Source organism: Mercenaria mercenaria, chromosome 13 (genome assembly GCF_021730395.1).
Source record: "Mercenaria mercenaria strain notata chromosome 13, MADL_Memer_1, whole genome shotgun sequence".
NCBI classification, from domain to species: Eukaryota; Metazoa; Mollusca; class Bivalvia; order Venerida; family Veneridae; genus Mercenaria; species Mercenaria mercenaria.
Genome location: NC_069373.1, coordinates 36,014,414 through 36,077,183, shown reverse-complemented (window position 1 = coordinate 36,077,183; position 62,770 = coordinate 36,014,414). Strand labels below are relative to the sequence as shown.

Here is a 62,770-nt window from a genome sequence, read left to right as displayed (position 1 = left end):
CCCTTTCATACCTGTGATTCAAAATTTTCCAGGGGGACAGCCCCATGACCCCCCCCCCCCCCCCCCCCCCCCTAAAATGACTGAGATACCTCTTCCCATACCTAAAAGAAAGACCAAAAACTGCACTCAGAGCCCACCATTTCATACCTGTGTTTCAAAAATTTTCCAGGGGGACAGCCCTGACCCAACTAAAATGACTGGGAAAACCTCTTCCCATACCTAAAAATTAAGACCAAAAAGTGCACACAGAGCCCACCATTTCATACCTGTGTTTCAAAATTTTCCAGGGGGACAGCCCCCTGACCCAACTAAATGACTGATACCTCTTCCCATCCCTAAAAATTAAGACCAAAAAATGCACCCAGACCCCACCACTTCATACCTGTTTTGCAAATTTGAAGGGGGAGAGCCCTCTGACTCTCCCCCACCCCTTAAAATGACTTTGAAAAACCTCTGCCCATACCTCAAAATTTAGACAAAAAAATGCCCCAAAAGGGCCCCATCATTTCATACCTGTTTCCAATATTTTCCAGCCCCTAAACCCCACTCTCACCCTAAAAGGAGGGGTGAAACCCCTCTAGTAATTCAGAAGTTAGACATTATTTTAAATATCAAAAACATTCGGGGAGAGACCCCACCATCCCTCCCCCAACTTGGACAGAGGCCCCCCTCCCAAACCTACCCCCTACGGCGCTATGCACTTCGCCAGTGAGGCCGCCAGTGATGCTTTTGTTCTAAAACTGGCGAGTTTGTTTCTCATAAGTTCCTACTATTTATCATCAGAGCCCCTACTTTTTCCTATTTTTTCTCCTCCCTTTTTTTATATAAAGAGGCTCCTATTTTTTCTCCTACATTTTCATCAAAGATCACTTGAAAGCCTGCCTATTGATTTTGAGATCTGTATGTCAAAGGTCAGGTCACAGTGACCATGAACCGTTAAACATTTCCGGATGATAACCAAGAATGCTTGGGCCCTAGGATCATGAAAGTTGATAGGGAGGTTGATCATGCCCAGCAATGACCCCTATTGATTTTGAGGTCATTATGTCAAAGATCAAGGTCACAGTGACCCGGAACAGTTAAAAGGGTTTTCCGATGATAACTAAAGATTGCTTGGGCCTAGGATCGTGAAAAGTTGATAGGATGGTTGGTCATCACCAGCAATGACCCCTATTGATTTTGAGATCAGTAGGTCAAAGGTCAAGGTCACAGTGACCGGGAACAGTAAAACATTTTCTGGGCGATAACCAAGAACGTTTTGGGCCTGGGATCAGGAAAAATTAATAAGGAGATTGTCATGACCACCAGATGACCCCTATTGATTTTGAGTTCTTAGGTCAAAGTTCAAGGTCACATTGGCCAGGAACAGTTGAACGGTTTCTGGACGATAACTTGAGAACGCTTGGGCCAAGGTCATGAAAGATGATAGAGGGGTTTCATCATGACCAGCAGATGCCCCCTATTGATTTTGAGGTCAGTGGGGTCAAAGGTCAAGGTTACAGTGACCCGAACTTTTAAAGGGCCGTTTCCAGACAATTACTTGAGAACTCTTGGGCCTAGGATCATGAAATTTGATAGGGAGGTTGGTCATGACCAAAAGATGACCTCTGTAGATTTTGAGGTCGTAGGCCAAATTTCAAGGTCACATTGACCCGGAACGTTATAAACCCTTTCCGGACAATATTTTGAGAATGCTTGGGCCTAGGACACGAAACTTAATAGGGAGGTTGATCATGACCAGCAGATGACCACTGTGATTTTGAGGTCAAAAGTCAAAGGTCAAGGTCACTTTTGCACTAGAACAGTAGAACTTTTGTTTACAGTGAGCAAATAATTTCTGTTCCTTGTGCAATTACTGAATGCATCAAGGGGGCATTTCGTTTTTGACGAGCTCTTGTTTAGTATCAGTTTGACATTTGAAACATGTAGCTCATATTACTCAGGTGAGCGATCCACGGTCATCATGACCCTTTGTATATACTTTAATATTAAAGGGGTAATTGCAAATTCTTATAAAAAATAAAATTATACATTCTAAGCCCAAAACTGCATGTAATGGTCTTTTGTTCCTTAAATAAATCTTAAATGGATTGACCACCTTTAACCCACCCATAAAGACAGACTTAGGACAGCTTCACTGTTTCTTAGCACAAATTTTGAAATAGACCTGTTTTAAGGTTGTATTCTGAGACAGGTCTCAATACTTCGTCTTTAAACTTTGGAGCCAAAAAAAAAAAAAAAGAAGCATGGTAAGACTTGATTCTACCTTGCTATCATGTCTTATATTTTTTGTCAGAGTCCATTAGTGGTCTTTGTTTTATACTTTTAAAACATACTCTGTTAAATTCTATAATGTACTTGTCCATCTTTCAATTTTGACAGAACCATTAAATGTTAAAAGGGCGGCTTACCAAAAAGACACTGACAGAATGGCGAACAATGCAGATCATGATCAGACTGCATGGATGTGCAGGCTGATCATGATCTACACTGGTCGCAAAAGCAGACTCAGTCGTGTCCAGCATGATAAGGGTTAAAATCTACTCTGTTATGAATTCTGTTTAACATGGTTGCTCCTGTATAATTTTTTTTCTGTTTTCTATGCAGTAAGTGTAATACTAGCCACAATTACAGTTTCTGTAACATTGACATATCTGATATCATGGACTACTTATCCTACCTAATAATTTTGGAGACAATAGTATTTTTGTAATCATAATATTTATTACTCAGCAAAAAGATTTCCCCATAAGGAATTCATGTTTGATAATTATAAAGATATTGAAATCATTTGATGTATGTGTTGTTGAAGGGAGAGTACATAAATCTGGTTGCTCAAGAGTCTGATGTCAATATAACCATTGGGCTGGAAAAATGTTCAGTATTTGAGCTGAAGGAAAACTTAATCACATGTCTAGCCCCAAAAGAACAACCAGCTTCACGTGGCTCAACGTTACCGGAAGTAAATGTAAGTGAATAATTTCTTTACATTTTATTTATACCACTAATGCTTTACTGTTAAAAGTTTTTGTGTACTAAAGTAAACATTATGCAAACTTCTGTTACAGTTAGCTCAGCTTGGTTCGGAGGACCAGATTTTGGGGTTTTGGAATTATGTGATTACAAGGTGTTTGTATATCAACATTTCCGTCAAGTGACCTCTCCAGAACTGCTTGATAGGATTCAGTCATAATTTGGCTTGATGCAACCTCTGGTAGAGATTCAACAATTTACGAATGATAGTCAAGGTCCTCTGGAAAGAGGCCTTGGCTGTTTGATATAAAAAAAAGATTTTCCTTCAGACAACTTCAAACTTCTCTTGAACTACCTGATGGAATTCATTCAAATATGGCTTTAAAATTCCTTTAGTATTGTAACTTGAAAATACGTGGCCTTGTAAGCCTTGTTACGGAAATAATTGTAGATAAATGTTCTATCCAAGTTACTTCTGAGTTCACCTAAATTTGATAAAAAGCACTTTTTACTAGAAGGGAGTCAAAGTTATACAATGGCTTTGACTCAACATTTTTTTCCAGAAATACTTAAAACTTCAGACACATTGTCTCATAATCCTGTCTTACTGGACTAATTATGTCTCCCACCACACAGTGGTGTGGGAGACATATTGATTTACTCCTGTGTGTGTGTCTGTCTCTCACAAAGCTTGTTCGCACCCTAAGTCGAACATTTCTCCTCCGATCTTCACCAAACTTGAACAAAATGTGTTTGCTAATAAGTCCTTGGCCAAGTCCGGTAACTAGCCAAATCGGCCCAGGCACTTCAGAAATGTGGCCCTTGAACATAATTACTGACACTACCGATACAGCGTTGTAGACTGGTTATTCAAACATGTGAATACAAATAGGCCGCAAACAGTATACAAAGACAGACTAACTTACTATTTAGGTGATTAGGCACTTGTGGGAGATGTGCGCTTTTCTCAAAAGCACCTCTAGTATTATAAGGTTGATAAATGTCAAACAAAGATAAAACAAGGAAATTCATTGATGCAAGCATCAAAGATGCCTCCAAGTGTTGTGTCTGAAGTACATTTATTGCAATATGAGAAATCACCTAATCATTACTTTATTAGTCTGACTGGCTACAAGTTATCAACATTAGCACATAAAACAATATATGTTATAAACTGTTCAAAACATGAAGAATAAACATGATTGAAAAGTTTTACCATGCAATACAAATCCTCTACCTGCAATGACATTAACATTGCGAGTAGGTGGTCCCTTTACATACAAAATTAAAGTAATTAATCACCAACTAAGGTCACCTCCTGTGAAAAGTTCTTATATGCAGGAGCGTGTGTATGAAGTTTCACAGAAATGCAGTTTGTTGGGAAATGAGGAAATGTTTGAAATATTTCAAATTGTGGTTCACAGAAACCATTATTTTTATTATCATGTAATGTAATGAGTGTTTTCTATTTACGATGAATTTTATGGACCTTAGTCACCTACTTTAAGTTTTCAGAATGCAGATTATACACAGCAATTTACTGTTTCCGTTGCCAAAAACAACCAAACATTTTGTCTAAGAAAAGAATAATATAACCATAAATAAATCTCTATATTGCCCCTATTTCACAAAGCATGAATCTTTCTTATAACTTTTGAATATAAATAGAATTCATTTTTTTTTTCGGAGAACGATAAACTGAAGTCCTCGTTGAACTGTTAGGTTACTAGGAGTGTGTCAGTGTCTAGATTCAAATCTAATATTACAAGAAATTTAGCAAGCATAATAACCCACTGCCAAAGTGTAGAATTTTTTTTTTTTTTTTTTTTTTTTTTTTTTTTTGTCAGGAATGGACAAATACAAAAACTATCTATTAAATTAAAAACAAAAAATGAAAAAAAGATGTAAGTAACAAGATGTAATAAAACCAGAGCATCTGATTAGTCATATAAGATCAATGAACATATAAATTCAACAAGGAATTCTATTTTAAAGTCACTGATGCTTTGATAAGTTATGGTCCCATGGCTTTTGATATTTCGATCTAACCACATTTAAAGAAGTATTAACTTGTTACTGACAAATTCAGCCAAATGCTCTTTAGCCTATTGCACACCTATATTGTATATCTGCGGTGTGTTCTATTTATAGAAAATGAGATAGGTAAGTAGGTCATGCTAAGAATAGAAATAGAGAATTTTACTTACAGAGTAACCTCCCTTATCAATAAATCAGATCAACATTTGGTGGCAGGGGAGCGGTTTCGTAGTTTGGCCCCGGTCGATTTTCTGTTTTAAACGGACAGGGTAGATATAAAGGCATATCTATCTTCATGGAATTTAACATATATTAATTCTTTTAAAATAAACTGGGGAATGAGGAACGGTTAATGATTCTACCATGGCGGGTGTTTTAAAATTCCTAGCTCCGTACTTCCGGTTGAGGCTAAAAACATAAACATCAAACAAAACGTCGGCCAGACGCTCGGCTGTCATCCATCCACTTTTTTTCAAGTGAAAATTAGGGAAATAAAGTGGTGGTTGGGGGACACAATTTCCCCACCACCTGGGTATGCATCTATGTTCGCACTATACATGTATGCTACGAAATTGGATTTAAAATACAAAATGGATGAATGGCAGAGTTCAACGGAGGCCCGGTTAGGCTAATTTTGGTCTATAAAATTTGGGTGATTTGGCCATTTTTCACTAAAATCTTTGGGATGGAAAGCGACAGGTGCATAGGACCGGGGAGTCGTCTTTTTGTAGTTATAGTATCTGCAATGGTCCATAGTAGTTTCAAAGAAAAATAAGCAAAAACGAGATTTCTATGGATATTTAAACACTGTACCCACACGCAATGTGGAATTCCCCAATCGCACTCCCCTGCCACCCTTAAGAAAATAGACAAATTTCAAAACCACGAAAATTGACTTTTTGCATTTTATTTAAACCCATTACGGAATGAACTGTAACCAATATGGTTTTTTAATTCAATTTGGGGTACTAAATTCGGCCTAGCGAGTCCCAAACGGCAGTAGGTGGCCATATAAATAAAAGAAGTCTAAGGACTCCAGCCGTAGATTCGTATCATAAACCGGCAAAAAGAAGAAAATAGTGCCTAATAACGACTATTCCATGCCATTTTGTTTAAAAGCAGCACATGTGTCTATATTTTAGCAATGCCATTAAGCTATATAGTGGCTGGGGGTGGCCCCAAAAGGGTGGATGGGTGGCCTTTAAGGGGTGTCCCCCATAGGATAAGTAGGTAATTTGCATTTGTATACCAAAATTATGTTAAAAGTGCATGGTTTAACATTTGAAAGGCTTTAAAATGAAATATCATGTTAAATTAACTTTAAAGGCAGTAAATAGTTTTTCGGGTTACTTTGAGTCAGAAGCAAATTTCGGCTGATTCTTGCGTAGAGGGGGGGCCGTTTTGTTGGCTCATTCACCGGCTATGTTGTAAGGTTACGGCAACACTTTTTGTTCAGTTGATATCACTATAAGTTCTTAGGATTCAAGACAGGTTAAATTTATTTTATTTAAACATTAAAAATTTAAGGTGGCAGGGGAGCGGTTTCGTAGTTTGGCCCCGGTCGATTTTCTGTATAAACAGGACAGGGTAGATATAAAAGCATATCTATCTTCTGGTTATTTATCATTATTAATTTTAATATATCTGGGGAATGAGGAACGGTTAATGATTCTACATGGCGGGTGGTTTTTTAAAATCCTAGCTCCGTACTTCCGTTGAGGCTAAAACATAAACAAACAGAACAAAACGTCGCCAGACGCTCGGCTGTCATCCATCCACTTTTTTTCAAGTGAAAATTAGGGAAATTAAGTGGGGGTTGGGAGCAAAATTCCACACCACCTGGGTATGCCCTCATGTTCGCACTATACATATATGCTACGAAAAAGCATTTAAAAAAACAAAATGGATGAATGGCAGAGTTCAACGTGAGGCCCGGTTAGGCTAAATTTGGTCTATAAAATTTGGGTGATTTGGCCATTTTTCACTACATCGGCATGGAAAGCGACAGGGGCATAGGACCGGAGAGTTCGTCTTTATGTAGTCTATAGTATCTGCAATGGTCCATAGTAGTTTCAAAGAAAAATAAACAAAAACGAGATTTCTATGGATATTTAAACACTGGTACCCACACGTCAATGTGGAATTCGCAAATCTGCACTCCCCTGCCACCTTTTTGACGAAATTGTAAATGAAAAAATATGTTCTGCTCAACAAATAAGGAGAGGAAAGACAGATAGCATTGTTGCATAATAAGTTGCATTACATACATTTTTTATTGTTTTCTTTTTGCCATTTTTTTGTTTATTCACTAAAATGTATTGTGCAATATCGTTTATCCTTTACAAACATTCCTGTTCAGTTTATCACTCCGAAACTATTCATTACCATCTTTACAGGGTCCGAAATAAAAGTGTATCTCATATACTCGACACCACCTTCAGGGCGGCGTCGAATGATACGAATTCCTGCTCAAAGATCTTTATTGAATATCCAGCATCAAGTGGCTAACGATTTGATCCCACACCTTTAACCACTTGGCCACCAACTCCTTTCCAGTATTATTAAAATGCATTTTGTGCCTCCCAAAATTTGGGCTGCCCTTGTGTGTCCCTGTCTATCCATCCTTCTGTCTGTCCAAATTTGTGTTGCACATATTGCAAAAAATGTTAAACCTAGACTCATCAGACCTTAACAGGATTGTCATTCAACAGATGGAGTTGTGCACCTTGTTGTTTAAATTGAAATTTCAAACAGTCATACCAGAGATTTGGCCTTTGACTAGTCAAAAATATGCATAAGAAGGGCCTGAAAGTTTGTGTCACTTGAACCTCAAAAAGTATTTGACCTAGCATTATGAAATATTTCAGAAATATTATTCAGCATGTGAAGTTGAATATTATTCAGCATGTGAAATTGTGCACCTAGGTTTTTTTTTAGATTTCACTCTGTCAGACAAGAGTTATGGCCCTTGACTTAGTTAAAAGTATGCATAAAAGTTTTTCTGATCGCTCGATGTCCGGCGTCCGGCGTCCGTCGTCTGTCGTCTGTCGTCTGTCAACATTTAGCTTGTGTATGCGATAGAGGCTGTATTTTTCAACTAATCTTCATGAATATTGGTCAAATGATAACCTTGATGAAATCTAGGCCGAGTTCGAAATGGGGCATCTCGGGTCAAAAAATAGGTCACTAGGTCAAATCAAAGAAAAACCTTTTGTATGCGATAGAGGGTGTTTTTTTCAATTAATCTTCATGAATATGGTCAGAATGATAACCTTTATTTAATCTAGGGCCCAGTTCGAAAAAGGGTCCATCTCGGGTCAAAAACTAGGTCACTAGGTCAAATCAAAAAAAAAACCTTGTGTATGCGATAGAGGCTGTATTTTTCAATTATCTTCTGAATAAATTTGGGCAGAATGATTGCCTTGATGAAATCTAGGCCGAGTCCAAAATGGGTCATTCGGGTCAAAAAAAGGTCACTAGGTCAAATCAAAGAAAAACCTTGTGTATCGATAGAGGCTGTATTTTTCAACTAATCTTCATGAATATTGGTCAGAATGATAACCTTGATGAATCTAGGCCGATTTTGAAAATGGGTCATCTCGGTTTAAAAAATAGGTCACTAGGTCAAATCAAAGAAAAACCTGTGTATGCGATAGAGGCTGTATTTTTCAATTGATCTCATGAATATTTGGGGAGAATGATTGCCTTGATGAAATCTAGGCAGAGTTCGAAAATGGGTCAACTCGGGTCAAAAACTAGGTCACTAGGTCAAATCAAAGAAAAACCTTGTGTATGCGATAGAGGCTGTATTTTTCAGTTATTCTTCATGAATATTGGTCGAATGGGTAACCTTGAGAAATCTAGGCCGAGTTCGAAAAAGGGTCATCTTGGGTCAAAAACTAGGTCACTAGGTCAATCAAAGAAAACCTTGTGTATGCAATAGAGGCTGTATTTTCAATTTATCTTCAGAATATTGGTGAGAATGATTGCCTTGATGAAATCTAAGCCGAGTTCGAAAATGGGTCATCTCGGGTCAAAAACTAGGTCACTAGTCAAATCAAAGAAAAACCTTGTGTGTTTGCAATATAGGCGGTATTTTTCAATTGATCTTCATGAATTTTGGTCAGAATGATTACCTTGATGAAATCTAGGCTGATTCAAAAATGGATCATCTCGGGTCAAAAACTAGGTCCTAGGTCAAATTAAGGAAAAACCTTGTGTATGCGATAGAGGCTGTATTTTTCAACTGATCTTTATGAAAATTGGTCCGAATGATAACCTTGATGAAATCTAGGGTGAGTTCGAAAATGGGTCCCTCTTGGGTCAAAAACTAGGGCACTAGTCAAATCGAAGAAAAACATTGTGTATGCAATAGAGGATGTAGTTTTCAGTTGATCTTCATGAAATTTGGTCAGAGTGATTGCCCTTTATGAAATCTAGGTCCAGTTTGAATATGGGTTATCTGAGGTCAAAAACTAGGTCACTAGGGCAAATTAAAAGAAAAATCTTGTGTATGCGATAGAGACTTTTTTTTCAGTTGATTTTTATGAAATTTGGTCAGGATGATTGCCTTAATGAATCTAGGTCGAATTTGAATATGGGTTATCTGAGGTCAAAAACTAGGTCACTTGGTCAAATCAAAGATAAAACTTGTGTGTGTGATAGAGGCTGTATTTTTCAATTGATCTTCATGAATTTTGGTCAGAATGATTGCCTTGATAAAATCTAGGTCGAGTTTGAACATGGGTCATCTAGGGTCAGAAACTAGGTCATATCTAAGAAAATGCTTGTTTTAAACGCAAGAGACCAATTTTTTGGTCCAATCTTAATGAAAATTGGTCAGAATATTTGTTTCCATGAAATCACTAGGTCAAACATGTTTTACACTGTTATGGTGTGTTTCTTAGGTGAGCGACCTAGGGCCATCTTGGCCCTCTTGTTATATAGCATGTGAAGTTGTGCACCTTGTGTTCTGTTTGGGATTTCACTAGGTCAGATCAGAGTTATGGTCATTGACACATTGAAAAATTCTGTCTCATTAAACGCTGTTGAACATTATGTTGAAAAATATTTGACATAGAGGCCTGTAACCATGTAGGAGTTTTATCCAGCATGTGAATTGGTGCACCTGAGCTTTGTTTTGGATTTCACACTGCAACTTCATTTAGTCACACATGCATTTAAAGCATAAAAGTTTGTGCCACATGTATCTTGGAAAGTATTTGACATGTTCTTCACCTGGTGTTTTGTTTGGGATTTCACTCAGTCAGACCAGAGTTTTAGTTTTTGATTTATTAAAAAAAAAACCTCACACGAAGTGCTTAAAAGTTTTATGTTGCAACTATCTAAAAAACATTAAAATTTTCACCTGTTATGATATCATGTACAGTAGCAGGAAAGGGTGGATGGGGGTGGGGGCAGCAGTGTCCTATGGACACACATCTAGTTCTTCATTGTGAATATTTAACTTTACTGAACTACTATACATGTTTGGTCCTCTTTTTTACCCTCATTTTCTTCTTTGATCTATTTAGTTTCCAGTTTGAAAAATATCCCATTTTTTCCAGGTGACAATAGGAAATTACAACAAAAGAGTTGGATTTTTGAAATATGAGAAAACTGTTGAAATGATTCTGATTATAGCTGGTGCCGTTGGTGGAGGACTTCTGGCCATCATTATTATAGGTAAGTTTTTAAAATAAAATTTATTAGTAGTAAATAGTTTTTTGGTTTTTATTGGGATATGAACAAAATTTGGTGTATGCAAAATGTTTGTTGGCGCCAGAGGATCTGTGTCATGTTTGGTCTAGAACTCTGTCATCCATTAAGTGATTACAGTTTTGCTTAGCTCCCCATAATTAGATGAAATGTCATGCCCAACACCCAGAACCCTAGTTCAAAGGTCAAGGTCACACTTGGAGATTAAAGGTCAATGATGTTTTCCCTCCTTAGTCCATAACTTTGTCATGCAAAACAGGATTAAAATATTAATTGGTACAAATATTCTCCTAGATGAGATGCCCTGTCATGCACAGATGCCAGACTCTTAGCTCAAAGGTCAAAGTCACAAATGGAGGTCAAAGGCCAACAGAACTTTTTCTGCCCAGTCTGTAACTCAACAATCCTTGCAGGGTATTTAATATTACTGGGGACAAATGTATCCCATAATAATACGATATGTCATGCGCAATGCCCAGACCCATAGCTCAAAGGTCAAGGTCAATAGGGTTTTTTCCCTGTATGGTCAATAACTCTGTCATGCACTTAAGTATTTTGATATTACTTGGCAAAAATGTTTCCCATCATGAGACAACGTGTCTTACACAAAACCTTTAACCCTAACTCAAAGGTCACAGCGGTCAAAGGTCAGTGTGTCTTTTCCCCTTTCTAGTCCATAACTTTGTCATCCATTTAAAGATTGTACCCAATGATGAGAAAATGTGTCATGTGCAGTTCCCAGACCCCTAGCTGGAAGGTCAAGGTCACACTTTAATGTCAAAAGTCAACAATGATCTTTTCCTGTCCCATATGAAATATTTTAATAAAAACTCCTGTGTCAGATTTGTTGATGTGTTTGTTTTCAAAATTACTTTCCTTTAATATATTGAATATTTTCTTAGTTATTTAAAATTGTTAGTTACAAAGTGATAATATTTATGACATGTTCATTTATAAACATAGATCAGCATATACTAATTTTTATTACACAAAGCACATTCATTATTTTTCAGGAGTTGATTGACTCTTTCATGGATGATTGCTTATGATCACATTCAGTTGTCAGTACTTTGCAACCATCTTTTTATTATTTCCAGGGGTAGTATTTGGAATTTACAAGTACAAAAAGGTGGGGAAAAAAGCCAAGGAATATGAAAGAAATTTATCAGACATGGAAATGGAAATCAAACGGGTAGCGAGGGAAGGTATGTCAGTTTTGTATAAAAAGAAGTATAACCAAACAGCTAGTAAAGTTTTCAAATGTGACCTATTATTGTATCAGTGTATCATTGACCCAAACAAAATCAAAAAAGCAAAAGTAGAAAATAGCCTCACATAGTTTAAATGTCAATATACAGTATGTAACTACCTTGAGACTTTCTTTTTAAAAGGTCTCACTTTTGAACTTTCTGTTAATGTTTCTGTGGTTTGGAGATAATCAATTTAAAACCTCCTGTATATACTGTTGATTAAGAGCCAAATTTCAGTCGGAAATTTCAAAACTGAACTTTTTTGTATTACCTCATTTCAAATCAGGAATATTTGTGTTCAGTCTTTTTCATTTTCTTTCAATTAATACCAGAGGCAATGAGAGAGGCCCAATTCACACAATGATAGCAAATTTTGACGTAATACTTACAGAAGCATGGGAGTGCCAAACTTATTATTCCACTTAAAGAGAATTCCTATAGTTTTTTTCCTTTCATAGAATTTTTTTAAATTCACATATATGATAGGAAAATTTGTGTTGAAAACAATGAACAAATAAAAACAATAGGTCACCAGGCTTGTTTTTGTGAAAAATTGTTTTGAACACACACACTGTTGCTGCAACTGCCAGCGATTTTTCAACATTTTCATAATTTTCTGCTTTTTTTATAAATACCAAACAAAATATTCATCCAGGCAGCACAATACGGTTTTTTCTTTTTACAGATTTTATTATATACTTATTTGATATCATAGTCATATTTGTAATACTCTATCCTTACAATAATGGGTACAAATGAAAAATAGATATTGTTTCATATTTACTTTTGTGAACTTTTTTCAATGAAAAATACCCATAGTGAAGAATATTTTTTTAAATTTTGAAAAAACTCTTTCATAGAATTTTTTCTTTTTCTTCTTGTGTATAGATAATTGTATTGTGAGCATAAAAATGGCTAAAAATGTATGGGACACCAGGCTAAATTTTATGTTAAGACCGCTAGAATACAACACCTGTTCGGACGGAAATGGCGCGAACCTGGCCAAATTGATTACATGTATGTCTGCTAAAAGTTAAAAAAAAGTTTTAAAAATTCTTAATTCTTTCTATAATTGAATACTAAATAATCTGAAAGGTGATATTGTCTTATCAGTACTAAGTCAATTATCTTACATTATACAAACAACACTGTCTTTGTACTAAAATGTGATGTGAAAACACAACCACAAAAATAGCAAGATACCTGTCAGGCATGATACTTGTCAATACAACATAAACCAGTATCAACATTTGATTATTGATATAACTTACCAAAAATGTTATTTCATTCAAAATTCCTCATATTTAAGATTGTCTGTAACATGTTTCAACAAATGTTGACTTCAGTTCAGTTTTCCATTGAAAGTGCCGGCTGCGCAGAAAGATGCGCATAAAAAACTATAGGAATTCCCTTTAATACACTTTGCTGTTGAAAGGATATGACTGCTTTTTCAAAAAACATAATCTCTAACTTCAGTGTCTTTTGTACTTTTGTTTTGATAATGAGATTTAAATTGATTTTTTATTCAGAGTTTCTGGACATGCACACGACCATGTCATCTGTGAACAAGAACCTGGTAGAGCAGGGTTTCCCATACCACGGTTATCAACAGTTTGCCTGTAATGTGATGTTTTCTGTAGATTATCTGTGGACAGAACCGGTTGTAAGTAACGGCAAGGTATGCATGCTTGATAACATTTCTGCACTTCTTTGATGGAGAGCGACTGTACAAGAGAACTTGCCTGGAATAATAAAGATTATTGAACAATCAATTAAACTTTCTAATGTTTACAGGGTAATGTTTAATTGATTTTGACTAGCTGTTGAGGGTGCATTGTAAAATCATCTTCATCACTGGCACCTTTATCAGCAACACCATCATCATAATTGCTTTCATGGTTAGATTTTTATGTTACTAAATTCCATAGAATAGCTTCATTTTTCTGTAAGTGAAATATGCGCAAGTAATACTGTGGTCATGAATACTAGGATTTTAAGTTCTATACTGAATATTTATATTTACTATATGAATGATTGATAAAGAAGGGAAACTGCTGGAAGCTAAGGTACTGTATATAACAGTATAAAATCTCAGTTGCTCTTCATGCACATGCATAACTTCTACAGCATGCTTTTTATTGTTAACTGTTCTTATAACAAATATATCCCTAAATGTATGTTAAATTATTTCATTGGTAATTGAAAGTCTATGGATAGATGGTGGCATGTTCTTTGAATGTTTCTGAAAATTGTACCTTTTAAACAAATGTAACTTTTCTACAGTTAAGCTACTTCTGCAAAGCTTTTGTATATTTTTCTGTATCTGAGAAACTGGTTTTTATATAGGAGTAACCTGTGATCAGTACCCTTGCATGTAAGTTATGTTAAGAATATACTTGTCTAATTGTTATCATTATAGTTAATGTTTAAACAGGTACAAACAAAAGGCGAGTTGTAAGTCCACTGATTTCAGATCACTTGCCCCTTACGTCTGTGGATTCAAAATTTTGTTTCGTTTCATGTGTGGAAGCCATACAGCTGGCCTGTGGAAATTTCAGTGGTTCTATCAATATGCCTACTTACCAGTATATCTAATACAATGCCTGGAGGGATACATGAGGTCTTTCTGAACCTCTGAATGCTGGATAAGTCACCATATCACCTAAATCATATATTAAAATGTGACTCAAAACCCAACAAAAACCAGCCAAACAAAATGATGTATTAACAGATACAAATCATTCTATTTTATAGAGAAAAATTTGAGTGCTATGCCACAAATGTTGAATATTGAATATTTTTTATGCTAACTAATGAAATACTGTTTTCTATCAGTTAAATATTTTTACATCTCATCAGTCACACAGTGAAAATATGAAATCTATATTTTCAAACTGTGAGAGATATAGCTCCACCCCTGCCTATCTTCTTGTACATTTGTATAGATTTTAAATTATTTGCGTAAAACAGGATGAAACTTGTAGTCGCACTTTGTTCTTATAGTATGTTTCTCGATTCAAATTATCTTTACTTTATGATAATTTCATAACATTAGGCAGCAGAATATATAAAAAATGGAACTTAATGTTGTGTGTGTTTTTCTAACGTCACAACACTTGTGACGTCATGTCTGTTAACATGCGTCTGTTTCCCGTGCTGAGATAAAAATTTGTTGCAAAATACACATCTCAACATAATTAAGCATAAAATACGCACTCATGAAAATATTTGAAATTTTCTCACTTCTCATTGAGATATATTACATATTCACTCAAAAGAAACAAATATCCTCTATATAATTATAAATTAAAAGCGAGTATGGAATGTGATGAGGAAGCCATCCAGCAGACCTACAGAAAATCCATCTGCCCACTTGTGGCTGAAATAAATGACCAACAGCTGTGTTGTTTGGCATTAAACAGAGCACAAAAAAGGAATAAAAAATGTGCTGCTTTATTTGTTTTTGATAGGAGCAGATTTCACTGGAACATTTCTACTGAAAAGTTTGGTTAAATTTTTGTAGATTTTAATGTCCTGAAACCGTACTGAATATATTTACTGTTTTATTATAATCAGATTTATAAATGGTAGTAGCTTAGTCTTTTAATACTAGTTAGTTGGCAAAAGGCACATTGTAATAGCATAATGCAGTATTTTAAAGTCTTTCATTTGAATATTGATTTGCCTTTATAGTTTAGTTAATTAATACACAAAATTAATGTTAATTTATTGATCACAGTTTTGTAGTATTGATCATGGTTCACAGTTGTATTCAGTTTCTAATAATGCATGAAAATCTTTATATTAGTGTGCACAGTGTTTTGTCACACCAAGATATGGAAAAGTCTATGAATGTTATTTTTTATGCTGTGTAATGTTATTCTTTTTTGATGCCATACAGAAGGATTTATTTTGTCCTTTAACCTTACATTATAAAGTAATTTTACATGAAAGTTCACCACATGAGGACATCATATTGTGAACTAAGACATGTGTCTAATGACGAAACTATAGGGGACTTCATTTCTGTAAAAGTTCATGTACAAGGTTTTCCTTCAAAACTGAATGATCATTTTCTGTATTCCCTTTTTATCTGAGCATGTGCTTTAAATGTTTATTTATTTATTGTTTAGTAATATTAACAGTTGTCAACAAATATTGAGATAAACAGATGTAAAACTTGCATAATCAGATTTAACATTTGTTCATTTGTTTATTGGCTGAAATGATGAAATTGGATGTTAAAATGACATTGAAAAATTACATTTAGACCAAACAAAGTACTGTTTATGTATTCACAATACCAGGTTAAGAAGATCAAAGTTACTATATGCATCATTAAAACATATTAACATAAATAGAAAAATCAGTGATTGGAATGAATATCTCTGAGAAGCTTCTAAATGATGAATAACATGGATTTTTATAAATGAGCCATACCATGAGAAAACTAGCATAGTGCATTTGCAACCAGCATGGATCCAGACCAGCCTGCACATCTGCACAGTCTGGTCAGGATCCATGCTGTTCACTAACAGTTTCTCTAATTGCAATAGGCTTTGAAAGTGAACAGAATGGATCCTGACCAGACTGCGCAGATGTGCAGGCTGGTCTGGATCCATGCTGGTCGCAAATGCACTATGTTGGTTTTCTCATGGCGTGGCTCAAATATTTTTTTGTTAGGTATGCGCTGAATATTACATTCTGTTTAAATGAAGATTTTCTTCCTTATTTCTTACTAACTATGGCTGCCAAACTAATATTATCTTAATTGCAAAATTTGAGAACATTCCTTTTGTGCTGTAATGTTTAAAGAATTATATTGTCACTATTTAAGATGACGGATGATGAACGTCTGAAGGCAAACAAAGGGATGGAGTCACTAGAGTTGTTGATCTCCAACAAATTCTTCCTAGTTTCTGTCATAACTACCATGGAAAATGAGAAAAGATTCTTCATTCGGGAGAAGTATGTTTAACTTCAGTATTTAACCTTTACCCTGCTTAATTTCTAAAATTGACTGGGCTGTCATTCATTTTGGGCTGTACCACTTATTATTCAAAGGGGTGTTCTATATATCCATATAACTAATTAAGCTAAGTGTATTTTTTCACCTGAAAGATAAGTTGTTTGTTATCGATACTTAAAAATCCTTTGTACATGCATTTTTAAGGGTGGCATGGTAATGAAAGAAAGACATGCAAGTTAAATGAAGTGACTGAGTATTTCCATTCTATCTGAAAATATTGATCCCTACTGGTTGGAGAGTAAGAAGCTGGGAGATCTAAAAGTTTTTCCTGTTACATCTTATATTCATTTTATTTTCTGTCTCAGGATCACATTATATGATCTGATTAATAAGATATCGTAATATTGCTGCATGTTTAGTGAGTTTAGTCTTGAGTTCCTTGTGACTCTACATATTTTCTCAGGATGTGTATTGCTTAATTATGTAATAGTCCTGTGTAAGTCTTGCCTGACTCTCGTATGACTTATGAATTGTCGAATAGTCTAGCACACGGACAGCTTTTGTTAGCTCACCAGAGCCAAAGGCTCAGGGTGAGCTATTAGGATCACTCACCGTCCGGCGTCCGTTGTCCGTAAACTTTTACTTAAAACGACATCTCCTCATAAACTGCTAGGCAAATTTTATCCAAACTTCACAGGAATGTTCCTTGGGTGAAGCTCTACAAAAAGTATTCAAAGAATTGAATTCCATGCAGAACTCTGGTTGCCATGGCAACCGAAAGGAAAAACTTTAAAAATCTTCTTCTCAAAAACCAGAAGCCCTAGAGCTTAGATATTTGGTGTGAAGCATTGCCTAGTGGACCTCTACCAAGTTTGTTCAAATCATGACCCCCGGGGTCAAAATTGACCCCGCCCCAGGGGTCACTTGATTTTACATAGAAAAATCATAGAAAATCTTCTTCTCGAAAACCAGAAGCCCTAGACCTTAGATATTTGACATGTAGCATTGCCTAATGTACCTCTAATAAAGTTGTTCAAATCATGACCCCGGGGTCAAAATTGACCCCACCCCAGGGGTCACTTGATTTTACATAGAAAAATCTTCAAAAAATTTCTAAAAATAAAGCAGAAGGCCTAGATCTTAGATATTTTCACATGTAGCATTGCCTAGTGGACCTCTACAAAATTTATTCAAATCAGACCCCCAGGGTCAAAATTGACCCCGCCCCAGGGGTCACTTGATTTTACATAGGAAAACCTTAAAAAATCTTCTTCTAAAAAAGCAGAAGCCCTAGAGCTTAGATATTTGACATGTAGCATTGCCTAGTGGACCTGTACTAAAATTGTTCAAATCATGACCCCCGGGGTCAAAATTTTCTTAAAATATACCAGAAGGCCTAGAGCTTAGATATTTCACATGTAGCATTGCCTAGTAGACCTCTACAAAATTTCTTCAAATCATGACCCCCGGGGTCAAATTGGCCCCGCCCCATGGGGTTACTTGATTGTACATAGAAAAATCTTCAATATTTTCTAAAAATAAACCAGAAGGCCTAGAGCTTAGATATTCGACATGTAGCATTGCCTAGTGGACCTCTACAAAATTTGTTCAAATCTTGACCCCCCCAGGGTCAAATTGACCCAGCCCCAGGGGTTACTTGATTGTACATAGGGAAATCTTCATAAATTTGCTTAAAATAAACCAGAAGGCCTAGATCTTAGATATTCGATATGTAACATTGCCTAGTAGACTTCTACAAACTTTTTTCAAATCATGACCCCCGGGGTAAAATTGGCCCCGCCCCAGGGGTTAATTGATTGTACATCGGAAAATTTTCCAAAAAATTTCTAAAATCATCAGTTTGACATTTGAAACATATTACTCTGGTGAGCGATCCAGGGTCATCATGACCCTCTTGTTTAATCCATATTCTCTACATTTCTAAAGACTGTGCTAATGAGTAGAGAAAGTTGGTTGCAAATATTGTGGTAGCTAGAGTCAAAGTCAAAGTCAAAGTCAAAAAAAATTTTCAACATCTGATAACATGTTAATACTTCACCATTTAATTCAGTACCAAAGTACTAACAGGGGAAAATTGTTCTGTGCCTTTATTGATCTTAAACAAGCGTTTGAGGGGGCCTCCGTGGCCGAGTGGTTAAGGTCGCTGACTTCAAATCACTTGCCCCTCATCGATGTGGGTTCGAGCCTCACTCGGGGCGTTGAATTCTTCATGTGAGGAAGCCATCCAGCTGGCTTACGGAAGGTCGGTGGTTCTACCCAGGTGCCCGCTCGTGACGAAATAATGCACGGAGGGGCACCTGGGATCTTCCTCCACCATCAAAGCTGGAACGTCGCCATATGACCAATAATTGTGTCGGTGCGACGTTAAACCCAACAAAATAAAATAAATAAATAAACAAGCGTTTGATACTGTATGGCGAAAAGGACTTTGGCAAAAACTTTTGAATCTTAATATTAACGGTAAATGTTTGAAATTAATCCAAAATATGTACCAAAACATAAAATCGTGTGTTAGAGCAAATTCTGAGTGTTCGCAATTTTTTACATGCAATGTCGGCGTTCGACAAGGAGAGAACTTGTCACCTCTTTTGTTTTCATTATATTTAAATGATCTCAATGATTTCTTTCTTCAAAATAACTTTGAAAGCGGTGTTACTATTGCAAGCTATCAAAAAGGTGCACTACGTGACTTTTTAAAGATTTTTATATTACTCTATGCTGATGACACTGTTATATTATCAGAATCAGAAACAGGCCTGCAGAAAGCTTTAGACCTTTATGCCCAATATTGTGACCAGTGGAAACTGACAGTAAATACTTCAAAGTCTAAAATAATAATTTTCTCTAGAGGACGTCAGCCTAACTGTAATTTTCTTTTTAAAAATGAACGTATGGAAATAGTAAATGAATATAAATATCTAGGTATTTGTTTAGCAGAAATGGCTCTTTTAATAAGTGTAAATCTCATATTGCATCTCAAGCAACACGAGCTATGTACAGTTTGATTAGAAATTCACATCGCCTTGATCTCCCAGTAGATCTTCAAATTGACTTATTTAATAAAACAATCAAGCCTATTTTGTTATATGGTGCTGAAATTTGGGGAACAGGAAATAATGAAGTAATCGAACGAGTACAGTTGAAATTTCTAAAGTACGTTCTAAAACTTAAAAGATCGACACCGGGTTACATGGTATATGGCGAGACAGGTTGCATGCCTATAAATATCGATATAGAAGAAAAATTATATCTTTCTGGTCAAGAATTGTCAACAATGAAAATGATGATTTTCCTACCAAACTCTCCTCCATTATCTATAAAAATATGTATGCTATTAGCAGAAATTGTAACCACGAATCTTTTAAAAAAAAATGTCCGTGGCTGTATGCTGTTCAATCTATCTTAATTAAGTGCGGTTTTAATAATATATGGGATCAACAAACATTCACAAATAGCAAATGGCTTAAAATGGCAGTTAAATATAAACTAAAGGATTTATTTATAAACGCATGGTACTCGTTAGTTGAAAATTCTAGCAATAGCACATTCTATAGATTATTCAAGACTTCATTTGGTCAAGAAAAATATCTATCAAATACCCCAAAGTCTCTATTGTATTCTGTCATAAAATTTCGCACGAGAAACCATAGGTTACCTGTAGAAACAGGAAATTGGACAAGATTACCATTAAACCAAAGAACATGTAACAACTGTGAAAATAAGTTAGGAGACGAGTTTCATTATCTTTTCGAGTGTAACCTGTTTTCAAATGAACGAAAAAAATTTATCAAACCATATTTCTTCAGAAATCCGAATGTATTTAAATTGGAACAACTTATAAATACTGGAAATAAAAAAGAGTTTTTAAAATTGTGCAAATTTGTTAAAATTATATTGTCACAGCTAAGATAAATGAATTTTGTATTTTCATCTCCGTACATTTTATGACTCTCCGATGCCCGAATGGGGGCATCATTTATTTATTTATATATTTATTTATTATATTGTAATACTGACATATGAAATCTAGATATGAAAGGCGTTATTGTGAAAACATCATATTTTGTTAGAATTGAATTGTACTAATATTTTCTTATGAGCCTCCAATATATTGTTAAAATATCTTACCTCATTTATTCATGTATTCATGAAATGAGTGAAATAAAAGGTTTTTTGACTTTGACTTTTTGACTTTGGTAGCTAATAAAAATTACAAGGAGTATCCATAAACTGAATGCTTTGGATAGGTCAAATGACGCAAAAGAAGATTGGTTTTCACAGTTTGAATATTTTAATTGACTTTGGTCTAGTACAATGCAGAAAAATGATTGCAAACAAACATTGTAGCAGCTAATGAAAATTACAAGGAATATCCATAAACTGAATGCTTTGGATAGGTCAAATAAAGTAAAAGAAGATTGGTTTTCACAGTTTGATTATCAGGAATAATCACAAATTGAAAATTTTGGAAATGTTAAAAGGTATTTCTAATTTATTAACAAATTGATATGGGCCACCAGCATAGCAAAGGAAAATGTTAAAAGTTCATACATATCTGCATATATAGAATAGGGAGTGTATGAAAATTGCACACAATGAAAGAGGACATTTGAGGAAGTGCAATGTAACATGGACCATAATATTTCCATCTTACTTTTGGGTGCACAACATTTCATCGAATCACGTTTGGTCAAACAGACAAATGGACGAAAAGACATTATGCCTAATGGACATTATGCAGAATGCGACAATTAGTCAATAAAATTAACAGGCCATGACACTCGGTCGAAAATAAATTTTTGATGATTACTCAAATTAAACGATCAGTAAACGCCTAAAGGTGTTGTTTGTTGTTGATTCCCTTAAGTCCTTTTGATTAGAAAGAATATTAGATGAATTATGTTCACAAACGAGAAATCATAATCCGGCCTACCAACAACAATAGTAAGTGAACAATCTCTTTTCATGATTTATACTATATATGATTATATAGGGCCTGTCATGGAAAGAAACCTTTTTCATTAGTTCTAAAGGTGGAAGGAAACTTTCCTTACAGTAAGGATAAGAGCAATCCCAAAAGTGGGAAAATATATCGGAGATGCGAGAACTAAGTCTACTGAATACAATACCTTTTCTTACAATCGGCAAAGTGGGTGAGTTAAATTCGACAAAAATTCGGTTAAATATACACTCGACATAATGTTTTATGAGACCAATTGTACACTCGACTAATTGTCCTTTTTGTCTAATGTCTTTTCGACCAAATGTCTTTCGATGAATAGTCATGGAGGCACTTTTATTATGTCTCTATTTTGAATTTGCTTCTCATAATAAGACTGGATGGGGTATCATGCCACGTGTCTACGGTGTGATATTCCAGTGAGGCAGCACTATGAAGTTGGGCATTGTGCTCACTGCTACAAGTAAACACCGTCGTTTATATGACTGAAAAATTGTTGAAAAAAACGTTAGACCTGAACACACACACACACACACACTTGTGTTAATAGATGGATTTCACAAACACTTTTACCCAATGATCAACATGACATGACAATTATTTATGTGTCTTATGCAATAATTGTAAATCAGTCCTTACTTTTTTCATTATTTCCCTTTATTGAATGTCCACCTGGATTTCCTGTTTGGTTTGTAACTTTGTCATTTATGGATGGATTTCAAAAAAGAATTCGCACTTGTGATCAGCATGAGATGATGATTTGTCATGTGCAAGAATGATAACTCTATCTGCCTACCTTTTTTTATTATCTCCCTTTATTAAATGTTCTTGTTTGGGCATAACTCTAAACTACTGTTGGTAATGTATGCAAGAGGACATTTTGAGGACGTGCAATATACATTAACCTTAAGGTAGTTCTGCACATTTGATAAACCGGAAGTGATGGCGTAACATCATTTTTCCGGAAAACGTAGAATAAAGACTGGATTCGGCATACAGACATTAATCGCAACCTGTAAGTTAATTTATTTCAATGGCTCTGTTGATATATTTCTAAAGTCTAAATATGATATTAAAACATATCACACGTTAAATAACTCAAAATAATTTCATAAAATTAGCATGAAATGTCCGGTTCACTTTAATCATGATCAAATATCTTAAAAATAAGCACATGGACCTATACATTTTATTTCACCAAATTATAGGTCATGCCTTTATTCACAACTGTGAGAAGTTTTATCAAAATCTACATTGTAGAATAATTCTATTCGCGAAAATGTTACGAAAGTTATTATTTTCCCATAGACTCCCATTATGAAATATTGCATGAGGTCCTATTTTCCAAATCAGTCCAGCAAAAATCAAGCACATGACCCTATCTTTTTTATTTTTAGCTCACCTGTCACAAAGTGACAAGGTGAGGTTTTGTGATCGCGCTGTGTCCGTCGTCTGTGCGTGCGTCCGTCCGTAAACTTTTGCTTGTGACCACTCTAGAGGTCACATTTTTCATGGGATCTTTATGAAAGTTGGTCAGAATGTTCATCTTGATGATATCTCGGTCAAGTTCGAAACTGGGTCACGTGCCATCAAAAACTAGGTCAGTAGGTCTAAAAATAGAAAAACCTTGTGACCTCTCTAGAGGCCATATATTTCACAAGATCTTCATGAAAATTGGTCAGAATGTTCACCTTGATGATATCTAGGCCAAGTTCGAAACTGGGTCACGTGCCATCAAAAACTAGGTCAGTAGGTCTAAAAATTGAAAAACCTTGTGACCTCTGTAGAGGCCATATATTTCACAAGATCTTCATGAAAATTGGTCAGAACGTTCACCTTGATGATATCTAGGTCAAGTTCGAAACTGGGTCAAGTGCCACCAAAAACTAGGTCAGTAGGTCAAATAATAGAAAAACCTTGTGACCTCTCTAAAGGCCATTTTTTTCATGGGATCTGTATGAAAGTTCGTCTGAATGTTCATCTTGATGATATCTAGGTCAAGTTCGAAACTGGGTCACGTGTGGACAAAAATTAGGTCAGTAGATCTAAAAATAGAAAAACCTTATGACCTCTCAAGAGGCCATATATTTCATGAGATCTTCATGATAATTGGTCAGAATGTTCACCTTGATGATATCTAGGTCAAGTTCGAAAGTGGATCACGTGCCATCAAAAACTAGGTCAGTAGGTCAAATAATAGAAAAACCTTGTGACCTCTCTAGAGGCCATAATTTTCATGGGATCTGTATGAAAGTTGGTCTGAATGTTCATCTTGATGATATCTAGGTCAAATTCGAAAGTGGGTCACGTGCTGTCAAAAACTAGGTCAGTAGGTCAAATAATAGAAAAACCTCTAAAGGCCATATTTTTCATGGGATCTGTATGAAAATTGGTCTGAATGTTCATCTTGATGATATCTAGGTCAAGTTTGAAACAGGGTCATGTGCGGTCAAAAACTAGGTCAGTAGGTCTAAAAATAGAAAAACCTTGTGACCTCTCTAGAGGCCATACTTATGAATGGATCTCCATAAAAATTGGTCAGAATGTTCACCTTGATGATATCTAGGTCAAGTTTGAAACTGGGTCACGTGCCTTAAAAAACTAGGTCAGTAGGTCAAATAATAAAAAAACCTTGTGACCTCTCTAGAGGTGACCTCTCTAGAGGCCATACTTTTCATGGGATCTGTATGAAAGTTGGTCTGAATGTTCATCTTGATGATATCTAGGTCAACTTTGAAACTGGGTCAACTGCGGTCAAAAACTAGGTCAGTAGGTCTAAAATTAGAAAAATCTTTTGACCTCTCTAGAGGCCATATTTTTCAATGGATCTTCATGAAAATTGATCTGAATGTTCACCTTGATGATATCTAGGTCAGTTTCGAAACTGGGTCACATGCAGTCAAAAACTAGGCCAGTAGGTATAAAAATAGAAAAACCTTGTGACCTCTCTAGAGGCCATATTTTTCATGAGATCTTCATGAAAATTAGTGAGAGTGTTCACCTTGATGATATCTAGGTAAAGTTCAAAACAGGGTCACGTACCTTCGAAAACTAGGTCAATAGGTCAAATTATAGAAAAACCTTGTGACCTCTCTAGAGACCATATTTTTCAATGGGTCTTCATGAAAATTGGTCAGAATTTTTATCTTGATAATATCTAGGTCAAGTGCAAAACTGGGTCACATGAGCTCAAAAACTAGGTCACTATGTCAAATAATAGAAAAAAACGATGTCATACTCAAAACTGGGTCATGTGGGAAGAGATGAGCGATTCAGGACCATCATGGTCCTCTTGTTTGCTGAATTTTCTAGGTATATTCTGAAGTTTTGAAAAAACAAGAGTTTAATCAAATTCTACATTGTAGAAATAATTTCTATAAACACATGCAGAACTACCTTAATCTACTCATCTTACTTTTTGAAGTATCTCCTTTTAATGAATGTCCATATGGATTTTTTATCTGCTCTGTATCTTTGTCATTTGTGCCTGCCTGCTTAGCCCATTAGGGATAGTGCAGATTTACAGATCGCTGGGTTTGTCATTCATGGATGGATTTGACCAAACATTTACCTAGATATTATATATCAGTTACCACTTCAATTAAAATGATGCAGTATGGAGGATGTGCACTTTTTCAAAAGAAGTTTCTTGTTACATACGTCAGTTTTTGAAAAACCGGATGTATTATGTGATGGCGTGTGCATCCATCTTTCTGTCATAATTCATGTCCGGAGCATAACCTAACCATTCAAGATTTTGACTTTAAACTTGGCATATAGATAGATGGTGATGAGACAATGTGCAGAGTACATGAACCAACTCTGTAGGTCAAAGGTGAAGGTCACAGATTGAGCTAGAAGGTCAAAACTGTCCATCATATTATGTGTCCGGAGCAAAAACTAAATAACCATGTAAGGTATTGACTTCAAACTTGGCATGCATGTAGGTAGGTGGCGATGAGACGATGTGCAGAGCACATGAACCTGGTCTGTAAGTCAAAGGTAAAGTTCACAAATTGAGCTCAAATGTCTAATCTGTACTAATATTTTTAATTTGAAGAATAACTTGTTAACCGTTCAAGGTATTGACTACAAACTGGGCATGTAGGTAGGTAGTGATAAGATGACATGCAAACACAAGCCTGGTCTAGATTTAAGGTCAAGGTCACATATTGAGTCAAAGGTCAAATTTGTCATGATATTTAGTGTCTGGAGCATAACTTATTCACCATTCAAGATTAACTGACTTCAAACTTAGGGTCTAGGCAGGTGGTGATGAGACAATGTGCAGAGTGCATGAACCAGGGTGGTAGGTCGAAGATCAAGATCACAGCAAGGTCAAATATTCCCATCATATATCATTATATGGTCTCCAGAGCATAACTTAAAAACTAATATAAAAAGAATAAGGTACATGGAAAACACAGACAAGACGTGCCAGGTTTCAATAATTTTAATATAATGCTGATGTTTTGACTATTCAATAGTCTTCATCAGGGTAAAAACTATTAAAGGTATCAACTTGAAACAAGATATTGATTGCACAATATGTGTATAACTGCAGGACAATGTACCATGTGGTTGTTTATTTTGAGTGTGTTAATTGTTTGCTTTTCTTGGGTGTAATGCCATTTTTCAACAGTATTTCAGTTATGTAATGGCAGACAGTTAACCTATACATTGTACCTGGATTCTGTACTAGTACAAACTCGTTCTCTGCATGTAACTGCCAACTACTCCACATAAGTCAATGGTGGAGGATGAATGACTTCAGAAGCAATGTCAAAATTTATCAAATCATTATGAAGAACATAATCAAACATGGATTGAACTCTCAAACCTGTGATCCCTATATGTCCTCTCCCTATTGAGCTAAGCAGGCGGGCTTCTTTTGTATAGAACATCTAAAGTCCTTTGGTTGGAAGTGTACAATGGTTGTAGCAAGACTTCCGTTGCACAGAACATCTGAAGTCCTTTAATTAGAAGTGTACAAAGGTTGTAACAAGACTCCTGTTGCACAGAACATCTAAAGTCTTTTGGTTAGAAGTGTACAAAGGTTGTAGCTAGATTTCTGTTGCACAGAACATCTAAAGTCTTTTGATTAGAAGTGTACAAAGGTTGTAGCAAGACTTCTGTTGCACAGAACATCTAAAGTCCTTTGGTTAGAAGTGTACTAAGGTTGTAGCTATACTTCTGTTGCACAGAACATCTAAAGTCTTTTGGTCAGAAGTGAAGTCTTTTGGTTAGAAGTGTACAAAGGTTGTAGCAAGACTTCTGTTGCACAGAACATCTAAAGTCCTTTGATTAGAGGTGTACAAAGGTTGTAACAAGACTCCTGTTGCACAGAACATCTAAAGTCCTTTAATTAGAAGTGTACAAAGGTTGTAACAAGACTCCTGTTGCACAGAACATCTAAAGTCCTTTAATTAGAAGTGTACAAAGGCTGTAACAAGACTCCTGTTGCACAGAACATCTAAAGTCCTTTGATTAGATGTGTACAAAGGGTGTAGCTAGACTTCTGTTGCACAGAACATCTAAAATCTTTTGATTAGAAGTGTACAAGTCTTATGATTAGAAGTGTCCAAAGGTAGCTAGACTTCTGTTGCACAGAACATCTAAAGTCCTTTAATTAGAAGTGTACAAAGGTTATAGCTAGACTTCTGTTGCACAGAACATCTAAAGTCCTTTAATTAGAAGTGTACAAAGGTTGTAGCTAGACTTCTATTGTACAGAACATCTAAAAGTCTTTTGATTAGAAGTGTACAAAGGTTGTAGCAAGACTTCTGTTGCACAGAACATCTAAAGTCCTTTGATTAGAAGTGTACAAAGGTTGTAGCTAGACTTCTGTTGCACAGAACATCTAAAGTCCTTTGGTTAGAAGGGTACAAAGGTTGTAGCTAGACTTCTGTTGTACAGAACATCTAAAGTTCTTTGGTTAGAAGGGTATAAAGGTTGTAGCTAGACTTCTGTTGCACAGAACATCTAAAGTCCTTTGGTTAGAAGGGTATAAAGGTTGTAGCTAGACTTCTGTTGCACAGAACATCTAAAGTCCTTTGGTTAGAAGGGTATAAAGGTTGTAGCTAGACTTCTGTTGCACAGAACATCTAAAGTCCTGTGGTTAGAAGGGTATAAAGGTTGTAGCTAGACTTCTGTTGCACCGAACATCTAAAGTCCTGTGGTTAGAAGTGACATATATTATATCTTTTATAAAAAGAGAAGAGTTGTCTGTCTTATTTGATTTACCAGACAAATATGTTTTGTTTTTATAGATCAAACCTGGCAGGAAATCTGTGTGCTGTGTTAATGGGCAGGATGGACTACCTTAACGAGTAAGTTTCCTTTTTTTTTCTTTTGATTGTCATGTATAATAAATAAACAATGATATGGTACTGGTACTGATGATAAACTCAGACGGAAAATGAGGTTTTTTACATGTAACTTTTTTCTTTATGCAACATTTTATCAGTGGCTGGTATGAAAATAAAGCTTAACATTTGCTGTAAAATTGACATAATTTGAATTTATATTTAGTAAGCAAACTTGCACGAAGTGAGGCCCTGAAAGGGGTATGTAAAATGGTGACTGTACGACTGTTGACTGATGATAAATTCGACCACTTTGACATTTACAAAATTTTCTCTATATTATTATATTGAAACATTCCCAAAAATGCTGTAACAGTCATTCCCGATCAAGTAATGAAAAGGGACCCAAGGCCGTCATATGCTGACAGTGAGCATGCGCAAAAAACAACGTGTATTCGTATGTTGACAGTGAGCATGCGCAAAAAACAATGTGTATTCGGCCCCATATGCACGGTTGGGAAAAGTTTTGCTTATGGGGATTTTTTGTATGTTTTCTTTTACGCTGTCTTATGGATTAAATTGGGTATTAACTAATTTCTTTTGTGTATTTATGCAGATACGCTGCTTATCTGGAGCTCTGATTATATAAATAACCAATTGCAATCGGATAATTCGAAGGTGGTCAACTTTATCATCTGTTCAAGTTTATCATTAGTACCAGTGTATATATATATATATTTACGAGGTATAGTAAGTGGAAAGTGATTTCTGCATGTCATTGCATAACAAGGACAAATAACAATAGTTTTAACTTTATTTCTCATTTAATCCATAAGACAGCGTAAAAGAAAACATACAAAAAATCCCCATAAGCAAAACTTTTCCCGACCGTGCATATGGGGCCGAATACACGTGCACCGTATAATTCTTGTATCGCACAATAAACTAAAAGTTGTATCATTTGACACTTATTAAAATATACAGATATCAAGAGCCTGTCGTAAACCCGTGATTGTATGAAAAAAATGGCATCTCGAGGAACTTCTATGTTTAAATATACGCAGAAAATCCTCACCAGAGCAATTTCACCGCCGATGGTAGTTAAAAACCAAAGTGAACCGATTGTTAAATACTCACTGAATGGAATTCTCTCAGTATCCTTGTCTGACAGCAGCGTGCATGTGCATAATCTACATTACACTTTTACTACTCTACCAAAAATACCCAATTTTTTCAAAATCTGTGCGTACTGAAAGTTGCATTTACCCAATTGAAAGGATTTATTTTCTGCTAGTTGTAAGTCCCTGAATTTAGTGTTTCATGCAACCTTGAAGCTCAGTTCATGTCTTAACAGTATAAAATTCCTTTAGATAAGATCTTTTGAAACTAAACACTCTCCGGAAAGAGTTGATATAGTTGAGAAAGTTGTATAATACTACAGCTGACTTCATTCTACATTCTATGAGAAAAATTAAGAAAAAAATATGACTGAATTATTTCTCGCAAGGTATTGTGCTGTTCTATAGACAGGTGTAAATATGGTACTGTATGATTTCAGGATATTGAAACTGTTGATGACCAACTTGGTACAGGAATCCTCAACCAAGAAACACAAAACACTCTTCAGAAGGTGATTGACTTATCTATGGCAGTTCTCCTGCATAATTTACTTCTTGAGAAGTGTATAACACTAGTCTTGTTAATGAAATTGAATTTTACCTTGATAATTCCTGGCAAAAGTTCCTTTTTTTGTACAGTGTAGAATTTGACCAAGATGCTTTTCTTCCAACTTTTTTAGGAATTGAAAATATTCAGTAAGTACTCTTGTTTTAAGTATTCAGTGTGTACAGGTACAGCTTTTGTATTGAAAAAAAAATCTGGAATATTTGACTTTAAGCACTCGGCATGTTCTTGAATAATCAAAGTTAGTTTAAAATAGGTAAACATCCATGTAGTATTTCAAGCATCACTGAAACAGAAGGTGGTAGTGGTCTTACTTCACTCTGGGAGAATTTACAATGTGCTTTATTTCAGGTGTGAGAGCATAACAGAGAAACTACTGAGTAACTGGTTGTCACTGTGTCTCTACCCACATGTCAAGGTAATTATACATATTTTAGTCTTAAACATTCTAATAGAATGATTATGCCCCTTAAGCTCAGTAGAGAGATTTGAGGATTGCAGGGTCATAAGTTCAATCCTCTGGGTGAGGCATATGTTCTCTGTCACAGTTTGATAAAAGAAAATGCAGCTGAAATCATTTGTCCTCCACCTTTGATTCATGTGGAGAAGTTTGTAGTTACCTGCGTGGAAAAAGTTAGTACTTGTATAGAAAATAGGATCACTGCTTAGGTTAAATGCCATTCGTTACTTAATTGAAATATTGTGGAAAAACGGTGCTAAATCCAAAACCTAAGAACATACATAAAAAATTATTAGAGAGTGAACAACTGCTAAGAAGCAGTGATCAGCCATGTTGGAATCTAAGAAATTTTATTTATGGCATCTGACACAATTTTTCATTTGGTATCCTTAGTTTTAAAAAAGATATTTCCTATTGTCAAGGTTGTTAATTAAGTTGCAAATTGTAGTTTTTGCATAATTATATATATATATACTTACTTTTACTGTGAATTATTAACTTTTGGCTTTTAATCATTATTTTGTTGAAAATGTTTGCATGTTGACAGGTGCATGTGAAAGAGGTCCAATTGCATATAAATAAAAAAGCACTTATGACTTCTTCCCCCTTCACCCCTCGATTTAGTGTTTTTTAATCTGTAGAATAGGTAGTGCTGAATAGAAGATTTTCCTTGTTTAAGTTTGGAACTTAAAAGCAGATGATATTTTTCTGTTGTTACAGAGTCATTCTGGTTCCCCGCTCTACCTGTTGTACATGGCCACACAGAAGACAATGGAGTCGGGTCCTATTGATGCCGTGACAGGAGATGCTAAGTATACCCTTTCAGAGGAGAAACTACTGAAGAAATGGAGTTCTTCTGTTGAAGAGGATGATAATCATGACCTCAAGTTTGAGGCTAAAACATTGGTAAGGTTTGAGGATTGACTTACAATACCAGAAGTTTGAAATTTGAAAATTGTAAAGGCTCACCCACAGGTTTCGGGTGTCTTAAGTTTAAGGTTGAAACATTAAAAAGCTTTCCAGACAGTTCTTATATACTTCATATACTTTTTATTGTAAGTTGAAGAGAGTTATGTCAGTTAAACTGAAGTCAAGGTCTAATATTGCAGCTAAAGTTAGGTCTGCGCCGAGTTTGATCCGACCTTGCAAAATCCACAAGGGCTGAATACAAAATCCCAGATCTAGCTACTGTTATGATGACCCTTTTATTATATATCTCTACCTTTTTTGTTTGTTGTTTTGTTATTGAACCAAATCTTCAATGTTTATCGATATTAAAATGGAACTAAGTGAAGATTTTTATATGCACTGTTTATAGAACTGTGTCTTGTCATGCATATTAATGAAAGTAATCTGGCAGCATACAATACAAAAGGTACAGTATGGAATTTAACAGGTACAGTACAGATTTTTTTTTTGCCTGTTCATATTTAATTGTGAAATACAAGCCGATTTTTTACAGAATTTATATAGATATATAATACATAATTATGTCATGTTTATACTGCTATATGTTTCAGACTTTGAATGTGGTAGTTGACAATGGGGAAGAAATTTTCAAATGTAAAGCATTAGACTGTGACACAGTCTCACAGGTGAAAAGTAAATGTCTGAATCAGATATATGTGAACTATCCTGCATCGCAACTTCCTGTGGGAGCTGATGATCTGGCATTGGGTGAGTTTTATAAAACTAATGTTAATAAACCAAGTCTGCTGTTGCCATTTTAAAAAATTTGAATCTCTTTTAGATGCAAAGTCTGCATGTGTCAAAATAAATTTTGTTGTTTTGAGATGTTAACTATTAATGCGGCCCAGTACTTTTTTCGTGGAAATTTACAGTATGAGTTTGTAGGAAGCTTCTTTCAGTAAGTTCACATGTCGATTATGAAGGAAGCTGATGGCAATTATAGGAAAATGTATGCAGTTCTTTTCTTGTAACAGCTTCAATTTTTATAAAATATGCTTATGAAAATTGAAAGATATTAAAAGGCAATAATTCAAAAAGAATTGAAAAGAGAGCAGTTTTATCCTATTGGCATTTTATGTTTACAGAGTGGCATGAAGGATTTGGAGGAGCATTAAGGTTACGAGATGAGGATAACACATCTAAACGTGAAGGTCACTGGGTACGACTGAACACACTGGCTCATTACAATGTGAAAGATGAAAGTAATATGGCTCTCATAGATCCTCATAGTGCTGAAATCAACAACCAGGAGGACTATGGTAGGTTACTTTAATATTGTCCAAAATGTAAAGGTGAGATAAAACTTGCATGAAATGATGAGGAGTGGTTGCTAATGTAGATCAGCATTTTTATATAGAATTACATAAAAAGGAAACTTGAAAATGTTGAATAGTCAGATTTATCAGCATTCCTTCTTTTTCCTACTTTTCTGAAAGTGCTATTTTTTCCTACTTTTCTATAAAACCTCCCATTACTCCTACTTTTTCATATCAGAAGTAGTAAAAATGCATTTTTTTACCCCTAGAATGAAAACTTCCTCTTGCTGGAGGGGACACCCCTTCTGTACCTACCCCAAATGAATGTAAGTTAAAACCTTGGGATGTTTTTGTCAGTGTTCAAAAAAGTATATGCTGTAGTGTATGAAAGTAGTTTAGATTCAGTAGGTGTGTCATTAGTGCATTCAATTGTGAATGGTGAAATTTTCTTTGATTCCTGTTCAAAAGCTCTTTTTGTCAGAGTTTGTAGCTTACATAAACTCCTACTTTATTTGTCAAATTTCCTAAATTTTTTCCTCCTTTATTCCTACTTTTTTAGCTCACCTGTCACAAAGTGACAAGGTGAGCTTTTGTGATCGCGAGGTGTCCATCATCCGTCCGTCTGTCCGTCCGTCCGTAAACTTTTGCTTGTGACCACTCTAGAGGTCACATTTTTCATGGGATCTTTATGAAAGTTGGTCAGAATGTTCATCTTGATGATATCTAGGTCAAGTTCGAAACTGGGTCATGTGCCATCAAAAACTAGGTCAGTAGGTCTAAAAATAGAAAAACCTTGTGACCTCTCTAGAGGCCATATATTTCACAAGATCTTCATGAAATTTGGTCAGAACGTTCACCTTGATGATATCTAGGTCAAGTTTGAAACTGGGTCACATGCCATCTAAAACTAGGTCAGTAGGTCAAATAATAGAAAAACCTTTTGACCTCTCTAAAGGCCATATTTTTCATGGGATCTGTATGAAAGTTGGTCTGAATGTTCATCTTGATGATATCTAGGTCAAGTTCGAAACTGGGTCACGTGCGGTCAAAAACTAGGTCAGTGGTTCTAAAAATAGAAAAGCCTTTTGACCTCTCTAGAGGCCATATATTTCATGAGATCTTCATGAAAATTGATCAGAATATTCACCTTGATGATATCTAGGTCAAGTTCGAAAGTGGGTCACGTGCCTTCAAAAACTAGGTCAGTAGGTCAAATAATAGAAAAATGTTGTGACCTCTCTAGAGGCCATAATTTTCATGGGAACTGTATGAAAGTTGGTCTGAATGTTCATCATGATGATCACTAGGTCAGTTTTGAAAGTGGGTCACGTGCCGCCAAAAACTAGGCCAGTAGATCAATTAATAGAAAAACCTTGTGACCTCTCTAAAGGCCATAGTTTTCTTGGGATCTGTATGAAAATTGGTCTGAATGTTTATCTTGATGATATCTAGGTCAAGTTCAAACAGGGTCATGTGCGGTCAAAAACTAGGTCAGTAGGTCTAAAAATAGAAAAATCTTGTCACCTCTCTAGAGGCCATACTTGTGAATGGATCTCCATAAAAATTGGCCAGAATGTTCACCTTGATGATATCTAGGTCAAGTTTGAAACTGGGTCACGTGCCTTACAAAACTAGGTCAGTAGGTCAAATAATATAAAAAACCTTGTGACCTCTCTAGAGGCCATACTTTTCATGGAATCTGTATGAAAGTTGGTCTGAATGTTCATCTTGATGATATCTAGGTCAAATTTGAAACTGGGTCAAATGCGGTCAAAAACTAGGTCAGTAGGTCTAAAATTATTAAAATCTTTTGACCTCTCCAGAGGCCATATTTTTCAATGGATCTTCATGAAAATTGATCTGAATTTTCACCTTGATGATACCTAGATAAAGTTCAAAACAGGGTCACGTACCTTCGAAAACTAGGTCAATAGGTCAAATAATAGAAAAACCTTGTGACCTCTCTAGAGACCATATTTTTCTATGGATCTTCATGAAAATTGGTCAGAATTTTTATCTTGATAATATCTAGGTCAAGTTCAAAACTGGGTCACATGAGCTCAAAAACTAGGTCACTATGTCAAATAATAGAAAAAACGACGTCATACACAAAACTGGGTCATGTGCCTCTTGTTTGTAATGGCTGGCTGAAAAACCTCAATGGTCCACAACTGAAAAACAGAAAGATAAGGTATTTTAAATGATGCATTGGCTAGTGGCCCTTGCCAGGTTTGTTTAAACCCAGTCTCGATAAACAAAATTCGGGATCTTGAATTGTTTCACTTTCAGTAGTTAGGGTGCTTGTAGTTTAAGGTGCTTGTCATTGGAGTTATTTAAACTTGGTGCTTCTGTCTTTCATATTAGGCAAGTGGAAAATAATTCAAAAGGTTATACAGTAGAAGAGTTTTCTTCACAAGTTGAAATTTAAAAGTTATGCAGTTTTTCAGATAAAGCAGTCTTATTATCTCCTTAAAAGAAGTTACAATAGAGTGTTTGGATTAAACTTTATAGTGTAAAAAAGGATTTCTCTCTGTGTTCCAGAGGCTTTATCTCACTCTGCCTCCGGTCAGATCGCTCTGTGTCTGTACTAGTAGAGGATGAATTTTGCACCCTGAGTGGCTGCATTTGCACTTTGTAAAGCGCCTTTGAACGTGTTTATTATAAAAAGGGCACTATATAAATCTGGTATAATGATAATAATAGCAGTAAAGTTCAAATAATTTTAAAACTGTTAAATTTATATTGAATCAATTCCAGTAAATTTGGCCAATATCAATATGGAGGGTGTTTGTGATGGGAGCATAGATTCTTCACAGCCGCTCACACCACATGATGAAGAAAATCCACATGAATTTGAGCATTGGCATTTGGTAGGTACAACCTTAAAAACTGGCTCTTGGGCTTAAACCATTTGACGCTTAATATGTATTACCAGTAGTAATTTTCTTTGTCTATCATAGACTGAATAGCAAAAATATATTACAATGGAAGGATATCAAATAAGTGAAATATACATGAAAAATGTTTTGAGAAACAACAGGTAAAAAAAAATATGCTGCATGTATGGTTTGCACCTACAGTGTTGTGGTAGTCACTACTATGAGACCATTGAATCTTCGTACTGATTCTGCCTAAGTCAGATCATGATCAACTGACTTCAGTTTCAAACTTTTTATGACATAGATGTAACATCTGTTCTACATGCGAAAACTGATTATTACCTGAACAAGCTACATGTTTTGAGTCCACTGATACCAAACTGATTTTGGAATGGTCAGTTTCTAGACTGTTTATGAAATTTATGGGGTTTTATGGCTCTGTCTTTGTAATGAGTAATTTTTGTTGTTTTGTTGAAGTTTTTTTTTTTTTATGAAACAAACAAACAAACAAACATACCACTACAAACTGTGTTTTAAAAGTGCTGGATGTAAATTTACAGGTAAAAAAAGAGGAGGAGAGTGCAAAACAAGGGAAGTCAGCTATAGCGGAACTGTATCTCAACAGACTCTTCACTACAAAGGTAAATATGCCCTTTAACCTTTGCTTTTCTAAATTTCTAAAACTGACTGGTCCAACATTCAGTTTTGGGAGTCCCACTTATTACTCTAACTGATGTTCACTGAAAATTTACTGACTGATTGGCGACCAGTGAAGTGCAGGCTGATCTTGGTCTGCAAGGCAAAACCACTTGCAGCACAGGCTGAAGGTTAACATATTTGATAAATTATCATAGTCATTTAACTTGAAATTTTATATTCCCAGACCTGATTTGTCAGTAGTGTTTCATTTCAACATTTAAAACTCAGTATTGCATTACCAGATATTACATACCTAATTTATTAACCTGGCAGTAAAACACAGAAAATTGAAACTAAAATGTTGCAGTTTTGAATTATTAACATAATGGATGTGGATAATGCCTATTTAAACAAGCAAGCCTAGCTAAGTATAAGTATGTATAATATTTCATATATAGTTTTATTATACATAAAGACTTGTAAAGTTATATGTTCCATGGAGATAAGGTGGTTTACAGTTTACATTGAATAACTTCAGATATCAGAATTTAAGATTAATTATCACCTTTTACAATACTTTTTTTAGGACCTTATACATCATTTATCAGCAGCTTATATATAAATTATCAGTACCTTATACATTAATTATCAGTAAGGATACATTAATTATCAGGACCTGATATATCAATTATCAGTACGGTATACATCAGTTATCAGTATGTGCAGTATGTGACTTTCTGTTATCACAGTTTGTATAAGTTTACTTTATGTCTTATGGACTTTACTTTATGTCTTATTTACTACTTTCAGCAATCATTAATGGAGTATATGAGACCATTATTTGATTTAATTCTGGACCATGATAGATGTCCCCCACCCACCAAATTCCTGTATGATTTCTTGGATGAGTTGGGAGAGAAGTATAAAGTAGAAACAGACACAGTACATGCGTGGAAAAGCCATAGGTAATAAGTTAATGTGGAAATTAATTGGATAGGAATGATTTTTCAAGTAATTTTTCATGTCAAAACAGTTGTAGTGGGTGCTCAGCTCAAGGGATGGGGGTGCAGGGTTTGAATCATGTGATCATAATTACAGATCCTTTTTAAATAACGATGCTGGTCATTTATAAGAAGCAAGTTTCACATGTATCTCTCAGTTTTTCTTTGACATGATATTAAAATAAATAGCTTTGTTTGATAACTGATGATAAACATTTATTTCAGTTACGCTATTCGTGTGTGGGCAAGTCTTATGAAGATGCCAAACACTCTGTTTGACGTAGCAATTCCTTCGTTTATGGAAGAGAACCTCAATATCATTAGCCAGGTGTTCATTGAGAGTTTCTCACTGGCCTCACAGAAATTTACAAAGGTATAAATGTTTCTCACCCACCTCAAAGAAATTTACAAAGGTGTAAACGTTTTTCACTTGGCTAAAAGAAGTTTACAAAGGTATAAATGTTTCTCACCAGCTTACAGAAATAGGTATAAATAATAAATAGGTATAAAGGTATAAATGTTTCTGACTAACCTAAGAGAAATTTACAAAGGTTTAAATGTTTCTCACTATCAACACAGAAATTTACAAAGGTATAAATGCTTCTCACTATCAACACAGAAATTTACAAAGGTATAAATGCTTCTCACTATCAACACAGAAATTTACAAAGACATAAATCTTTTAAATGTCAGCAAAATTCTCAAGTTCAGAATTATTACCTTCTGTAAGTAGTTGTTAGAGAGAAAGAGCATTCCCAGATCTGCAGTTCAGCACCCCAGGGCTTTAGGGACCCGGGGACAACTGTTATAAGTGACCTTTATGGAAACATGTTACATATGATATAGATTGACTTGAGAAAAAATTAGCAAAATTTGACAAAATAATGAAAAGTTGTGAAAATGCTGAACTGTCTAATAAAAAAAATAGTCCCAGCTGCTTTGATTAAAATATACATCTTTTGTCAAATTTCAGCGTTATCTTGTACAGTCATTTAAAACAATAAAATATTATTTTTCAGGATTCACCTTCTCAGAAGTTGATCTTTCATCATGAAATGAACCATTATAGGGACAGAGTAAAAGAGTTCTACAAGAATGTGAAAGTTGACTCGCAGAATTCAGAGGAATTCAGACAGTACATGGCCGAGGTCAATAGAGTAAGTGATTCCGACAGTATAGTACCAAGATAGTGGACAGGTTTTATCTCTCTCTATTTTATGGTTAAAGCCTCATTAAAATGGTTATGTGTTGTAGAAGTCATTATGTCAGTATAAAAGCACCATCACAGCTTTGAGTTCAAACTTTCATTTTAATATTAAGTTGAAAATGGTAAGAATTTGATTTGAGTTAGTGCATACTTTACCATAGTTGTTATTGTTTTTATCTTTTTAGTGAAATATACAAAATTTGGCATTGACAGGTATTTCTTTTCAGAATTAATTGATATGTGTATAATAGTTCTTTAGATAAAACAACAACATACCCTTTTTTGAAGCTTCTTTAAATAAAACAACATACACTTTTTTGAGCAGATCTAAATAAGCCCACACAGAAAAATACCATTTATTTACACACTACCGGTAATTAATGTTTTACTTGGATTCAGTATTGTTATATTTTCTGGTCCTTTGGGATCATGGAGTCCATTCAATATATGTGTAATAGAGTTCCGCTTAAGCCGGTGCTAGGGGGCATGAGAGGTGTTGCACATGTCATTACCTCTCATGAACAGACTCATTCAAACCGAGTCTGCTATTACCGTATTTTGGTGTGTATAGGTCGCGGTAATGTATAGTCCGCATCTAATTTTTGCTCTGGAAATGGTCGCAAAATTTAACTTCCAGCGTATTAGTCGCAGTTAAATTTCGGATTTTTTCCCCAGCAATATTTAATATTTACCGGCAAAAAAGTTATGGCGGCGGCCATATTGATGCCGCGGACTGAATTATTATCAGAACCTGATTGGTTGAAATCGGACAGTGTTATTTTCGTTCCCAACCGTTTCGTACCAACAGTAGTATCGGTAACAGACTTAATCAAAGAAAAGCGGCTTTTTGACACTAATTGGCAGCAGACAGTTTGCGTTTACATTCTGTTATCATGCATGTTTAAGTGTGAATTGTTTGCACAGCAATTATAACACCTTTCCATGTCATGTAATTAACCGCGTTCTTTTGATTCTGAGTAAAAAGATTAACAAAATATCTCTGTTTTGATTTTTTTCTTTTATTTAAAAATCAAAAGTAAAAAATTATCTTTCAAATTTTTAATACGCTAAGAATTAGTATAAACAATGTTTGGAATGGAGGACGGATCTGTCCGGATTTTATCCAACCCGGAGTACATGTCAATGGCGTCCAGTAAAACGAAAGTAGAAACAAACGTAATTCAAACTGCAAAAACATCTTTGAATTAGTCATTCGTAATTTTAATAGTCTGTATGGGTTATTTACGATATATTTTATTGAAAGTAACCGCTATTGGCCGAAAAGCGGCTGATATTGATATTTTTTATCCATTTTGTTCGTTCGTAACAGATGCACATAATTTTGCGAGAGCTACGGTCAGAAAATTGGCCCGAAAAAAAAACTGCTGGCAATGTTCTGTCGTATAGGTCGCAGGAACTTTTTCAGGCAGCAAAATGGGTAGAAAAAGTGCGACCTATACACACCAAAATACGGTATTGTTCTTGGTTGCGTTCTATGCTTCCAAAGGATCTTTTTAGGGATTTTATTAATTAAAAATAACAACAGACATACTGGAATAATGTCTATTTAATTTTCACTCTTCATTTTTCCTTTGAAAAAAGGATGTTATAAAGAAGCAAAATTTTATTCATTGGAGAAGAATTCCATTTAAGAGCATTATGATGCACTTTATTAAGTAGACAATGGAAAAGGGATAAAGCCATGTGCTTGATATTTGAAAAATTTGGACCTCAGGCAAGTTTAAATTATGGGAATCTATGGGAAAATCAAGATTTTATTAACACTTTTGCATATAGAAAAAAAAATCCTACAATGTAGATTTTAATGCTACCTCTCACAGTTGTAAATTTACTAGTTTTGTGTTATATGGTCGGACAAAAATGCCGGCCCATATGCTTAATTTGGATATATTTTCACATTACTAAAAAGAACCCCCAGTTTGAAGCTGATGATGATATTATTTGGGATTATTTCTCAAGCAAACATACTTTGTTATTATATTCAATTTTTAGAAAAATAGTTTCCATATCACTCAACCAGGTTTTATTCTAGGTTATCAGGGTAAATGACATCAAGCCATGACTTAGTCTTTAACAAACATGCAGAACTACCTTAATACAACTCAGATAGATTGAATACTTCATAAAAACAAACAAAGAAACAGTTTACTCCTTTTGCAGGAAAACGCTGAAGGCTATAAATAAATACTTTACAACAAAACTAACAAGTACAATATTCCCTTTAAAGGAAAACCAACTAATACCATTTCTTTCTTTGTATATTTCTAGCTACAGCAGCAGACAAACTTCAACAAAGTTTCAGCACTTTACAGATTCTATAACCAGCTCAAACCTTACTTTGAGGATGTAAGTTGTTTTTTTGTTGCCATTGTGAATATTCATTTACCATCTTGGAGCAAGCTTACATTGTTTGCCTCTTTGATTATATACTGTTGAAGAAAGCATCAACAGTTGTTACAAAAAAAATAATGCTTCAGATGCTTGCATTCAATAAAACCAGATTTTCATAAGGTAGATGGTAGGTTAGATAAAAGACAAAGTCATTTCTGCCAGTTTTCTTGGGACTCTCTTATCTCTGTGATCAGTCTGTGGAGACCTCACACACACTGGTGAGCATTTAAATGCTTTTTAAATAAAGCACAATGAGAGCTTCCTTATCAGCAAAGGAGATTTCATTGGTGGTCACCAGTTAGCAAGAATTTGAGTTATAATAAAATTTCAAGATGTAGTGAGATTTTGAGATATAGTGAGGTTTTGAGATGTATGGAGATTTCAAGATATAATGGGATTTTAACCCTTAGCCTGCTGCAGGCGAATTTAACAGCCTTTGCAAACAGCTTGGAACCAGATCAGATGCCGATTAAATCGGCGTCTGATCAGGTTCCAAGCTGTTTGCTACTCTGACAATATTTCTTCCAATTTTGGAGCAAATTGAATGAACTTTACAATTTTAGCAGACGACATTTCCAGCAGACGACAATTTATCTAGCATGCTAAAGGTTAATATATAGTTGGGTTTTGACAAGGACTGGGACGATTACTCAGTTAATCGGATCCGATTCGATTACTTGGTGAAACCGGTTTCAATTTTGCAAAACCACTAATTGCTCTCAAACAATAAACATCACAAATCGTACTTTATCTTTATACATTTCTTTGACCAGCACATAAACCCACAGTATATTTCTGCTAAAACACATCAACATAACCAATAGTCTCGGATTTGCTTGTCGTGATATATCTAAAATAAAATACACCAAAATATGACTTATTATCCCCCGCCAATGAAATAGGGAGGTGGGGTATTGAAATGGTGTTGTCTGTCCGTCCATCAGTGCGTCTATGCGAGCTCACATTTGCATACTTAGGTGGCTATAGGAACAATAGGTAACTGTACTTTTTCTTTGATGTCATTCATTCCGTAAGGCTTTTATGTGGCTATTTTTCTCTTACGTGGCTAAAAGAACAATAGAGAGAACAAAAGAGTAGCCACATAAGTATCCATATGTAGGAACTTCCCTGCGTGCAGACGTCCATGCGTCCATCCACAGCTATTTCTCAGTAACTAGCAGCTAGAATTTCATGAAATAAACATGAACCAACATACTGTAATGATGCCTGTCAAGTGTTTTTTGGATTGGTCAATTTCCCTTAAGAGTTATTGCCCCTGATTTACTGAAAAAATGCCCAAAAATGTCCGTCCATAGCCATTTCTCAGTAACTAGCAGGTAGAATTTCATAAAACTTGAAATAAACATGAACCAACATACTGCGATGATGCCCGTCAAGTTTTTTTTTTTTTTGGATTCAATTTCCCTTAGAGTTATTACCCTTTAATTGTTTAAAAATCCACAGATTTGTACATAAAAAAGAACAACCAATTGGTAGAATTCCATTAAACTTCTTTCATTCTTTTCCTTGAACATTTATTATAAACATGTGAAGTTGTGTACCCACACCTGGTCACCACCTTGCCTTGGTCACACCCCATCTCCCTCCCCCCACCCAAAAAAGAAAAATTAATTCCTTTTAATTTTATTTTTTTGCAAACCTTCCATGAATATTTATCAACATGCAAAGTTGTACTGTTCCCCCACCTCACTCCTCCACCCAGTCATGCCCACCATCCCGATCATGCATCCCCCCCCCCCCCCCCCCCCCCCCCATTTTTTTTTTTTTTAATTTTTAATTTTCCATCAATATTTATAATCAACATGTGAAGTTTTGTACCGCTGCCCCCCCCCCCCCCCACACCCACACACACAAAAAAAAAAAAAAAAAAAATTATTTGCTTCTTAGTAACATCAGCTTTTGGCCGGATATATTTTTTTTGCCATTCCTCACCACAAACCCTTTCTGTGGGGGATACCAATTCATCCAGTTTGCTTGTTAATTATCACACTGCATCCAAACGATAAAGTCCGTAAGTTCCTAATGCAGTCAGCTGCTGGAAGTACCTTTATACGGCCATCAGGAAAGAAAACAGCATTTCAAATATGGCGGCCGATTAACCAGTTCGATTCGATTTCATACAAATGATTAACCGGTTTCAAAATTTTGAAATCGTCTCGGCCCTAGTTTTGACATGTACTGAGATTTTGCTATATGTTCTAGTTAAGGATTCAGATCTTGTTTATTCGATTAACTTTAGGACAGTATTTTTGTTATGAAGGAAATTGTGTATGATTGAGGACAATGAGAAAATAAACTAGTACAAATTTTTGTTTGGTATATTTTAATGACAGTGACTTTTGATGATTTCTAATGTATTTTAGATACTTGAAAATCTGTCGAAAAGCAAAGAGGCCAGTACTTTACAGCTTGACAGGAAACTGGAACAGGTGATAGCCATCATGGAGGAGGAGGACTAGGAAATCTCGTGTATAAACTTAGCTGGAAAATATGGTGAACAAACTTTGCTAGAGGACCTGATACATAAACTTAGCAGATTCCCATTTACATGTATAGACATACATAGAATATTTTGTTGTTGTAAATAGAACTTTCTTGTTTATTAACAGGATATACCTAAGTGCTAATTTTGATGTTGAATGATTTGGTAATGAATTGTAGGTATTTTTTTCAGGTGAAAAGCAATAGTACAATCACTAGTTGATATGCTACTTCAGACTAATAGATTATCAGACATTTTACAAATATTCATTACCCTGAAAAGAGAGGTTTAAATTTGTGGAAGTTGTGTAAATAATGGGGAAAAAAGTGCTCATGTTATTAAAAATTGTGATGTAGAGAAATAAGTTTATATGTATTTTAAATATATTGGAATTTGTATTTTTGCAAGCCTTTTTGATACTAACCAAATTATTGAATTATCTGCTGTAGTTACTCGGGACTCTTTCTTTTGTGTGTTTGAGAAAAATTGTGTAAATATGTTAAATTTGATATTTTCTACTGCTTAAATAATTACAGAGAAATTAATACATTTTGTGTATATATATATATTTATGTATATTATATAAATTTTGTCTGTATGGAACTTGGGTGTAACAAGGCACAGAACTGAAAGTTTAAAAGTATGTATAAATTGGTATGTTAGATTTGTTTTGACCAAGAACACAATGCACATGATGCACCATGTAAAATGGATGAACTAAACAAGATATTATTTTAAATGAAAATTGGTTTGAGATGTAAGAAGGCTAAGCTTCTCAAAAAAATATTGCTTCAAGTCAGTTGGTGAAAGGTATATCAGTTTAACACTGAAACTAATAAATATCCTCTATATATCATTATCAGTTTACAGGAATTGAACGAATGTGAATTGTGTTCGATATTTGCATTTAGATGTTTATTTGATAGCTGTGTTTGTGCAATTTATTGTTACACCCCGTTCCTATCATTGCTTGTAGGTTTGAATAGAAGTAGATTGTTTGGTGAAAGCTTTTCTGTTTGAAAACAATTTTGAATTGGGTAAAATTAACCCTTACCATGCTAAACACGACTGATTCTGCCTTTGCGACCAGTGTAGATCATGATCAGCCTGCACATCCATGCAGTCTGATCATGATCTACACTTTTTTTAGTAAGCAACCCTTTTAACAGTTAATGGTACTGTCCACATTGAAAGATGGACAAGTTCATTATAGAAATTCAGCAGGGTAAGGGTTAGGTCTGTAAATTGTAAGCCAGTTTTATGAAATGAATTTGTATATACATTATATAATGATTGAATATTTGTGAATATAAATATGAAATATATATAATATTTGTGGGCCAGATAATATTATTGAAGAACTGTGTTTCAGTAATAAATACGTAATTATTCTGTGTAGCATTGCCATTTGTGTCTGTCAGTAGGTTTTTTAAAATAGAATCTTTTTTTCTGATGAGACATTGTGCAGCAAATGATTAAAGTTTGCTGATTTTGAATTCAATTTTGTCACTATGAGTTCAAATTTTGCTGACCTGTTTCATGTAAGAAAGCCATTTAGCTGCAGCAGGTCAGTGTTTCCATAGTTTCCAACATTTGTCTGAGATAATTCCACCATCAGGGGCTGTTACCACCACTTCATTGTTGTAGCTGATCTCAAAATTGTGACCAAAAAACAGGAACCATTATATATCCTCTTAATAGTGCTATATTGATTGTTTAAAATTAATGTGATATTGTCTTCAAAAATATCTGTTCTTTGGTCTCTTATTTTTGCTATAGCAAAATACCTTGAAATATGTCCTTGAAAGAATGTAGCACATTGAAATGTGTCCTTTATTAGAACAAAGTATATTGAAATATGTCCTTTATTAGAACAAAGCTTATTGAAATGTGCCCTTTATTAGGACAAAATAAGCTTAAAATTTGTCCTTTATTAGAACGAAATAGTATGAATTGCCTTAAAGCTCTATTGTTACATTTAACATTACAAAATAAATAAGGCAGCATGATGAACAGGATAAACAAAAACATAAATGAGATATGAGTTGATGTCTTAAATAACATTCCATCAGAATTTATGCTCAGAAGCCCAAAGTTGAGGTACTTCTGCACGTTTGATAAACTGGAAGTGATAGCGTAACGTCATTTAACCGAAAAACGTAGAATAAAGTCTGGATTCAGCATATTGAAATGATAATAATTTTATGAATTAACCGAAACCTGTATGTAAATTTATTACAATGGCACTGTTGCTATATTTCTAAAGTCAAAATAGAGTGAAATGTTCGGTTCACTTTATTAAAATCAAATATCTGAAAAAATAAGCACACGGACCTAAATTTTTATTTCACCAAATTATAGGCCATGTGATTATTTACAACTGTGAGAAGTTTCATCAAAATCTACATTTTAGGAAAATTTCTATTCGCAAAAATGTTATGAAAGTTAAGATTTTCCCATAGACTCACATTATGAAATATTGCATGGTCGAAAGTTTTCAAATCAGTTTAGCAAAAAATCAAGCACATGACCCTATCTTTTTTATTTGCTGATTTTTCTTGGTATCATCTGAAGTTTAATCAAATTCTACATTGTAGAAAAAATTTTGATCCAAACGTGCAGAACTACCTCAAAGAGAAACTGATTTTGTTACATAGTGATACATAATTGTACATTTTGTAAACTGAAATGGAAATTTCTTTAGATAATGACATTTTTAAAGCTAAAGTTTTTGTATAGGTATAAAATCCTTCTAGTTTTCATCGGTAAATAAAAGGGTAACATACTAGTAGATGCTTAAATAAAATCAAATTATATCTGTGATACAGTAAGGACCATTTCTTTTGTATATATACATTTTCATGCATTTGTACAGTATATATAGAGAGAGTGTCAATAGTGTGGTTAGGATTGTATCACTTTACCTCTGGTGTTTGCGGGAATTTGACAAATGTCTTTAAATAGCCAATATCATAGAGACATTTCGATCTTTGTCTGATTTTGTATAAAATTTAGTACGTTTAATTGTTGCCAATATTTTGGTGAAAGTGTTATTTTTCTTTAATGTTTTCTAACTGTATTTTATAACAAATTGGTACATAGGTAAAGTGCAGCTTCCACAGTTTACATTATTTAGCAGGTTCTGAATCTTTGTACCCCTGCTGTTGTTTTGCAAACCAGAATACTACACTCCAGCTGGGAAAATATATATAAAATGAATTGAGTACAGTTTACTGATCGAGCTAGTACAGTTCACCGACCGAGTGAGTATAGTTCACTGACCAAGTTAGTACAGTTCACTGACCGAGTGAGTACAGTTCACTGACCAAGTGAGTATAGTTCACTGACCAAGTTAGTACAGTTCACTGACCGAGTGAGTACAGTTCACTGACCAAGTTAGTACAGTTCACTGACCGAGTGAGTACAGTTCACTGACCAAGTGAGTATAGTTCACTGACCGAGTGAGTACAGTTCACTGACCGAGTGAGTACAGTTCACTGACCAAGTGAGTATAGTTCACTGGCTGAGTGAGTACAGTTCACCGAGCGAACAAATACAGATCAGCTGTAGTACTTTACAGTTACGTAAGGCATTCAGTGCTGGAGTAGACTAATTGTAGATGATGTACTTCACTGTTGCTGAAATATAAATACTGTATTCTTGTAAATTTTTGGTATCTGTAGAGTTTTCTCACTGGTATATACAATATTGTATTTTGATTGAAAGATTTGGTTTGCAAAACAACAAATGTTACTGGTACAGTATGTAAAAAGATTTCATCTATGATATTCTCTAGATGTTAATATCACTCTGGACTGTTGAAAATAATTTTGTAAAGTTTTAATGCGGATAGTGTCGGCGAGTGTCTACAACTTGCCTTCATTGCATATAACATATAGCTTCATGCTGAGTTACTCAAGAGAGCCATTTGTATTATATGATTCCAGTCTTTGTACAAATAACTGTATAACTTCAAACTTATTAAGCTTTCCATACTTCATGTTTGTTGTGCAAGTGAGAACACTAAATACATTGTATTTGTTTATTGTTACCAGTAAGTTTCTGAGCAGTATTCCAAAGTGTGCCTTAATATTATACACTCAAACCTGTAAGGAAGATCACATGTTCACAGAGACCATCTCATGTTTAAATTTAAATTTATATGAAAAAATAATAATGTAGTTTATAGCGTACCTGTTAGAAAAAAAACCAGCTGCAAACAATTCATTTTTTGACTCTTCAGAGACTGGTCTCCATACACGGGTTAGATTGTAATTCTGTGATTTCAAGATAAGATGTTTATTGTTTGTTTTTATATATATAATGTTTACAGGTGTGAGTAGTTATGCCTCCCCATATGTTGATATTGTGCTGACTGTCAGTCCGTTTTTCTGTTTGTCACAAAAGTTTGTCGAGACTGCAGGATTGGCCTTAAACAAACTCATGTTTTGATAAAAGTTCGTTTTGACTTATTATCTTTTATACTACTGACTGTATTTAAACAAAACTTTATAAAGGATTGCTATTGTACAAAGTTCAGTTAGATTAGATGGGTTTTTTGTTGACTGATTTTTATGGAGTTATGGGCCTTAGAAAAAAAGTCATATTTCGCTACTTTTATGTTTAAGCACCATCATTTCTTAACCAATCTTACTTATATTTACACAGAGTGTGTGTATGTATCAAAACAGTTTGTTACAGGTGAGATCAGAATGGTCAGCTCAAAATTATATGCCTTATTCTATCAAATATGACATATTTCTTTATATTTTAGCATAAACACCATCATTTCTCATATCTACACAGAAGGTATAGGAGCCATGTCAGATAAGAAGGCAGAGAGTTATGTGCCTTTGAATAATCAAAATAGTTCTATTTTTTATAATAAACAATCTGTAGTACAGGCATTTTTCATCCTATCCTTACCATGTTTACACTTTTAAAATCAATGTCAAATCGATTTGCAGGTATGATGGATTGATGATTTTTGATAAGTAATAATTTCCATGTATCTCAAACATTGTGCCGCTTAACATTTTTGTCCATTTTTTTCCGAAGATGTCTTTATATTATGCCCAGATATGCATATCCATTTATTCTTCCATTTAAATGAGGCAGTATGGGGAGAAATGCATGTTTTTTCTGAAGTAATCTTTATGTGAAAGTTATCTCCAGTTTATGTGATGTGGCAATCTTTTTTCTATCTGAATAAAGTATATCATTCTGCATTGTTTGTTTATTTATTGTGTTCTTTTTCCAGAGCCATTCATGTTCAAGTTATTGATTAGAAATGGTTTTCCACGTTCAGGCCCCTGTGACCTTGACTTTTGATATAGTAACCTCAAAAATAATAGGTAAGCCCTATCACCCTATGAAGTTTGAAGGTTCTAGGTCAAATGCTTCTCCAGTTATTGATCGAAAATGAAGTGACAGACAGATGGCCTCTGTGACCTTGACCTTTGATGGAGTGACCCCAAAAAAACCAATCTACTCTGTAAGCCCTATCACCCTATGAAGTTTGAAGGTTCTAGGTCAAATGGTTCTTAAGATATGGATCGGAAATGGATTTCCATGGTCTGACCCCTGTGACCTTATCTTCAATAGAGTGACCTCAAAATCAATAGGGGTCATCTACTTTGCATGCCCAATCATCCTATGAAGTTTCAACATTCTGAGTCAAGTGGTTCTCAAGTTAATGATCAGAAAATTCAATATATTCAGCTTTATTAGCTAAGGTGAGCTTTTGTGATCGTCCTTTGTCCGTCTTCAACAATTTGACACTCTAGAGATCACAATTTTGACCCAATCTTAATGAAACTTGGTCAAAATGTTGCCCTCAATAAAATCTTGGAAGAGTTGAATATCGGGTTATCTGGGGTCAAAAACTAGGTCACCAGGTCAAATCAAAGGAAAAGCTTGTTAACACCCTAGAGGCCTCATTTATAACTATCTTCATGAAACTTTGTCAGAATGTTAATCTTGATGATCTTTAGGTCAGGTTCGAATCTGGGTCAGGTGGGGTCAAAAACGAGCTCACCAGGTGAAATCATAGGCCACATTTATGACTTATCTTCATGAAACTTGGTCAGAATGTTATTTTGATGATCTTTAGGCCAAGGTCGAATCTAGGTCAAGTGGAGTCAGAAACTAGGTCACCAGGTCAGATTAAAGGTAAGGCTTGTTAACACTCTAGAGGCCACATTTATGACTATATCTTAATGAAACTTGGTCAGAATGTTAATCTTGATGATCTTTAGGTCAAGTTCAAATCTAGGTCAAGTGGAGTCAGAAACTAGGTCACCAGGTCAAATCAAAGGAAAAGCTAGTTAACACTCTAGAGGCCACATTTATGACTATATCTTAATGAAACGATGTCAGAATGTTAACCTTGATGATCTTTAGGTCAAGTTCAAATCGGGGTCAGGTGGGGTCAATAACTAGGACACCAGGTCAAATCAAAGGAAAAGCTAGTTAACACTAGAGGCCACATTTATGACCATACCGTAAAGTAACTTGGTCAGAATGTTAATCTTGATGACCTTTAGGTCAAGTTCAAATCTGGGTCAGGTTGGGTCAAAAACTAGGTCACCAGGTCAAATCAAAGGAAAAGCTTGTTAACACTCTAGAGGCCACATTTATGACTGTCTTCATGAAACTTGGTCAGAATGTTAACGTTGATGATCTTTAGGTCAAGTTTGAATCTGGGTCATGTGGAATGTGACCTACTGACCTACTTTCTTGTTTTTAGCCCACCTGAGCCAAAGGCTCATGGTGAGCTATTGTGACCGCTTAATGTCCGTCGTCAGTCGTGTGGTGTGTGTCGTGCGTCGTGTGTCCGTCAACATTTTCTAAAAAAATCTTGAAAACCACTGGGCAGAATTACACCAAACTTCACAGGAAAATTGTTCAAAGAATTGAATTCCATGCAGAACTCTGGTTGCCATGGCAACCGAAAGGAAAAACTTTAAAAATCTTCTTGTCCAAAATCACAGGGCCTAGGGCTTTGATATCTGGTGTGTAGCATCATCTAGTGGTCCTCTACCAAAATTGTTCAAATTATCCCCCTAGGGTCAAATATGGCCCCGCTCGGGGGTCACATGGTTTATATAGACTTGTATAGGGAAAACTTTGAAAATCTTCTTGTACAAAACCACATGGCCTAGGGCTTTGATATTTGGTATGTAGCATCATCTAGTGGTCCTCTACCAAAATTGTTCAAGTTATCCCCCTAGGGTCAAATATGGCCCTGCCCCGGGGGTCACATGGTTTATATAGACATATATATATATAGGGAAAACTTTGAAAATCTTCTTGTACAAAACCACATGGCCTAGGGCTTTGATATTTGGTATGTAGCATCATCTAGTGGTCCTCTACCAGAATTGTTCAAATTATCCCCCTAGGGTCAAATATGGCCCCGCCCCGGGGGTCACATGGTTTATATAGACTTATATAGGGAAAACTTTGAAAATCTTCTTGCACTAAACCACACGGCCTAGGGCTTTAATATTTGGTATGTAGCTTCATCTAGTGGTCCTCTACCAAAATTGTTCAAATTATCCCGCTAGGGTCAAATCTGGCCCCGCCCAGGGGGTCCCAAGTTTTACATAGACTTACATATGAAAAAAAGTTTTAAAATCTTCTTGTCTGAAACCACAACACTTAGACCTTTGATATTTGGTCTGTAGCATTGTCTTATGGTCCTCAACCAAAATTGTTCAAATTGTACCCCTGGGGTGAATAGAGGCCCTGCCCTAGGGGTCCTAAATTTTATATAGACTTATATAGGAAAAAAACTTTAAAAATCTTCTTATCTGAAACCATACAACCTATGCTTTTGATATTTGGCATGATGCATTGTCTAGTAGTCCTCTACCAAAATTATTCAAATTATGCCCCTGGGGTTAAAAGAGGCCCCACCCTGGGGTCACTTAGTTACTATGTGAGTTATATAGGAAAAAATACTTAAAAAATCATTTGACCCTATTTCCAAGACTGTTTAATTATAATTACCTGATGACCCCAAGTAATATGATGTCACTTGACTGTGACCTTGACCTACTGACCTACTTTCTTTTTTAAAATACAGCCTTGAAATTTTGATGACATACACAGTTTTGCACACCAATTGTAAAACTGAATTTCATTGACCGTGAATGTGACCTACTGACTTTCTTAATATTTCATCATCAGTTTGATCTTTGAAACATGTAGCTCATATTACTCATGTGAGCGATCCAGGGTCATCATGACCCTCTTGTTTGAGATACAGCCTTTGGAAATTTGGATGACATGTACAGTTTTGCACACCGATCTTAAAACTGACTTCAGTGACTATGAATGTGACCTACATTCTTCAGGTGAGCGATACAGGTCATTCAGGGCCCTCTCGTTTAACTTGAGCCTTGATGTGTGCATATTTGTTTTATGTTATTAAAAACTGTAGAAGTCAAAAGAAAAACCGACCAGCTTTTGTTTATTTATTTCAACAATTGTCTATCTGAAACAACAATCTCACAATGTTATATATCTAATGTAAGCATTAAAGTAACAACATGCCAGCTGATAGAAGTAACTATATGTACTGCAATTCTTCATGCAAAATAACTACTTGTATGTAAATTATTAAAAATAATACACTACAGATATTCACTGCTTCCACAGAAAACATTACTAGAACTTCTGTTACATAAAATGGCCTGCAGTAATTTTACATTCCAAACAGTAATGTAGTAGCTCTTTGAAAAAGTACTTTTGGAGGAAATTAAATGTAATATAATTAATTTGAATCAGTAGCAGACAGATGATGGGGGATGAGTGGTCACTGGTTTTGTTTGTTTGTTTTGAGTTTAACACCGTTTTTCAGAAGTACATGTATTTCAGTTTAATATAACGTCCAGTGTTCCTGGATTCTGTACCAGTACAAACCTGTTCTCCACAAGTAACTGCCAACTTCCCCCACATGAATCAGAGGTGGAGAATGAATGATGTCGAACACGATGTGTTTTATCAAATCATCACTGAGAACATACGCCCCGCTCAGGGATCGAACTCGCAACCCCACAATCCGTAGATCTGTTCTCTCCCTACTAGCAGCTTCCTCGCTTGGTGCTCAGCATTAATGGGATAGTGCTAGGACTGGTCAGCTCGGTGTCAGTATAATGTGACTCAGACTGGGTGGGGTATCGTGCCACGTGTCTACGGCATGATATTCCAGTGAGGCAGCACTATAAAGTTGGGCAATGTGCTCACTGCTACAAGTAGACACCGTCATTTATATGACTGAAAAATTGCTGAAAAAGACGTTAAACCCGAACACACACACACATACACTCCCTATTGAACTAAGCGGGCGGGCAAGTGGTCACTGGTGGGCTTAAACAACTGATGACGGACAATACATGACACATCTTCCAACTGGTTCTACTGAGCGAACAAAAACGTGTTGGACATAAACAATATATAAAATCATCTTTGGCATAAATAGCAATATACTATAATGAACAACTTTTCTAACTCTGCATGTTGTTGAAGAACTGAATTATTTCATTAAAAACTGGACCCAATGTTAAATAATAACATGATTCTTTAGTTTTTTGTTTCAAGTAAATAAACTGATCTTTAAATATTGTGTCTAACTTATTTTAAAGGAAATATGTCAATATTAGGCAGAGTAACAAAGAGTGGAGTAAGATAAGTTGTTTAGTGTCATACAATTCAGCAAATGGCAAAAACTGCAACAGTAAAGCATATGAAAATAAACAATAATGCAATTGGTAGTAGTATTTTAACTAGACAATAATGTCATATACACTATTACATATGAGACAGAGTATTCCAAGTAAGATTATAATGGTGTAAGACAGTCTTATCTCACATCACTTGTCTCACACTGCTTACAAACTTCTTTATTTCAATAAGCAATTATTGCACAGGACAGGTGCAAAACTTAAGTCATTAAAACATGGAAATAACCAAACTGTAAAAAATTAATCATGCCCATTATTAGTGAGTGGAAAGGGTATTCCATCTCTTATTTTAGGTATGTTTAAAATTGGAACCTTGGTGGAAATTCCTTGTCCACTACTTGGGGGAGTAGTAGATTTTTAAATTATTAGTTTCCAAATTCAGTTTAAAAAATAAGGACACAGAGCTGTATTGGTAGATAGACAAACTAAAATGTTAAACAATACAAAAATAGTGACCACGATATGCAATCCAAGCCTTGGTTTTTCTATAAGCTACTTTTATGTCATGTTTTATTTCAATCTATCAATCGAAACATAAATTACTGAGCGGAAAATGGTTTTTTTTCCCACTTTTTGTAACGGTGACATTGACCTTGACTCCAATGACCCAGAGTTCAGTTTCATTTCAATATCTCAGCCCAAACTAAAACAATGAAAAGACAGTTAAAAGGAAGGGTATCAACAATCAACTGTCTCTATGAATACATGATGAAACCTTTAAAGACAAATCTAAAGACAGTAAAAAAAAGTAAGTTAAAGGACCGTGATAAGATTCTTAAACTGGACCAAATTGAACAAGGCAGTCTGAAAGACAGCTATATCCACCCCCACCCACTGTTATGGATAGTGAAAGGGTTAATGGTATTGGGTCGAACCATTAAACATTCGAGTTGTGACCTTGACCTTAAGCTGGCTGGAGTGAATTTTGAATTCTGCACATTCATGAAGATTGGGCCAAAATTGTGACCTCTAGAGTGTTAACAAGCTTTTCCTTTGATTTGACCTGGTGACCTACTTTTTGACCTCAGATGACCCAATATCAAACTCGTCCAAGATTTTATTGAGGGTAACATTCTGACCAAGTTTCATTAAGATTGGGCCAAAATTGTGACCTCTAGAGTGTTAACAGTCAAATTGTTGACGACGACAGACGGCCGACACAGGGCGATCACAAAAGCTCACCTTGAGCACTTTGTGCTCAGGTGAGCTAAAAAGTCATGTCTTAACCATAAAATGGAAGGCTCAAACATTTGACCTTGTGTTGTGACCTTGACCTTGAGCCAACATGGCTAACTCATGAGTTCTGCACATCGTCTTGATGAGGTGATCAATTGACCTAAGTTTCATGAAAATCCTTCAAGGGGTTCAGGAGATACAGAGCAGACACAAAATGGAAGGCTCAAACATTTGAACCTGAGTTGTGACCTTGACCTTATGCTGACACGGCTGACTCATGAGTTCTGCACATCATCTTAATGAGGTGATCATTTGACCAAAGTTTCTTGAAATTCCTTCAAGGGGTTTAGGAGATACAGAGCAGACACAAAATGGAAGGCTCAAACATGACACTGTGTTGTGACCTTGACCTTGAGCCGACATGGCTGACTGACGGGTTCTGCACATCATATTGATGAGGTGATCATTTGACCCAAGTTTCATGATTTACCCTTCAAGGGGTTTAGACACAAAATGGAAGGCTCAAACCTTTGACCTTGAGTTGTGACCTTGACCTTGAGCCAACATGGCTGACTCATAAATTCTGCACATTGTCTTGATGAGGTGATCATTTGACCCGAGTTTCATGAAAACCCTTCAAGGGGTTAAGAAGATACAGAGCAGACACGAAATGTTACGAAAGGACGGAAGGACGGATGGAGACCATTCCTATAACCCCCACCACTCGTGGCGGGGGATTAAAAAAAAGTAAATGGTTGGCTGTTAGCAAAAGTGGGCTTTAAAAATACATGCAGAAAACATTTTTGAACTGTGTAATTACTTCACCTTTTTTCAAGACCATTATTTTGTAAAATGTCAATTGAACAAATTTTTACTCTTTGACTTCTGTATACAAACAGAAATGGATAGTGAAAGGGTAAACCTTTGATTTTAGCTGTGACTTTGACCTTGAACTGACATGGCTGACTCATGAATTCTGCACAACGTCTTGATGAGGTGATCATTTGACCAAAGTTTCATGAAAATCCTTCAAGGGGTTTAGGAGATACAGAGCTGAAACCTTTGACCTTCAGTTGTGACCTTGACCTTGAGTTGACATGGCTGATTCATGAGTTCTTGATGAGGTGATCATTTGACCCAAGTTTGATGAAAATCCTTCAAGGGGTTAAGGAGATACAGAGTGGACACCAAATGGAAGGCTCAAACCTTCGCCCTTAGTTGTGACCTTGACCTTGAGCTGGCAAGGTTGACTCATATTTTCTGCACATTGTTCTGATGAGGTAATCATTTGACCCAAGTTTTATAATATTCCTTCAAGGGGTTTAGGAGATATAGAGCAGACACGAAATGGAAGGCTCAAACCTTTGACCTTCAGTTGTGACCTTGACCTTGAGCCGACATGGCTGACTCATAAGTTCTGCACATCGCCTTGATGAGGTGATTGTTTGACCCAAGTTTGATGAAAATCCTTCAAGGGGTTTAGGAGATATAGAGCGGACACAAAATGGAAGGCTCAAACCTTTGACCCTAAGTTGTGACCTTGACCTTGAGCCGGCATGACTGACTCATGGGTTCTGCACATCATCTTGATGAGGTGATCATTTGACCCAAGTTTTATAAAATTCCTTCAAGGGGTTTAAGAGATATAGAGCGGACACAAAATGGAAGGCTCAAACCTTTGACCTTGAGTTGTGACCTTGACCTTGAGCCGGCATGGCTGACTCATGGGTTCTGCACATCGTCTTGATGAGGTGATCATTTGACCCAAGTTTTATAAAAATCCTTCTAGGGGTTTAGGAGATATAGAGCGGACACAAAATGGCAGGCTCAAACCTTTGACCTTGAGTTGTGACCTTGACCTTGAACTGACAAGGCTGACTCATGAGTTCTGCAAATCGTCTTGATGAGGTGATCATTTGACCCAAGTTTCATGAAAATCCTTCAAGGGGTTTAGGAGACATGGACCGGCCAAAATTTTGTTACGGACGGAAGGACGGACGGACGGACGGAAAGACGGACGGACGGACGGAAAGACGGACGGAAGGACGGACGCAGACCATTCCTATAATCCCTCCGCCACGGCGGGGGATTAAAAATATTGGTTAAACTGATGGATGCTCCCGGAAATATGATTATTACATCTTAAAAGAGCAAAAGTGGTGAAATTCATTGACTCACACCAGGGCACAAGAAATGGTACTATAGTACACTATGTTAAATACAAAAAGGGCAATAACTCAGGCCAAACCATGAAGACAATATGTGCATCTCCTCTTGAGAGTGAAGCTTCCAAGGAAGTGTCAATGTATTCCAGCCAGTGGTTGCTGTAGAATACTCTGGACAATAAATGATTCTATAGTATACTTTTGAAAAACAGAAGGGCAATAACTCATTGAAAAATCCTCCGTCCAAAACATGAAGATAATATCCTTTTGATAGTAAAGCTTCCTATGAAGTTTGGCTAAATTCCAACCAGCAGCTGCTGAGAAATCTGTGATAGCTGCAATTTCTGGTCCAAGTTTTTTTTAAGTAATTGTAAAGGCCAGACTGTTCATTTAATATTTTAGATGTTTGTATTTTCAATATTGTTGAATAATAATGTATTGTGGGTATTTTTACTCAACCAAGAAAACTGATTTTCTAATTCCAAAAGGGGCAATAATTATTGAAAAAAGCAGGATGGAGTTATGTTTCTTGATGTACAGGGTCAGCTTATGATGGTGAACAAGTGTTGCAAGTTTCAAAGCAATAGCTTTGATAGTTTAGGAGCAAAGCTGACCTAAACATAAAACTTAACCTGCCGACGCCAAACGCAGATGCCGATGCTGACGCCGGTCAAGTGATGACAATAACTCGTCATTTTTTGCCAAAAAATCAGATGAGCTAAAAACAAAATTTGCCAGTGGTGAAAGTCTTAAGCATATGACTATGGTACCCTTGTACAACTGGAACCTAGCCGAGACGGAGATCACTGTTATGAAGAATCAACAGAAAACAAAATTTGCAAGTGGTGCAAGTCTTAAGTATAAGACTTTGGTACCCTTGTACAACTGGAACCTAGCTGAGATGGAGATCATTGTTACGGGGAATAAACAGAAAACAAAATTTGCAACTGGTGCAAGTCTTAAGTATAAGACTTTGGTATCCTTGTAGAACTGGAACCTAGTGGAGATGGAGATCATTGTTTTGGGGAATCCACAGAAAACAAAATTGGCCAGTGATAGAAAAAGTGGAAATTCTGCAGGTTGCTTAACACGACAAAAACAAAAAATGTTGCAGGCTCGGTTTGACTGAGCCTGTTCATGAAAGTCTTGAGCATATGACTATGGTCCTATGGTAGAAATGGAACCTAGTCGATACGGAGATCACTGTTTTGGGGAATCAACAGAAAACCAAAATTTGAAAATGATGCAAGTCTGGAGTATATGACTTTGGTACCCTTGTAGAAATGGAACCTAACCGATACGGAGATCACTGTTTTGGGGAATCAACAGAAAACCAAAATTTGAAAATGGTGCAAGTCTGGAGTATATGATTTTGGTACCCCTGTAGAACTGGAACCTTTTCGAGACGGAGATTACAGAAAACAAAATTTGCTAGTGATGAAAGTCTTTTAAAAGCATATAACTGGTGCAAGTCTTAAGCATAGTACTAAGGTACCATGGTAGAAACTGAACCTACTGATGAGAAATCTACAGATCATAATCTGCAAGTGGTGCAAGTGTTAGCCATATCACCATTATAGAAAAGGAATCTAGTCTAAATGGAGATCATTACTTCTGAGAATCCAAAGAAAATAAAATTGTGCATATCTTATGCATATATATATGTATGGGACCTTGCCAAAATGAATGTCACTGCTTCAGGTAACAGAAAACAAAAGTTGAAAGCAGACCAAGTCTTAAGGATATAACCATGGCAGAAAGGATCATATTGCCACAAATGGCATGTACATTTTATGTTCAAACATTTTACAATCATGTATATTTTCTGTGATTCTTGTTATAAAGGTTTCACATTGCTCAATCTTGTAAGTTTGGTGATTTTATCCTTGTTCAAAGGTTGATGTGATAAGTTATCATTGAAATCATCTTAGAATCTAACAAGGAACCAAACCTTGATGGCAACCATTGTTTTGGGAAATCTAAAGAAAACAAAATTTGCAAATGCTACAAATCATGTTAACAAGAGGATCAAATGGTCCTAGGTCCTCGGTATACTTCTACTAATAGAATGTCAACTATGCACAAACTAACATTTTTTTTACAAAAGAATGCATGGTATATTATAATAATTTCATTAGCTTCCTCTTAATGTTGTTGAATAAGGTTGACAAAAGAACTTACGGCCCTAGAATGCATGAATTTAAATTTATTTGTTTGCTTTGGGTTTTAAATGCCGTTTTTCATCAGGATTTATTAGTCATGTAACGGTGGACAGTTAACCTAACCAGTGTTACTGGATTCTGTACCAGTACAAATCTGTTCTCCGCAAGTAACTGCCAACTTCTCCACATGAATTATCAGAGGTGGAGGACAAATGATTTCAGACACAATGTCTTTTATCAAATCGTCACTGAAAACATACGCCCTGCCCGGGGATCAAACTCCCGACCCCGCGATCCATAGACAAATGCTCTCCCTACTGAGCTAAGCGAGCAGGCTTGCATGAATTTAAAACAAAATTAATGTTTGGGAGGAAATGGTATCAGTGTCATCAGACAATGTTGACGCTCCTGTGCATTACATAAACATTCAATGATGCTGTGCAACATCAAATTATTTTAATCTCATTTTCTGGTGTGTGCCAATATTGCCTTAAGGCATACCTGGCTGAGCCATGTATAACCTCTAAATAATCTATATGCAAAAATAGTTATCCATGCCTTTAATTTCCTAGCTAGGTAAGAACTGAATATTTGTATTGTGAATTTCTGGTCATAATATAATATTGTCATTTACCTAGTTGTATTTTTAATCTAATGTCCCTTTTGTATATTCTGGTCGGGTTTTCAGAGTTACATGTATAACAAGACCGTATGACCAGTTGTGGCACACTAGACCATACAAATAATATTAAAAGGCAGATGGTGGTTTGCTCTAGGCATAATGCCAAACTACTTATGATTTAACTATTTACCAATTTAAAAGCCCGATTGCTCAGACAAACTTTTTATTAATCTGTACATTCATTTATAGGAAATGCTGGACATTTATGTGACTATATAACACAGAATGAACAGGTTAACAATAAAATCCAATATTCTAGAAATTTGTTGCATTTGTACTTTTTCAAACCAGTAAACAACCATGGGGAAACACACCGAAATAATTTTTTGACCATACAAACTGTGAAGAATAGAGATTTCTCCCAACTTTATAGCATTAGTGCATTTTCATGTTAATACATCAATAATTCAAATATTACAGACAGTCATTATACATTATAACAGAACTAAAGCAACTAGTGGTGCAAGTCTTAACTTGGATTCAGTGTTGTTATATCTTCTGGTTCTTTAAGGAATGAAGTCCATTTTATTTTACTATTTGAAGGGTGTTGCACATTTCATTACCTCTCATGGACACACTAAATCAAACCGTGACTACTATTATTTTTCTTGGTTGCTTACAGATTTTATTTAGCACAATTGACTAAGGACCATGGTAGAAATGGAATCAAGCCTAACTGGAGGCTATTAATCTTAGGCAATCTTCAGAAAACAAAATTTGCCAGTGGTTAAAGCCTCAAGTTGACTATGGTACCATGGTAAAAATGGAACTAAGATGTAATGGAGACCATTGTTTTGAGGAATCAAAAGACAACAAAAGTTGAAAATGGTGCAAGTCTTAACCATATGACTATGGTAACATGGTCACCAGAGGGTCATTAACCCTAAAACACTCACCTGTGTACAAGGCTTCAAGTGTGTTTGTATAACGTAATGGTACAACTACAGAGTTAGGTTTCTTCTATGTTAGCCTATATTATATATACATCTCACACACATTTTTGAAACTAGGTCAATAATATGATATTACTGTAGACAGTAAAACTCTGATATCACATGCCAAATATCAAGGCTCTAGTTATTATGGATTCAGAGAATATCTTCAAAGTTTCTTAAATATAAGCTTTTAGTAAGTACATGTCACACATGGGTGTGGCCCTTTTTGACCTGAGGGCAATAATTTGGACAATTATGGTAGGGAGTCCAACCTTTGTATCATATGCCAAAACTTAAAACTCTAGAGAAGAAGATTTTTGAAGTCAGATAGCTGAAAACCTATTTTTAACCAAAAAGACCTAAATGTTCAATGAACCAGAACCATTTGAACAACTCTGAAAGAAAGCTACCCAGAGATCATTTTAACAATATTTGTTGATTGTCACCAAAGGACAATTTGTGTGAAATAATTCGTAAATCATGCTAACAACTTCATACAAGAAGTTTTTCTAAGTTTCTATATTTACATATAGGGAAAAGTGAATCGGGCTAGCAGTCTCTCAAAGGAAGATTTTTAAAGTTTCTACTATATGCATTTAGGTAAAAGTGACCACACCCTCTGGCAGCCATATTTTTTGAAGAATCAAAATAATTTGAACAATCTTGGTAGAGTGTCACACAAGGACCATTTTGTGTAAAATTATTTTAAAGTTTGGCTAACAGTTTCATACAATTAAGAAAAAAATTCCATGGGAAAAGTAGCCTGGCAACCATGTTTTTAGATGAATTGGTATAATTTGAACAATCTTTGTAAGGGGTAATATAAGGACCATTTGTGTGAAATTATTTCAAAATCTGACCATAGGTTTAGGAGGAGATGATGTTTGAAGATTTTTCTATTTTTAGCTCTAGTGGCCCCTATGTTCATTCAAGCAGAACTGTTTGAACAACTTTGATAGAAGATCACCCAAGGGGCATCCAGGACAAGTTTCATCAAAATCCATTCTGTGATTTTGGAGGAGATGTCTTTTAAACACAATTGTTGACGATGGACAACTTGACGGATGGATGGTCACACACACAACGGAACAACAGATGACAGACACAGCGTGATCACAATAGCTCACCATGAGCACTTTGTGCTCAAGTGAGCTAAAAATGGAAACAAGATGCAATGGAGACCACTGTTTTGGGGAATCAAAAGACAACAAAATTTTAATATGGTGCAGGTCTTAATCATGTTTATGGTAACATGGTAAAATTAGAACCAAGATGCCATGGAGACCACTATTTTGGGGACAAAATTTGAAAATGGTGCAAGTATTATGACTATAGTACTATGGTAAAAATAGAAAAAAGACGCCATGGAGACCACTATTTTGGGGAATCAAATGACAACAAAATTTGAAAATGGTGCAACTATTATGACTACGGTACCATGGTAAAAATAGAAACAAGACGCCATGGAGACCATTGTTTCGGGGAGTCAAAAGACAACAAAATTTGAAAATGGTGCAAGTATTATGACTATGGTACCATGGTAAAAATAAAACCAAGACGCATTGGAAACCATTGTTTCGGGGAGTCAAAAGACAACAAAATTTGAAAAAAGTGCAAGTCTTAACCATATGACTATGGTACCATGGTAAAAATAAAGCCAATACGTCATGGAGACCATTGTTTTGGGGAATTAAAAGACAACAAAATTTGAAAAAAGTGCAAGTCTTAACCATATGACTATGGTACCATGGTAAAAATAGAGCCAAGACGCCATGGAAACCATTGTTTTGGGGAATTAAAAGACAACAAAATCTGACAATTTGATGCAAGTCTTAGCCATAATATTTATGATTATGGTACCATGGTAGAAAAGGAACCTGCCTATGGGATGTTTAGAAAACAAAAACTGCAAGTATTATTATCACAGACTCTCGTCTTTATCACAGTCTGTCATTATACATATTTTGACCTTGACCTTTTACCTACTGACAGGAGTCATTTGCTGGTCATGACCAACCTCCCTATCAACTTTCATGATCCTAGACCCAAGAGTCCTTAACATCCGGAAATTGTTTAAATGTTCCGGGTTGCTGTGACCTTGACCTTTGACCTACTGACCTCAAAATCCATAGGGGTCATCTGCTGGTCACAAACAACCTTCCTATCAACTTTCATGATCCTAGGCACAAGCGTTCTTGAGTTATCACCTGGAAACCGTTTAACTTTTCTGGGTCACTGTGACCTTGATCTTTGACCTACAGGCCTCAAAATCAATAGGGTTCATCTGCTGGCCCTATCAACTTTCATGATATTAGGCCCAAGCGTTCTTGAGTTATCATCTGGAAACCGTTTAACTGTTCCAGGTCACCATGACCTTGACCTTTGACCGACTGACCTCAAAATCCATAGGGGTCATCTGCTGGTTATGACCAACCTCCCTATCAAGTTTCATGATTATAGGCGCAAGTGTTCTTGAGTTCTCATCTGGAAACCAATTGGTCTACATACTGACAGACCGACTGACAGACATCTGCAAAACAATATACCCCTCCTTCTTCGAATGGGGGCATAAAAAACATTTCAAGGAAATACCCTATGGATAACAATTCCTCAGCTTGTCAACAACCCTTAGTCTCACACTTTCGTAGTACACTCAACA

The 62,770-nt window shown here is 35.5% G+C and overlaps 1 protein-coding gene across 2 annotated transcripts; it reads left to right on the top strand.

The window, feature by feature from the left end:
- Nucleotides 1-2,779: 2,779 nt before the first annotated feature.
- LOC123528833 (plexin-B-like) lies at nt 2,780-48,470 on the top strand. Of its 2 annotated transcripts, none has more exons than XM_053521556.1 (18): nt 2,780-2,968; nt 10,578-10,695; nt 11,826-11,933; nt 13,508-13,641; nt 16,816-16,946; nt 28,198-28,257; nt 29,792-29,863; nt 30,268-30,334; nt 31,097-31,282; nt 31,897-32,053; nt 32,431-32,604; nt 35,359-35,471; nt 36,041-36,121; nt 36,930-37,084; nt 37,346-37,493; nt 38,140-38,277; nt 40,617-40,694; nt 43,124-48,470. In XM_053521556.1, exons 1-18 carry the CDS (start codon nt 2,795-2,797, stop codon nt 43,217-43,219), a joined length of 2,190 nt encoding a protein of 729 aa, XP_053377531.1. In that variant the 5' UTR covers nt 2,780-2,794; the 3' UTR covers nt 43,220-48,470. The 2 variants fall into 2 exon arrangements, with proteins under 2 accessions (XP_053377531.1, XP_053377530.1); XM_053521555.1 differs by having other exon boundaries at nt 13,508-13,656.
- Nucleotides 48,471-62,770: the final 14,300 nt, after the last annotated feature.

Bases quoted from the DNA above. Each gene is read 5' to 3' on its own strand.
- LOC123528833 (XM_053521555.1), top strand. From the start codon at position 2,795: ATGTATGTGTTGTTGAAGGGAGAGTACATAAATCTGGTTGCTCAAGAG. The intron at 13,657-16,815 runs GTATGCATGCTT...TCACTATTTAAG, and splicing joins CGGTTGTAAGTAACGGCAAG to ATGACGGATGATGAACGTCT. The intron at 37,085-37,345 runs GTAATAAGTTAA...CATTTATTTCAG, and splicing joins CATGCGTGGAAAAGCCATAG to TTACGCTATTCGTGTGTGGG.